The sequence below is a fragment of the Tiliqua scincoides genome, chromosome 4 (assembly GCF_035046505.1).
Source record: "Tiliqua scincoides isolate rTilSci1 chromosome 4, rTilSci1.hap2, whole genome shotgun sequence".
In the NCBI taxonomy this organism is placed as follows: Eukaryota; Metazoa; Chordata; class Lepidosauria; order Squamata; family Scincidae; genus Tiliqua; species Tiliqua scincoides.
In genome coordinates this window covers 138,471,502-138,539,668 of record NC_089824.1, presented here as the reverse complement: position 1 = coordinate 138,539,668, position 68,167 = coordinate 138,471,502, and the positions used below count along the sequence as shown (strand labels likewise).

General features: G+C 46.4%; 1 protein-coding gene and 1 pseudogene across 1 annotated transcript; one reads left to right on the top strand and one right to left on the bottom strand.

Moving 5' to 3' along the window:
* Positions 1-28,170: 28,170 nt before the first annotated feature.
* LOC136648459 (calcium-activated chloride channel regulator 1-like) lies at positions 28,171-63,292 on the top strand. Its single transcript, XM_066624571.1, has 16 exons — positions 28,171-28,326; positions 32,033-32,173; positions 33,252-33,402; positions 36,930-37,038; positions 38,802-38,970; positions 39,071-39,292; positions 44,465-44,689; positions 46,113-46,290; positions 47,440-47,546; positions 49,652-49,882; positions 52,643-52,904; positions 54,681-54,848; positions 55,350-55,580; positions 57,763-58,059; positions 59,287-59,417; positions 63,170-63,292. Exons 1-16 carry the CDS (start codon positions 28,171-28,173, stop codon positions 63,290-63,292), a joined length of 2,901 nt encoding a protein of 966 aa, XP_066480668.1.
* Positions 63,293-67,200: 3,908 nt separating this feature from the next.
* Positions 67,201-67,319, bottom strand: LOC136650550 (5S ribosomal RNA; annotated as a pseudogene).
* Positions 67,320-68,167: the final 848 nt, after the last annotated feature.

Genomic DNA, 68,167 nt, shown 5'->3' with positions numbered 1-68,167 from the left:
TTAACCACTGAAAAATTATTGGGGTGAGTGGAAGATCAGTCAGACTTCACTCAGAGATTTGCAGTAGATCAACAAGAGTTTCCAATTCCCAGTTTGCAACAGCAAGGCCTTTCATGACTAAATTCAGCTCCTGAAAAGAAGAAACCTTCAGTGGTAACCTTGAATGGATCGTTGTCTTAAAAGATTGTGAACTGGAATGCCTTCAGCACTTTGCCCCAGTAGGTACACAGTCATAGTAGTGATTTATCCTTGCATTACACAGGGTAGTGTCCATTTTCCCTTACCTGATCCCCCCTTTTGCTTGACAAACTAGGCACCCCCTTTCACTCATACATAATAGGGTAAGAACAAGGATTAAACAAATGGGTCTGTCTGATACTTTTGCAGCAGATTTAGTTTTTAGTGTGAAATTTGAGCAAGAGCTCTGCTGTCCCACATGGGAGTGTCTCCTTGCACTCAGGCATATGAGTAATGTGCAATTCTGTTCCTAGCATTTGAAAATGAAAAAAGGAAGAGGTAAAGCAAAAGCAACCACTGGTTTTCACTTTGCTGTGTTTCAGAACACTTGCTCTGTTTGTTCAATGTGTATAGGTTTTAGAATGGACTAAACCAGGGGTTTCCAAACTTTTTGGCCAGAGGGCTGCATCAAATATCTGGCACAATGTAGAGGGCCAGAAAAAATTTTTAAATATAAAATTTATATAAATAAATTAGTGATGGAACTTAGATGAGTGAATAAATGAATGAATGAATGGGCTCATTCATTCAACCTCTCTAGCCCTTAGAACACCCTCCAGATGCAACCAGAGCACAGCTCCAATCATGTTCGGCCAAGTGACCAGAGGCTTTCAGGGGACAAGAGGCTGGCCGCAGGTTGGATAGAGGCTTGCCGCGGGCCACATCTGGCCCCTGGGCCGCGGTTTGGATACCCCTGGGCTAAACGGAACGAGTCTCAAGCCTGATTTAGTTTGTATCATTGCTGGAACTTGATACAATTTTAAAGTTAATTTTAAAATTAATCGGACAACCAACAACATATATCTTATTGAGTACTTGTATATGAAATGAGGGAATCACATTATAGGAATGACACAGGAATTTTGCCGTTTACCTCATGTTGAATCTTTGTCTCTGCTTTCATAATCTGTGCTATGTTTATTCTGTGTTGTGCATTTCCCTGACTCCATCAACAGCAGCCAAAATGTGGAGCAGCAGTGAAGAAACATACAGGTCCAGCCTTGTTATACACTGATTTTTTATATATGGATTTGACTCAACATGAATGGCCCCCTGCAAATGAGAGGGAATGTGCTGGTCCCTGGAGAAGGGGAAAAATGCACCCCTTTAAAATCTGTTTAAAAAACTGAACAGTCCTTTAACAATAGCCTCCTTAATATGAGAGAGGGGGGGGCAACTGGCTGATAACCCATCAATCCTTCTCTCTCCAGGTGACCCCTCCCATCCCCCTGAGCACCTGAAAGAAAGGTGATCACTTTGCATTGGTGAAGGACAGGTGATAGTATGCTTTATAAATGGGGAGAAGGAGAACACAAACACAGGGATCCAACCTTCAGCAGTTCTCCCCATGTCATTTCTAACATGCCCACAATGTCTCCAGAGCATTCTTTGCAGACCCTGCAATGAGCTGTCACACTTATAAATCAGGGTCTAGGATGGATCATATGGCCATGAGCTCTAATTACTGGTTGGCTTTGTTATTCACATGTGATGTAACCAAGAATGCCATGGCAGTGGAGGAGCTGGGATTGGTGCCAGCCGTTGGACAGGGTAGAGAATATTGTACAGACAAGAAGAGAAAGGACTGCAAGAAAAAGGGCATAAATACACAATGAGAAAATGCTGAAAATTTCTGGTATGCTATGAGCAAGAATCACTCTATTTGGTTGAAAGATTACAGGACAAGACAACAGAAACAGTGCTGGCATTTTGGGCATAACCCCTGCTTCAGGCAATATCCAGTCTCTGGATATCCAATATCCTCTGGATTGGAGAAAATGACATAAAAGGCATTAGGCTGACCTTCTTGGGAGGGCAAGCACCCAGCCCAAGTCTCCATATCCCTTACTAGTAACTGTCAGCCCAATCCTATCCACAGTTTCCTGGGAGTAAGCCCCATTGACTCTAATGGGACTTACTTCTGAGTAGACAGTGCTAGGATTGGGCTATAACTCTGCTACCATAACACAATTTAGAGTGATGCCTAGATACTAAGTGCATTCAGAAGCAGTCATGAATCCCCAGAAACATTATTTTAAAAATGGCCATGTCATAAACATGGGCATTGCAGGTGTGTTGGAAATGCCATGTACCCTGAATGCACTTATAATCTAATGTTTACACAACCTGGTGTCTATTTTACCCTTTGTGCATAGCAGGGGTGAGCAAACTTTCGATTATAGGGATTTTGGACCTTTAACAAATGTGTCGAAGGAGAGAATTTCAGCAGGTACAGCTTGTCATCTGTGAGATGTCAAGCTGCACCTGCTGAAATTCTCTCTTTTAAACAACTGTTAAGGGTTCAGGATCCCTGAAGTTGAAAGTTTGCCCATCCCTGGTACATAGGATGGAAGCCCAATGAGTGATAGGCTTGCCTTACATCCCCATTTGGCATTTGAAGTATACAGATAATTTCCTACAGAGAAATGATATATGTGTGTATATATATATCATTCAAAGTGTATCTTTTGAGGAAAGAAGAGAGTCACCTGCTTGAGCCACACACCAAACATACATGTGTATAAGTCGACCCCATGTGAAAGCTGAGGGCAAGTTTTAAACGCAAAACATGAAATTCACTATGATCTGTGGATAAGTCGAGGGCAGTGGTTCTCAAACGTTTTAGCATGGGGACCCACTTTTAAACATAACATATGTCACAGTGGTTCCCAAAATTACTACTGCTGCAACACCCTCAGAACCTGGAAGTGGCAATCATGTGAAATGCCTCTCATGATGACTTCCCCACCACTTACTTCTAGGTTCAGAGGTTAAATGCAAGCCTCACAATATCGATAGAAGGGACAGGATGGATTGGAGGGCTATTCTCAGCACACAGTTTTTGCCTGCTACAGCTTTTCCCCCTGCAATGAGCCTCCTACCATTGTTTGGAGGTTTGTGTTGCAGTCTTGCTGTCAGGCCTTGAAACACTCCTGGTTATTGAGACACTTTAGGACTCACTGCTTAGATTCACCTAGTTTTATGCCTATTCACATGCGCATGTGACAGGGCCGTAGCTAGGGGGGTTTTGCCCCCCCCCAGCCAGCAGTTTATCCCCCCTGGCATTTTTTCCACACTTGTCATGTAAATGTGGTTGAATGTCCTCCAATTTAGCTCCTGTTCCTTGAGAGCTCAGCCCCTCCCTGCAAGCAGCCTCCTCCGATCAGCTCAGGCTGCTGATGCTTAGTAACTCACCTTGGTTACCTATAATCCTGCACCCAACATTTGAGGGGACCCAGGCTCTGCCTATCACAATCCAGAACAAAGGGTGAGTGATGGTAACACCTCCTTAAAAATCTTCGTCCAACTGGCCCTGGCTGGTAGCACCCTGTAAGGGCCCTTCCCAGGGTTACAGGAGAAGACGTTCAACGGTTTTGAAGGCGGAAGAGGACCCTATGTCTCAATGGCAGATAAAGCAGAAGAACAGTCTTCATTTAGCAGCTTCTGTATTTCAGTGAAGCGGCTGCAAAAGGCATCTGTTCTCAGAGGAGCGGCCTCTCATTAATACCCAGCAGTAGGTATAAAATGCTTTCAACAATAGATGGTGCAACACATCAGATGGAGTACTTCAGCCACATCAATGGCAACATCACATCAAACTTTGGACCTGAATGCCAGGTCATCCTCCAGAAGCAACGCGTGCTGCCCTCGCCCGAGCAATGTGGCTTTTGGACAGGGCAGGCTAAAGAAGCTAGTCCATCTAAGCACTGTGACCATCAACTTTGGAATGATGACCGGGAAAAGTCAAGAATTGGCTGAAGCTCTGAAAACCTGCCACATTGACATCGCATTGTAATGGGAGATCAGAAGATCATCAGGTGGATGATGTGGTGTTGACAGCGATTCCATGTTTTGACAGCTGTTTGACAGTTCTGGGAAGGGCAGGGCTGGTTCCACAGCTGTAATCAATCAAGGCCAATGGAGACCTGGTTGGACACCTGAGCTTCATTTGACCTTGAAGGGACTTTGAATGGACATGGACTGAAGGGATGGCTCACCTGAGCCTAATTTGGACTTAATGGGGCATACAAGGATAAAAGGCAGCTTCAGAAGGAGCAACCTACCTGACCAAATGGTACACCTGACTAGAGGGACCTCAGACCAGATGCTACCTGACCCAGACCTACAGGAGAAGGGGACTGCCAGGACTCTGCTGGAGGACACAGAAGAGAGAACTGCCAGGACTCTGCTGGAGGAGACACTCTGCTGGAGAGGACACTGCTGGAGAGGAGGGACTCTGCTCCACTGGACTGTGCTTTGGAGACTGGATTGGACTTGGACTGGAGGCTTCAGACCTTTACCCACTGAGTTAAGTGGAGTTTTGGGGAGGGAAAGCCTCTGGACAAGAGGACTTGCAGGGAGTGTATGTGTTGGTAGCAATAAATTCTTGTTAATTGCTCAACTGATAAGGAGTTCTGTTCATTTCTTTGCACACCACAGTTGTTGTTCTTGGAAAAGGAGGGTGTTAATTAGCCAAAAAGTGGGCATTAGAAGGGAGTTGGAATATTTGGACGGGACACGCGTGTATTCAAGAAACGAGGTGGAAGGGAGCGAAAGCTCGATAGATTGGCAAAGGATACAAATTATATTAGAACAGAGAAAGCAGCACCCAGAATGGCATTGGTATTGTGATCAATGAGAAGTACCGGGACAATGTCATTGATGTTAACTGAATATCTGAATGACTCATGACTATCAAAATTGAATCTGACACAACTAGTCTCTGAATTGTCACATGTTATGCCCTCCAAACTGGATGCCCCGAAGACAAGAAGGACAAATTATAGGAAAGACTGGATGCCCACCTGTGAACTGTTGGCCCCAAAGAATATATGATATTGGGAGGTGACCTTAATGGCCATGTTGGATCAGCGAGAGATGGTTACACCCAGCATCATGGCGGAAATGGGTTTGGCACACGTAACGACAATGGGATTCAGATTTTGGACTGTGCTGAAGCTCACGAGCTAGTGGTGGTAAAAACATTCTTCAAGAAGAGGCCTAATCTCATAAACTACACCAGTGGTGGTTGCAGGACACAAATTGATTATCTGCTCGTGAGATGATGCGATCTGAAATTGGTGACCAACATAAAAGTAATCCCTCAGAATCAGTTGCCTCCCAGCATTGGCCTCTCGTCATGGATATTCAGTTGGACACTCTAGACCAGGGGTGTCAAACATAAGGCCCGGGGGCTGGTTGTGGCCTGCGGAAGCTTTCTATCTGGCCCTCAGGCTCTCAGCTGCTGAGCAGTGCTGAGGTGTTACTTCTGAAAGGGCAGCCCACTTGCAAATTGGGCTCTCCAATATCTTGAAATATGATCAAGATTTGTGTTTTCTTTTCTGTCATTTGCAGCGAATGGTTTCCTAAGTGAGAAAAAGTGCTTATTTTTGGTTATGATCTGGTTAATGACATCATTTCCTGCCTAATGCATCACTTCCGGCCCTCAGCACGCATCATGAATGTTATTCGGCCCTCGCTATGAAATGAGTTTGACACCCCTGCTCTAGACTGAAAGCGATCCAGAATCATTGAAGTGGAGCGGATAAAATGGTGGCACTTACCAGAATGTAAAGCTCAATTCATGGCTGCCCTTGGTCTCATCAGTGTGGACATGGACCAACCAGCATCAGCCATGTGGGACAAATTGGTCAGACAAGTTCACATTGCGGCGACTGCCATCCTTGGGAACATGAAGCTAGGGAAACAGGTCATCGATAAGCAGGTTTGGTGGTGGAATGAAGAAGTGCAAGTGACTGTGAGGGAGAAGAAGAAGGCATTAAAAGCATGGTTCCAGTCTTGCACCGATGAAAACCTCTGGCATTACAAGGCACAGAAATTGGTTACCAAGATAGCAGTAGCAGCAGCCAAGGTTGCTTACTATGACAACGTATATGATAAATTGGACATGCCCGAAAGAGAAAATAAAATTTACCGCTTGGCCAAAGCATGTCACCAAGCTACTCAGGACATCGGCCAAGTTAAGCACATAAAGGACGAAGACCATAGACTCCTTCGAGACCCACCCACCATTCTGTGCTGGTGGAGTGATTACTTTTCCAAAATTAGCAATGAATAATTTTACCATCCCCCAATCCAAATTGCCGATCTGGTTTCTGGACCTGTGCCACCAATCACCATCAAGGAGGTCGAGGAAATGACGAAGAAGATGAAGAATAGGAAGGTAACTGCCCCCAATAACATTCCAGTCGAACTGTGGAAAATCCTCGGCCGCCAAGGTGCCACGATTCTCTCTGCCCTCTTCAACTGAATCACCGATTAGGATGTAGCCCCAGTGGTTTGGGCAACTAGTACCCTGGTGCCAGTTTGGAAGGACAAAGGTGATGTGAACGAATGCTCTAATTATCGGCCGATTCAGCTTTTTTGTCACACCATGAAAATATTTGAACGGATCATTGATCCCAGTCTCTGCGAGATTGTCTCCATCATTCAGAACCAATGTTGCTTTGTTAAAGGGAGTGGAACAATGGATGCCATTCATGCTGCTCAATTACTTTTGGAGAAAATGGGCGTTGTTCCAAGCCCATTCACATGGCATTCCTTGATCTGGAAAAGGCTTTCGACTGTGTCCAACACAAACGTATCTGGCATGCCCTACGATCCCATAATGTCCCTGAAGCCTATGTGTGGTGGACTCAACTACTGTACCGTAGTGTCACTAGCATGGTCCGATGCTCAGTGGGGATGTCGCCTCCCTTCACCATCAACATTGGAGTACATCAAGGATCAACGCTTTTGCCTCTACTATTCGTCCTTTACATGGACACTGTGACACTAGACCTCCAGTCATCTCACTCATGGTCACTCCTTTATGCCGATGAAGTCTTTTTGGCGAATGAACAATGTGAGGACCTGCAAGAGCAAATGCAGCAACAAATGGCTTGGCAAATTTGGACTTCGGCTGAACATCAAGAAAACAGAATATATGGAATGTGGCCCTCAGACCAATGGAACTATCAGCATTGGTGGACAGGACCTGAAGAAAGTAGAGCAATGGCTCTAGTAACCTTGGCTCCCTCATAAGCAGCAATGGCAATAGCTTCCCAGATGCTTGCATCTGTGTCTTTGCTGCCTGGATGAAGTGGCGCCAGGTGATGAGAGTCTTGTGTGATCGTCGAATGCCCTTATGCCTTAAATCAAAGATCTACAGAACAGTAGTGCACCAGTCACCTTGTATGGGTTGGAGTGCTGGCCAGCGACAGCAAAGCATGAGCAGACCCTACATGTGATGGAAATATGAATGATGCAATGGTGCCTTGGATTAATGTGCTTCGATCACACCACAAACAATGATGTCTGATGATGACTGGGAGCTACACCAATTGTGGAGAAAATGCAGGAAGGAAGACTTAGATGGTACAGACATGTTGTGTGCAGTAAAGAAGATTCTGTGGCTAAGACAGCCTTGTATCTGGACTCTGCTGGCCGGCGACCCTGTGGTAGACCCAAGAAGCAGTGAATGGATCACCTGAAGGATATAAAATGCATCCTGAGGATGCCCTGGATCGAGCCAAATGGAGACGGACATGCCAAAAAGCGGACTCTGCCATAGCATGAGAACTAGGAAGAAGAAGAGAGACATCAAGACTTCTCTTGAGACTTCTCTTCATCAAGAGAAATATGAGACATGCAGAAGAATCTAAGAGTGCAACCCAGAGTGCTCTTTGGGCTGGTGCAAGTCCCTTGACTGTCGCCATAAGGCACATCTGCAATGACTTGGGAGCTGGCGAGCTGGTGCAAGGAAGTGTGCTGGCCCACAGAGACAAAAATCTGGCCTCTGTGGCATCATGGAAGGGTAAGGTTGCACTGGCCAAGGGCGGCCAGCACTGGGGTTTGAGGAGGGCAAGGGAGGGCGGAACAGACTGGTGTGTTTCAGGGCAGGGGAGGGCAGGTGGACAGACTGGGCATAGGAGAGGGTAGCCCCTGGCACTTGGCCCGGATCCTACTGCCCCTCCTAAGCAGCCTGGCATTATACTGGGCTGCTTGGAACTGTGCCAGCAATTTCACTGGTGCAGATCCTAGTAGCCCCATTGCAGCAGCTGGGGCATTATTCAGGGTAAGGGGACATGTCCCCTTACTCCAAGTTGCAGTCCATCCACCTCCAATCCTGCACTAGATACAGCGCAAGCCACATTGGGCTGTGAATTGGGGTGTTTTAAGATATTAAGATACTATAGGCAAAAGAAAAGAAGCTGGAAAACCCAGAAGCAAAAAAAAAAAAAAAAATTACAATCCTGTTTCCAAAATTGATAAGAAAACAATAAGTAAGCAATAAGAAAAATAACAATAAGAAGAAAACAATAGCAGGTATGTGCAAGCTCTTGGTTTTAGAGGCAGGCTGCTTCTGGTTGCCAGATGCAGGGGAAGGCACCAGGCTGCAGGTTGTGTCTGTTGTCTTGTGTGCTTCCTGGGGCATTTGGTGGACCACTGTGAGATACAGGAAGCTGGACTAGATGGGCCTTTGGCCTGATCCAATGGGGCTCTTCTTATGTTCTTAAGAAACTAGATTAGCACTTGTGCAACATTAACAGTCAAGAATGGATGAATCATGAAGATGTTATACCAACTTGTTGTACAGTTTTAGCAAAAGCAGAGATCTGAGGAATGAAAGACAGAGAACTGGAGAGGATGATGTATAGACTATGGATTTGTTGAATTGAGTTGAGTAAATGATGTCTTTTTCAGTTATCATGGAAAGGTTTAGGGGGATAAACAACCATTTCTGTTTTTGGTATATTAATTTTCAGTTGATTACCTTTCTACATAATCGTGAAGAAATAGCTGTGAAACAACTGAAGAAGAGAAGGAGTGAGATGTAGAATAGAGACATAGCTGGATACCTTCTATACAAAAATCCTACTGTCAACAATATGATGAAATGATAGTGCCAAAAGGAGAATATATTAAAAGGGGTGTCTCTGGTAGATAAGGAAAAACAATGGTGATGATCTTCATAAGAATGGTTTAGGAAAAGTATTAACTCAAAGAGGCTCTTTCTGCTGTGACACAACAGTTTCGGCCTTTTTCATAGGGGAAGTATGTCTGAACCCACCAAGACCTGAATTAAACAAGACTGAACTCCAACCAAACCTGGACAATTTCAGCAGAGTTGCATCAAGAGGTTCTTTTGTAGTGACAAACGTTCCCCCAGGAATTCCTCCAGATGTCTTTCCACCCTGTAAAATCACTGACCTTGATGCAGTGCTAATTGATGATACTGATGAATTCCTTTAGTCATGGACAGCTCCTGGGGATGACTATGATGAGGGGACAGGTAAGTGTGAACATTCTACTTTAAGCAGAAAGCTCTTATTTATCATTGCTGGTTATCAACCAAAAATTAAAGAAGATGGAACCTTATTGGTAGATCAGAGAAATACATGTTCTTTTCTGGATAATAACATAAAAGCGATAGGGGACAGTATCCTGTACACAGGCATTTTCTCCCTAGAAGGCTTGCACCATTCCTATGGAGCAAGGGTTTCTTTTTTACTCTCAGCTCGTCCACTGTTAAAAGTCTTTCCCAGAGTTGGGCAACTGTAGGGACTGCAGGACACATTTCAAGACCTACTCCCAATTCAAATGTGATGTTGGCTAATCCCAACAAGCCCAGCCGCCATGCTGTCTAAACTGGAAGTGTGCCCCGGGTTTCAGAGTACAGTGGATCATGCGGGAATTCAACATCTGTGTTTCACACCAATGTGAGAAACATTTTAAGTACATTAAAACCATAGGTAGAATGGCCAGATAAGTGAATCAACTAGGCTGCAGTTGACACGGCTCTGCTCAAGTCCAGAAAAGTCAGGCTCAAGGGAGGTGGCTGCAGAAGCAGGTTTTTGCAATGGCCAACAAGTAACCACAGAGCCTGAAGCAATCGGTCAAATGCCCCCATGAGAAGGCAGATAACAGGGTGGAGATTGGGGAGAAAAGGTAAAGTTGGATCATCCAATTAGACTGATTATCTTTGAATTAGGTAAGAAATTACCTAATTTGGGGAAAAACCGGAAAACAGTTGGTAGCCAATAAGGAGCCTCCAAGATCTCAGGAGAAAGAAGTCCACTATTTCAATACAGGACCAAAATAAGTATTTGGAGTTTCTCTTTTCTCTGATCACTGACCATCCCTCAGACTCACAGACTGGCCATATGATTACTTTGGGTGCATTTGGTTAGAAAAACCTTGTTGACATATAATTGTTTGGATTCTATATCATCTTGTATGCATTTGATTTGATAATTATTGATCCGAAAAGCTTCTTGCATCATTAACTGAGAGTTAGCTCACTTCACAGTTCCCTGGGCACTGAATAGAAGAGCTTTGTTGGAATTCCTCTTCTTTGGTGAAGGGCAACTTACAGCACAATTCTATGCACTCCAAAGTAAGCCTCTGAGTCGAAGTAAATCGAGGGACCAATCCTATCCAATTTTCCAGCACCAGTAAAGCTGAAATTCAGCCCTGAGGTAAGGGAACAAACATTCTCATACCTTAAGGAGGCCTCTGGAACTGCCCACCACTTCAGCATACAACACATATCTTGTTGGAACAGCTGCATCAGTGCTGAAAATTTGGATAGGATTGGGCCCTGAATTTAATGGGGCTTACTTCCAAGTGAGTGTACAGATTATTGCAGCCTCAAACCTTTTTCTCCTGCAATTGAGTGGTTTCCCCAAGGGTAAGAAGTTCTGAATTCATTGAAAGGAATCCTTGTCACTGTGAATCTTGATTCATGATGGTTAAACATCTATATTCTAATGCAGTGTTCTTCAACCTGTGGGTCAGGACCCCAAGGATGTCATGATGCCTCATTTTTTTTGGGGGGGGGGGGGTCATGGCATGCTTTCAAAGCCAGTGCAAGAGAGGACTTGAATCTACTCCAATAATGGTACTTCCTTGTCAAAACTGAGTTCTTGATATAATCCTGCAGAGTCTCTTCTCACTGTCTTGCCCTGTAACTCCTAAGGCCTGCCCTTCTCAGGCTGCCATCTGCCAGCTCAGGCTGCTCCCTTGTTGTGAAGACCAGTAGCATAGCTAGAGGGGGCAAAACAATGAGTATTGCAGGCACCACATTGCATCATGTAAGTGGCCCATCCCAATCACCATCAGAGCTAATCTAGGCAGTGATGGCAACATGACAGAGATGCCATTTGGTCTTTGGGATGAGGGTGGGATTGACTGTGGGTTCCCAGTCTCATTATTTATTGGGATCATGGCACGAAAAAGCTTGAAGACACTGTTCTGTGACCAGACATTTGGATTATTAGTCCACAGCACTGAAACAAATCAAGTTGCTGATCATTACCTTTAAAGGCCTAAATTAGTTGGGATCAAAGTACTTCAAGGATTGTCTCTTTGCATTCCTTTCCTTGCTGTTATGATTGGCCTCGGAGGTCTTACTCTGAGCCCCTATTCCTTCTGAAATGCAATCTGTAGCAGTGGTGTTCCTAGGAGTTCAAGCGCCTGGGGCAACCCCCCATTTTCCATTCCCCACACCCTGTTTTTGCCCCCACAAAACCCCCTTTTCTGCCCCTACCCCTGACCCAGAAGTAATTGCAGTGACATCATCATCACCACAATTACTTCTGCACAGCTACCTCCTCCATTTCCCCTTTGCAAAAATGGGGGAATGGAGGAGGCAGCCAAGGCCCTGACGGAGCCTTCCACGCCACTTGTAAGCGGCGCAGAGGTCTCCCACTGGAGCGATTTGGGTCTCCACTGCAATGGAGACCTCTGCAATCTCCCGAAATTGGAGGGTGCACACGTCGCTTCCCCACCGCCTCTGAGGGATGCCCTCAGAAGTGGAGGAGAGGCACCCAGGAGCACTGTAGTGAGGCAGCGAGAAGCTGTCTCTCCTTTAACGACTCAGCGTCTGACTGGACCACCCTCTCTCCCCTCCTCCTTTATAGGAGGAGAGAAAAGGGGCACTCTAGAGCGTCAGTGCGACAGGTGTTGCGACTCCCATCATGCTGCCTCTCTAAGGCACCCTCCCCCTTCCTCCGGAGGATAAGAGATAGGCACCCTAGAGTGTCAGTGTGCCAGGAGTAGCATCTCCCATCACGCTGCCTCTCTAAGGCGCCCCCTCCCCTCCTCAGGCTGATGCTCTAGGGTGCCCCTTTCCACTCCTCCTATAGAGGAGGACAGGAGAGGGGGCAGCCCAGTCCAGTGCTGAGGCACTGCCAAAGAGGCAGCTTCTTGCCACCTCTCTGCAGCGCTCTGGGTGCCCCTCCTCCATTGGAAGGAGGATTTTTCTTAAAGGGACAAAAGGCAGCGAAGCTGCTTTCTTCTTTCCCTTTAAGGAAAAAAGGCAAACAGGCAGCGGGGGGGGGGGGAGATGAGGCTCCAGGAGCCGCCCCTGGAGTGTAGGCGCCTGAGGATTTTGCCCCATTTCCCCCCCTCCAGGTATGTCAGTGATCTGTAGGTATCTGTGCAGGGTCTTTTCTTTGGTGCCACCCCAATTCTGGAATGCTCTCCCTAGAGATGAAAGCCTTGCACTGACCCTGAATGGATTTCAGCATCAGTCAAAACCAAATCTTTTTTTATATTCTTATTTACTGTTATTATATGTTTTAAGGCAGTTAAGCACCTGTGAAATTTTTCCTGAAAGGCAGAGTTTTTTTTTTTTTTTTAAAAAGCCCTGTTAAAAATACTCTTTGTTTTGCAGCTGAGAAATATGAAATCAAATGAGTGGAAATCCCTTGGAATTAAGAGATGCCACCTTTCCAAGTGCCACTCCTGTGAACACTTTGGATCTGAAACCTGCTGCTGCTGGGACCAAGCAATCCTTTCAGTTTAAGCCTAAAAATTTTATAAAGAAAAATGGCAAAACCATCTACTTTGCAATTCATGCTATTGATGAAAGCAACAATGCTGGGGAGGCATCTAATATAGCCAGAGCAGCTCTGCACGCATCACGATTGTCATCTGCTCTTCACCCTACCACAGCCAGGATGGGCATTACTCATCCTAATCTGAGGACTTCCTCTACTACAGCTCCTCATCATGCAAAAAATAACATTACCTTAATAGCAATCATAGTCTGCGTTTCTGCCATTAGTCTTTGCACTGTCACAAGTGTGATGTTTTGGGTTTTTCATAAGTGAAACTATTTGAGCAGGAGTTCTGCAGTCCTACATGGGAGTGTCTCCTTGCACAATGGCTAATGCATAGAGTACATTTCTGTTTTTGGCCTTTAAAAATGATTCACCTCAAGGGAAGAAGACCCAAAGCAAGGAAGAATTACTGGTACCCTTTGTTCTATTTACGTGTTTTAAAATGCAATAAATTGAATTATTCTTATGCCTTGTTTGGTTTCTTGGGTTCACCCCTCAAATGAATAAAACAACCAGAAAAAAAGTGTGTGGTTCAGTAGTTAGTGAGAGAATCTCATTCAGTGAATGAAATGGGGATGCCTAAAACATCCTCCCTGAGCTGAATTTCCCAAATTTCCCATATTCATTTCCCTTCTGGTGTAAAACCTTTCCCTTCCCCTCCTGTCATCTATTTATTTTTTTAAGAAGTATATCCTGCCATATTCCAGAACAAATGCACAAGACAGCTTACAAAGTTCAATTACAAATATTTGTAATTACAAATATACAATATGCAAGGCAATAAATAAAATTACTAATAAAAACTCATTAAAACCATTAAGGGGGGCAGGGTTGCCCTCCATAATGTACCTGGGAGACTCCTGTAAGGCATTAGTAGGCCAAAAGGGCAGCCAAAAATTGAGCCATTTGTGCCCTGTGATTGTTGATGTTTGTTGCTTCTTTCCCAACTGGCTGATAAACCAAGATTTTGGACTTGAATGAACTCATTAGGCCAAGAAACCCATCTGATTACTAAGAAAGTCAAGACTTCAGATGGCGTCCTCCCCCTGCCCCCAACATACATCAATATAGCCAATCCTACAGATGGAGCCAGGTTAATGCCCACAGGTTATAAAAAGTGGATCTGTGTACACACTACACTTTTGCCCTGGTCCCAACTTCAGGAGAATCTGAAGTTTCATGGGGGCTTGCTTACTCAGTTAGGTGTGGGTACAAGGACCACAAACCTGGACTAGCATGAGTATGTAGGTTAGGGAAAGGTTCCAGAAAAGCACATCTATAAAATACACAATTTAAAAGTAGAAATCCATATATATTTTACAACAACAAGGTGTGGGACTGAAGAAGAAGAAGAAGAAGCAGCAGCAGCAGCAGCAGCAGCAGCAGCTACAGGCTGCAATATATATTTGCAGTATATATGCACCTGTACCTGAAAATGCCCCACTGAATTCAGAACAACAGAATTAATGGTTTATGACCTTAGGCACTTTCCTGGACTCCTGAGCTGGGAAAAACATCCTTTGAAAGACAAAGGACAGCTTCCAACCTCCTGATGAAGCTTAATTTAGGACAGAGCTTCCCAAACAATGTTGCGACTCACTGGCGTACCTAGAGGGGGGCAAATGGGGCAAATGCCCCGAGCGCCGACCCTCCAGGGGCGCCGCCTCAAGCTTCCCTGCTGCTGCCTGCTCGCCTGCCCACCTGCTTCTTTCTTTCAAACCATGCACACTGGGATTACACTGCCCATCCGCTGCACACTGGGTCGATACATCGATACCCACTCTGTTTCCTGGTCTTCAACCAGTTCTCAATCCATGAGAGGACCTGTCCTCTAATTCCCTGACTGGAGTTTTTTCGGTAGCCTTTGGTGAGGGACTGTGTTGAACGCCTTCTGAAAGTCCAGATATATAATGGATGGACAAATGTGAGAGGAGAAGGTATTATAAATTTTGTTATAACAACACCTCAACCAGTTTTTTTACAAAAGCATTGAAACAGGAGAGAACAGACATCCTGCAGAGTGTATCAGCTGTAAAATATGTGAAGTCCTACAGAAAATTGGGAGCGGTAAAGTATTTGCTTTGCTGACTGACAATGCCAGCAATATGAAAGCAGCATGGGAGATCATAATGGAGAAGTATCCACATATTACTGCAATAGGATGTGCATCTCATGGGCTCAACTTGCTTCTTAATGATATTATGAAACAACACCCTTCAATGATCTATAGATGAGCAAAAGAAGTTATAAAACATGTCAAATGTACTCATATTGTAGCTGCAGTTTTCAAGAAGAAGCAAGTAGAAAAAAATGCAAAGAATAAAATAGTGGCACTGAAGCTCTGTAGTCAAACTCTGTGGGCTGGAGTGGTGATCTCCTTTGAAAGTTTACTAAAAAACAAAGAACCTCTTCAAGAAACAGTTAATAGCTGAAGATCTCTGCAGACGCGTGTGGCCTCTGGGAACCAAGTGCCTCTGGGAACTAAGTGCCAGGTAAGGCACAAGAGTTTAGCATCTGGGCGAGGAGAAGGCAAGGAGACCTCTGAGTTTTGGAGAAGGAGAGGAGGAGGAGGAGCAGGAGGAGGAGGTAAGTGTACTCATTCTAACGCTTTGTCTTTCTAACTCCCTGTCTTCTAACCTTAACCTTACCTTTAAAGCAACCTTAAATCAAAATTGAAAGTTAGCACCTAAGGGAGGTACATAGGGCTACTCTGAGCAGGAGCAGAGTCCTACTCATGAGTAAGAGCAAAGACCTACTCGTGAGTAAGAGCCCAAGGGTCAGGCATTTAAATCAAAGTTGAAAGTTAGCTGCACCTAAGGTAGCACTTAATCGAAAGAAGGGAGGAGGATAAAGTGGAAAGCAGGTTTTTCTACTTGTTTAAATTAAACCTATACTTAACCCAGGTTAAACCTAATCTAAGTTAGAACATAACCTAAACAGGTCAGTAAATTGGGACACAGGATCTAGAGAGCAATAAATAATTAAACAAACCCAAATAAAAACTAGCTTGAGGTTACAAAAACAGTCCAGCCTAAGAGAACAGAACTAGGAGGGAAAGGACCTAGGAAGGGCCAATTCCCAACCCATTAAGAGCCCCATTAGGCTAATCCAAGTAGTCCATTCAGGAGCCTGCAGAGTAGGTCACGCCCATCAGCAGCCATTTGCCTTCCTGAGCTTTTGTAAACTCACCTGGGAAGGCCAGCCCCCTTTCAATCAGGAAGGAAGGAGGGGGGAGGAGCCAGCCAGGAGTATAAAGCTAGGCGGGCCATCGCGTGAGGCTCTCTGCAGACGCGTGTGGCCTCTGGGAACCCAGTGCCTCTGGGAACTAAGTGCCAGGTAAGGCACAAGAGTTTAGCATCTGGGCGAGTTCAGCAGCAGGGCGAGGAGGCCAGGGCCCCATACACTGCCCTTCCTCTTCCCTAGAGAAAAGGGCTGCTATCCAGTGTACGGTTTTTAAAAGAACCCCTAAATAAAACAACAACAACAAAAAAGTTATGCAGTCAGACAGCCAGCAGCAGGGTGGGGGCTATCCAGTGTTCTGCATCGAGTGCCACATGTATGATTATATGCCTCTGGGGCATAAGTCATGGGTGTGTCCTCGGTGCAAGGAGCTCCAGGGTCTCAGGGAACGCGTCCGCTCCCTTGAAGCCTTGGTGGCCGACCTGGAGAAGCGCAGGCAGCCAGAGGAGGACCGTGGGGAGACTTCCGGGGACGATCAGGCTTCGTCCCAACCTCAGGCGTGCAGCTCATCGGCTGCCCGGGTGGGAAGTCTCGGGACTGGAGGACGTCATCCTGGAGAGGAGGGAAACAATCCCCTAGGGGGGATCCCTTCTCCAGGGGATGGGCCCGTATCCGAGCGTACTTGGGATACTCCTCGGCGGGAGGGGGGTCGGGGGCTTCTTGTAGTGGGGGATTCGATTATTAGAAACATAGAGAGGGGGGTTTGCGACGGATGTGAGGACCGCATGGTGACTTGCCTGCCTGGTGCGAAGGTTGCGGACATCACTTCTCGTCTAGACAGGCTAGTAGACAGTGCTGGGGGAGAGGTAGCGGCTGTGGTGCATGTCGGCACCAACAACGTGGGCAAGTGTAGCTGGGAGGTCCTGGAGGCCAAATTTAGGCTTTTAGGCAGGAAGCTGAAAGCCAGGACCTCAAAGGTAGCGTTCTCTGAAGTGCTACCTGTTCCACGCGCAGGGCCAGCTAGGCAGGCGGAGATCAGGGGTCTCAATGCGTGGATGAGACGGTGGTGTAGGGAGGAGGGGTTTAGATTCGTTAGGCACTGGGGAACTTTTTGGGACAAGCGGGGCCTGTACAAGAGGGACGGACTCCACTTGAACCAGAATGGAACCAGACTGCTGGCGCATAACATTAAAAAGGTGGCAGAGCAGCTTTTAAACTGATCCCTGGGGGAAGGCCAACAGGAGCTGAGGGGCATCCGGTTCGGGACTCCTCATCCCTATGGGATGAGGATGGGGAGGTTAGAGAACAACAAGACAAAGGCAGGGTAGGAGAAGAAATTGGGAAAGGTAGGGTGATGGGATGTGATAGACGGTTTGGCACAATGAGAGGATGCGGGGACAAAGGAGCGAATAAGCAGCCCATCCTGGGGCATTCCGTGTATAAATGCTTTTATGCGAATGCCCGAAGTCTACGAGCAAAGGTGGGAGAACTGGAATGTCTGGTGACAAGGGAAAATATTGACATAGTGGGCATAACGGAAACCTGGTGGAATGCGGAGAATCAGTGGGATACTGCAATCCCGGGCTATAAACTCTACAGGAGGGACAGGCAGGGGCGTGTTGGAGGTGGGGTGGCCCTTTATGTTAAGGAAGGGATAGAATCCAGCAAAGTAGAGATTGAAGGTGGGTCCAACTCCACCGTAGAATCTCTGTGGGTTAAATTACCAGGCTTGTGCAGCGATGTAATACTGGGGGCGTGCTATCGTCCTCCAGACCAGAAATCTGATGGGGACCTTGAAATGAGGAAACAGATCAGGGAGGTGACAAGGAAGGACAGGGTTGTAATCATGGGGGACTTCAATTATCCTCATATTGACTGGGTCAATTTGTGTTCTGGTCACGATAAGGAAACCGGATTTCTTGACGTGCTAAATGACTGTGGCTTAGATCAGCTAGTCATGGAGCCCACCAGAGGACAGGTGACTCTGGATTTAATTTTGTGCGGTACGCAGGACCTGGTTAGAGATGTAAACGTTACTGAGCCATTGGGGAACAGTGATCATGCTGCGATCCGTTTTGACGTGCACGTTGGGGGAAGAATACCAGGCAAATCTCTAACAAAAACCCTTGACTTCCGACGGGCGGACTTCCCTCAAATGAGGAGGCTGGTTAGAAGGAGGTTGAAAGGGAGGGTAAAAAGAGTCCAATCTCTCCAGAGTGCATGGAGGCTGCTTAAAACAACAGTAATAGAGGCCCAGCAGAGGTGTATACCGCAAAGAAAGAAGGGTTCTGCTAAATCCAGGAGGGTGTCCGCATGGCTAACCAGCCAAGTTAGAGAGGCTGTGAAGGGCAAGGAAGCGTCCTTCCGTAAATGGAAGTCTTGCCCTAATGAAGAGAATAAAAAGGAACATAAACTGTGGCAAAAGAAATGTAAGAAGGTGATAGGGGAAGCCAAGCGAGACTATGAGGAACGCATGGCCAGCAACATTAAGGGGAATAATAAAAGCTTCTTCAAATATGTTAGAAGCAAGAAACCCGCCAGAGAAGCGGTTGGCCCTCTGGATGGTGAGGGAGGGAAAGGGGAGATAAAAGGAGACTTAGAGATGGCAGAGAAATTAAATGAGTTCTTTGCATCTGTCTTCACGGCAGAAGACCTCGGGCAGATACCGCTGCCCGAACGGCCCCTCCTGACCGAGGAGTTAAGTCAGATAGAGGTTAAAAGAGAAGATGTTTCAGACCTCATTGATAAATTAAAGATCAATAAGTCACCGGGCCCTGATGGCATACACCCAAGGGTTATTAAGGAATTGAAGAATGAAGTTGCAGATCTCTTGACTAAGGTATGCAACTTGTTCCTCAAAACGGCCACGGTACCAGAAGATTGGAGGATAGCAAATGTCACGCCTATTTTTAAAAAGGGAAAGAGGGGGGACCCGGGAAACTATAGGCCGGTCAGCCTAACATCCATACCGGGTAAGATGGTGGAATGCCTCATCAAAGATAGGATCTCGAAACATATAGACGAACAGGCCTTGCTGAGGGAGAGTCAGCATGGCTTCTGTAAGGGTAAGTCTTGCCTCACCAACCTTATAGAATTCTTTGAAAAGGTCAACAGGCATGTGGATGCGGGAGAACCCGTGGACATTATATATCTGGACTTTCAGAAGGCGTTTGACACGGTCCCTCACCAAAGGCTACTGAAAAAACTCCACAGTCAGGGAATTAGAGGACAGGTCCTCTCGTGGATTGAGAACTGGTTGGAGGCCAGGAAGCAGAGAGTGGGTGTCAATGGGCAATTTTCACAATGGAGAGAGGTGAAAAGCGGTGTGCCCCAAGGATCTGTCCTGGGACCGGTGCTTTTCAACCTCTTCATAAATGACCTGGAGACAGGGTTGAGCAGTGAAGTGGCTAAGTTTGCAGACGACACCAAACTTTTCCGAGTGGTAAAGACCAGAAGTGATTGTGAGGAGCTCCAGAAGGATCTCTCCAGACTGGCAGAATGGGCAGCAAAATGGCAGATGCGCTTCAATGTCAGTAAGTGTAAAGTCATGCACATTGGGGCAAAAAATCAAAACTTTAGATATAGGCTGATGGGTTCTGAGCTGTCTGTGACAGATCAGGAGAGAGATCTTGGGGTGGTAGTGGACGGGTCGATGAAAGTGTCGACCCAATGTGCGGCGGCAGTGAAGAAGGCCAATTCTATGCTTGGGATCATTAGGAAGGGTATTGAGAACAAAACAGCTAATATTATAATGCAGTTGTACAAATCGATGGTAAGGCCACACCTGGAGTATTGTGTCCAGTTCTGGTCGCCGCATCTCAAAAAAGACATAGTGGAAATGGAAAAGGTGCAAAAGAGAGCGACTAAGATGATTACGGGGCTGGGGCACCTTCCTTATGAGGAAAGGCTACGGCGTTTGGGCCTCTTCAGCCTAGAAAAGAGACGCTTGAGGGGGGACATGATTGAGACATACAAAATTATGCAGGGGATGGACAGAGTGGATAGGGAGATGCTCTTTACACTCTCACATAATACCAGAACCAGGGGACATCCACTAAAATTGAGTGTTGGGCGGGTTAGGACAGACAAAAGAAAATATTTCTTTACTCAGTGCGTGGTCGGTCTGTGGAACTCCTTGCCACAGGATGTGGTGCTGGCGTCTAGCCTAGACGCCTTTAAAAGGGGATTGGACGAGTTTCTGGAGGAAAAATCCATTATGGGGTACAAGCGATGATGTGTATGCACAACCTCCTGATTTTAGGAATGGGTTAAGTCAGAATGCCAGATGTAGGGGAGAGCACCAGGATGAGGTCTCTTGTTATCTGGTGTGCTCCCTGGGGCATTTGGTGGGCCGCTGTGAGATACAGGAAGCTGGACTAGATGGGCCTATGGCCTGATCCAGTGGGGCTGTTCTTATGTTCTTATGTTCCCAGGAGTGTGAGGAAACACTGTTCTTGATCAGGATGTCTTTTGGGTGCAGCTGCAAAATTCCCTGAAGACTCTAAAGCCAACTGCTGCAGCAATCACTGCATCTGAATCAGATAGTGCATTTTTGTCAGAAATTCCTTTTTTAATGACCAAGATTAAAACAACTGTTTTTGAAAATCTCAGTATATCTCCACTTAAAACTATAGAAGAAAGTAAAGTGAAATATTTTATTTAAAAAAGTGAAGAATTTTATTGCCATCCAATTCATGCTGCTGCAAATCTGCTGGATCTAAGATTCAAAGGTGGAAATATAAATGATGATAGCACTGTTACTGCGTTTGACTGAATTACAAAACAAGCATCACATTTAGGACTTGATGTTGGGAAGGTACTTTCAAATGCTGCAGAATATAGAACATCTTCAGGGATTTGGTCCAGGAATGCAATATGGGATTCTGCCAAACATATTCCCACTATTTCAGCATCCTGGCTAAATGCAATCATATGCATGTCTATTCAGAAGTAAGCCCCACTGTGTTCAGTGGTACATTCTCAGATACGAGTGTATATATTCAGGTTGAGTCTCATTATTTCCATTCCCAGAACTCACATGGATGGCAAAAATCGCATTAAAGTAAATCCATTTAAAAAACAATGTCCCTTTGCTCAGTGATTTAAAAACAGCCTTGCTGACCTTTGTGATATGAAACAGAGTCATTAGGTAGACAATCCATCAATCATTCTCTCCAGGAGCTTAGAAAGGCTTCACTCAGAGCCAGCAACCCCTCCCTTCACCCAGAACAAAGTGATTATCTTTCTTTCATGTACTCAGGGGGAAGGGAGGGGTTGCTGGCTCAGAGTGAAGCTGTTCTAAGTGGCTGGAGAGAGAATGATTGATGGATTGTCAGCTGGTTGCCCTCTCTTGTATTAAAGAGGCTATTGTTAAAGACTGTTTTCCTTTAACGGGCCCTTCCCATCAGGTTCAAATAGAAAAATTTTTCCACTGTGAAAAATTTGTGGATACTTGGTTATACCTGTAAGCATTTGCATGACTGTCTCTCTACAACAGTAAGAAAAGCATTTTCTAGATGCATCTAGTAAAAGCTGATGCTCTAGGATGCGCTCTCGCTGCCTCCGGAGGCCTCTCCAGAGGCAGCAAGAAGGCAGCGCCTAGGCCAGAGCATCAGTGCCAACACTCAAGACTGTCCTCTTACTGCTTCCGGAGGCCTCCGGAGGCAGCAAGAGGGTGAGGCACCCAGGTCAGAGTCGCGCTGATGCTCTAAGGCACCCCTGCCCTCGCCTCCTATAAAGGAGGAGGTGGGGGGGGCAGCCCAGTCCGGCGCAGAGTCGCTGCCAGAGAGGCAGCTTCTTGCTGCCTCTCCAGGAGCGCTCCTGGGCACCCCTCCTTCGTCAGGAGGAGGCTTTTCTTAAAGGGACAGAAGCAGGCAGAGCTGCCGGCTTCTCTCCCTTTAAAGAAAAAAGTGAGTGGGCGGGTGGGCGGAAGGCGGGAGGCTTGAGGTGGTGCCCCTGGAGGGTCAGCGCTCAGGGCATTTGCCCTGTCTGCCTCCCCAGGTATGCCAGTGGGAAGCAACCACCAGGTGCTTGTAGTAAGGCACTACAGGAAGTATTGTGTCATGGCCCGGTGCCACCAGTGAGTTGCAACAGAGGCATATCTGGGGGTCCTGGCAACCCTCGGTTTTCCACCCCCACCACATTCCTTGCTGCCCCACCCCCTTTCCGTGCTCCCCACCCATGACCCGAAAGTAATCGCAGTGATGTCATCGTGCAGCTACCTCCTCCTCCTCCATTCCCCCTTTGGAAAAAAGGGGGAATGAAGGAGGCAGTCAAGGCCCCGACAGAGGCTTCCACGCCACTTGTAAGCCGCGCGAAGTTCTCCATTGGCGCACTTTGGGGCTGCTGGAAGCCCACCTGTCTGGGGTGCTGCTTCCAGCAGCCCCAGACTGCTCCAAAGGAGTCCTCCGCACCGCTTACAAGTGGTGCAGAAGCCTCCGTCGGGGCTCAGAAGGCCTACAGCGTCAGTGCGACAGGAGTCACGCTGATGCTCTAGGCTGCCCTCTCGCTTCTGGAGGCAGTGAGAGGGCGAGGCACCCAGGCCAGAGTGTCAACATGACAGGCATTGCACTGACGCTCAACGGCACACCTGCCCTCTCCTCTTATAAAGGTGGAGGTTGGTTGAGTCACTGCCGGAGCTTCTTGCTGCCTCTCCAGGAGTGCTCCTGGGCGCCCCTCCTCCCTTGGGAGGATGCTTTTTTTTTTTTAAAGGGAGAGAAGCCAGCAATGGATAACATTTCAAACCATGTAATCATCCCTCCCCCACCACCCACTTCTTATCTGAGTCTGGAATTCATTGCTTAGAGTGAGACAGAGCTTGTTTCTGTTAGCGTAGTTTTCACACCTCCAAAATGGAGATGAATCCTTTCATCTCTAACTCCTGCCGAACAGCAGAATGAATGGTTTATGATCCTAGCCACTTCCCTGGACTCCTGAGCAAGGAAAAGCATCCTTTGAAACACAAAGGACAGGTTTCAACTTCCTGATGGAGCTTCTCAAACAGTGTTGCAACCCACTGGTTGCTTCCTGTAGTGCCTTATTGGGAGCAGTGCTGCCAGCTGATTCTACTTGCCCAAGGCTGTGATGTGGAGGTATAAATGCCGATGGGCCACAGGAGGAAGTGATGGATGCATAAGGGAGCTGAAACTTCCTATTTTGAGATTGCTGACAACAGCATGGATTTCCCACTTTCCAGACTGCTGACAGCAGAGTGGATTTCATGGTGCCTTTCAAAGTGATGAGGCTGCAGCACCATTTGGAGCTGACTTTGAACTTGGTGTCAGATTTCCCAAAGGCCCCCATCCTAATTCTGAGAATAGCCTTCCCTCCTCCCTGCTAAATCTCTTGTCAATGCAGGGCCCAATCCTATCCCATTTGCCGGTGCCAGTGCAGCCATGCCAATGGGGTGTGCACTGAATCCTGTGGTGGGGAAGCAATCACAGAGGGCTTGTCAAGGAATGGGAACATTTGTTCCCATACTACGGAGCTGCCCTGCAACTGCACTAGTGCTAGAAAGTTGGATAGGATTGGGTGCTCAGTCATCAGCCATAACAGTGGTTCTCAAACTTTTTAGCACCTGCACTCAAGTTTTAGAATGACAATCTGTTGGGACTCATCAGAGGTGATGTCATGGCCAGAGGTTACATCATCAAGCAGGAAAAATTTTTAACACCCCCTTATAACAAATCAAATCAATCAAGTAAGTAAATTAAAAGTTTACAATAAGTTTAAATATTTATTAAAAATAAAGAACCATCCTAACCCTTCCAAGCAGTTGCTGATCTGTTTAAAATAAAATTCCCCAAACATCCCAAAGGCTTCAATCCAGTCCACACTTATCCAGGAGTAAGCCCCATTGACTATTATTGTTAAAAGCTTATACATAGTGGCCTGTAACATAGTACAGATCTGTAACATTTCTCCAAATGCAGTCACATACCATGCTAACATCAAGTCTATTTTAAAAATAAAATACACATTGAAATGAATGGGGTCCCACCTGAAATTGGCTCACGACCTACCTAGTGGGTCCCGACCCACACTGTACTATGAATATGCTTCAATGCTAGGCAGCTGGATGTCCTTTTTTAAATTAAAAAAGCAATTAAAAAGTGCACAACTAAGGACTTGCGTACAGTGAATTTTTTTAAAAAGGATACATTGGTTACCAAGCATAAACATTACTTAAATTGCACACTTCACCAACTTAAAAAGCTTTTACAAGAAATGGATTCCAAAGAGACTCAAATATATCCAACCATGGACAATCCTCATGTTAGAGGTAGGCAATTCACAGCCCAGTCTTGACTTGAGCTGGAACTGCCAGGCCAGGTGGTCTGTATTCTAACCAGCATTCTTTCCCACAAGTCCCTTCACGTTCCTTTCTGTTGGGAGAATAGCTCCGTTTCCATGGTGCATCGGAGCGCGGTAAGATGGCTGTTTTTTCACACACACACCCGCCCGTGAGTCCCACTTCTCCGCCCGGTCTCCCCCACCACCACCACCTCACCAAGCAGCTTCTTAGAAGCCAAGCTGGGCTTACAGCACTGATCCATGTAGAAGTCAACCCAGGTTTTCTGAGTGAATTTCAAGGCATAAATTTGTCGAAGTATATACAAGTATATAGGGCTAAGTGGCAGTGGTATGAATTGTTACCTCCCCCCATGGGGAAAGTGTTACCCCTCCCCCTGGTCGTCATGCGCCTGCCTCCTGATCACTCTTAGACCACACTTCCCTGCTGAAGTCCTTTTAAGATAAAAGCACCACTTCTGGTCCATCTCCTTGGGAAGTTCATCTGCTAAAAATGTACAGTTCAGCCCTCACACCTATGAAGCCTTTCCCTTTGTGCTGCTCCTCTGAAAAGCTTGCGGCTTGGTCTGGCTTGGCTTTTCCAGAACTCTGCCTTCAGCCTGGTCATGATCGGATCCCTGTCTCTGGCTCCCTGACCCAGATTTGCCTGCTCTGTTTGCACCACATCCTTTTCCAAGCCTCCAACCAGCAAGAGCAGGCCCCTGCTAAACCCTGAGAGGCAGTTAGCTTGATCTCATGTGCCTAATTTAAAATTACTTATTATTGAATTTAAAACTGACTTACATATAATTTATTAATTACAAGAGGGGATACGTTGCCTGCTCACAGGGAAAAGCAGGACATTTAAGTTCTTTTCCAGGACATGGGGCTAAAAAATAGGACATGTCCTGGAAAAAGAGGACCTCTGGGCACACACTGGGACGGTGCATGCTAAGACGGCACCCTTGAATTTAGCACTCTTCATTTTCCCCAGGTCAACCCCCATCTTTCTTGCTCCTGAAAGAGCACCCCTTTCTAAGGCTCCCACAGCCCCATCTCTGCCCTCCTGCTCCCCATGGCACCCCAGAAAAGCAAGGTAAAAATGGAGTTACACAGGCAGCCCTTCCACAGCCTCCCTCTTTCCCACCCACCCACCCTTGCAAAGTCAACACTTCCCCCCTCACTGCTCTGCCTCACCTATTGCCCTACAAGACAAAAGTGAGGTCATCCCCACTGCCTCACTGTGCCAAGCCCCACACCACAGCTGTCTGCACAGGAGATGCCCACAAGGGGTCTGCAGGCACCTTCTGCCCTCTCCTGGGAGCTGCCCCTGCCTCCCGCCACCCAGGCAGCCCTGCCTGGGCTTCCCCTCCTGCCTCTGCGCCCCCCACCGACCCCCCCCCACTGGAAGCCCACCCACCTGGCGCCCCCACCCTTTGCCAGCCACACTCAGGGTGGCAGGAAGCCAGGAGGGGAGCCTGGCTGCTGTCAGCCACACTCACCATATACACGACGTAGAGGGCGCACAGCGCATTACGGGAGCAGGCGAAGCCCCAGCACACCATCTTCCCAGGCAGGAGCGGCCAAGCCCCCCTTTCCCTCCCCCGCAGCACAAAACAATCTCCCCCTCCGCCCAAGGGGAAAGCAGCAGCCGCCCATCCTGCCTCTTTAAATCCCAGCCTGCAGGAGCCAGAGCAGATGGCTGAGTCACATGCGGCTCTAAACACACAGGTTGCCCATCCCAGCACTAGGGTATTGCCAGGCGCGGCACTGGGTGGAACTCCTCTCTTGGGCTCTTCACTGTTTTTACTGCAAGAGCAGCTTCCTAGCCTGCGATTTCTAAACTGCCACATGGGAGATGTCTCCTAGCCAGTATCTCACCTTCCACCCATCCCCCCCTCTCTCTGCAGTCTGCTGAATAAATTCACTTGGGGGAACCGGCAGGCTGCAGAGAAAAGGGGAGATGTTCCATCAAGGCTGCAATCCACACTTACCATTGACTCCAGTGAGACTTACTTCTGAGTAGACATGCAGAGGATTGGGCTGCAAGTGAATTTATTTAGCCGGCAGGCTACAGAGGGAGATGGGGAAGGCAACCCTGCTCCTCCAAGTGAACAGGAGGGATGTAAGAGGGGGCTGTGACTTGAGGGGAGCGGCACTTTGGTTAGGGAAAGAGCTGTCTGCTCCTGGGGCTGCCGGTTCATTTCTCTCTGGGTTTGCTGGAGTTTCTCACAGCCATCTCTTCCCCCCCACCCCGGCTTCTTGGCAGGTGTCAAGAGAGTGTCAGGCCTGGAGCGTCTGCAGACCTCAAGCAGGGTAAGGGCAGAAGCTTGCAGTGTTCCAGGGGTGGTAATGGCTGGAGATTCCCCCAGCCCCAGGGCGTGGCACCCACCTGGCTTCTTGCCACTTGGGAGGGAGGCATTTGGGTTCTGTGCCAAAAAAGAGCCGTCTTGCCTTGGGCAATGCCAAGTCCAAACTGTGGCGCTTCTCCACCCCCCTGTGCCTCCCTCAGGCCTGCTGCGGGGAGAGACCAGGGAGAGTCAAAGGGGGACCCGAGCTGAGAGAGGGAGAGAGAGACAACTCTGGGGGGAGAGACAAACCGGAGGGAATGTGGAGGAAGGAAACAAACAGTCTTCTTTATAAGATTGGGGTGCAGGTGGGCTACTGATGGGGCTGAATGGGATTACTCGTGAGTAAAAGTGCATAGTGTGGCACTTGGAGGCTGCAGTGCGTTGCCCCCCAGCGCACCACATGGAACACTAATGCATGCACGCACACGTGCCTCTGCCTGTGCCCCATACCTCCCCTGCAGCTTCTTCCTAGTCTCCTTCCTTATCTCCCTGGCACTCATGCTTGCCTAACAATGTCCCTGTTCCATCCATTGCAGTTTTGGCACCTCTCTGTTTGGCACCTCTCTTTAAACAGCATCCAGGGCTAAACCGGGACAATCCCAGTCAAACTGGGACATACAGTAACCCTACCTAGAAAAGTATTTCCCAAACTGAGCAGGTTGCAGGCCAAGGAGGTTGGCCTCTCCCAACTGCCCTTGTCTCTAGTTGGCTCTAAATTGGAGCCCTCTGGCCACATTTGGAGGCTGCTCCCAGGTCATGCCAGGCCTGGGACATACCCCTAAGCCCTCAAAAAGCCTAATGGAAGTAACAAGAAGCAACTTCCAGTTTACCTCCGGGTTTGCATCTGCCTATCACTTCTGAGAGGCTTCCTGAGACCTGTGGAGGCCTATGGAGTGTGTCCCAGGCCCGGTGTGAGTGAGCGAGGTGGGTCACACCAGGGAAGCGGTTGGGGGCCACTGGTCTAGAACGAAAGGATTAGACACCTTCTCCTAAAGTATCACTAATGTGCTTCTCAGAGCAGCCCTCTAGTGCTAGCCCTAATAGGAGGCTGGGGCAGGGGGAAGACCCGGAGAAGTCTCTTGTTTGCTATCATGTAACCAGAGGTGGGGTTAACCACACTAACATGTAGCTCAATTTTCTTGACAGAACTTCGGCTTCTTGTTGTGACACAGACAGGGCTTCTATTGTGTATATAACATAAGTCCTTCCCTAAACAGCCTTCTGGTGTTGTGATTTTTCAAAAGTGACTGTTATCACATGCAAAGATGCTGCTCAGTAGAAGGCTTCTTGTACTGGTGTTACAATGGCTATATGGGGTGTCAGGGACATCGATCAAACTCAGAAATGGTGGATTTGAGGACATCATTATTGCAATTAATCCTCAACTCCCAGAAGACCCCCAAATTCTTGACAGCATAAAAGTAAGTTTCTTAAAGCTTTGTGACTAGTTTAATGAGCAGTTTAGCCATCTGTGATTTTGCCAAATTAGATACATTCTAGAAAATTTGGTTTCCATCCTGCAAGAAGAAATACATATTAAATTAATGGAAGTCCCCACTCTCCCTGCCCTGTTTGTTCAAGTGTATGAAGCAGACATGGAACTCTCAGAGCCCCACATTCCATCCTCTGAGTGGTTCTGTTACTTTGACAGGCCTCTGTTGTGAGGGAACTGTTGTCTAGGGTCTTGACCATTAAATTGAAACAGGCTTTTTTGCTATCAGGTGACACCCTGTTGCACCTAGTTTCAGGTTAGAAAGTCATATGGAAATGGGTTAAATATGGGGAGATCCCATATAAAAGTACACCATTTTCAAACTCTGCTAACTGAGGTATCTTAGACTACATATTTACCAGTTTTCAGTTTCTTCTCTAGTCCATGTGAGTGAGGAAAAAAAACATAAGAAAAGCCCCACTCAGTCAATCCGGAGACCCATCTAATCTAGCATCCTGGTTCCCACAGTGGCCACAGCTCTTTGGCAGACTTAACCCTCCCCACTCCCGGGGCAAAGATCCGCAATGCAGCCCCCCGAGTGTGAAGCTGTCCCTCGCCTTTCAAGCGTGACGGAGCCTCGCATGACCTTTGCACCAACAGGGTAACCCTTCAGAGGCTTCCCCACAGTCTTAAACTGTACTTACAGAAAACCGGAAGTACAGTTTCCGACCGTGCCAGGAGCCTCCATGCGGCTTCCTGCGCAATCCTAGAGGCTGTGTACTCAGCACTCTGGGCTTTTGCCCCATTTGCCAAGCATTAGGTCTGCTGCTGAACTAGCTGCCTCTGGGTAGCCTATGAGCAGGAGATAGAAGGCATGGCCTTCTCCCAGCCTTGTTCCCCTGCCACTGCCTCTGAGCCTGGAGGTAGAGCTGAGCCATCAGGACTAAGAGGAACTGATAGATTTGTCTGCTAGGAAGGTGAATATTTCGGAGATACACTCCTTGCCTTTCCCTCCCCTTTGAAGACGAGATGTACAAATTTCCCCACTTTCTAGCAATTTCTAGCAATTGTTATCTTAAGGTATGTGCAAGCCAAATTTCAACAGCAAAGCATGTGGTATTAACTCTTTTTATTCCATGGTGCTGGTTGTGCACTCAGGCACTGAGGTTGCACTGTGGAATATTGCACAGTGAACAAAAGAGCTGCTACCTGTATAAACTGGCCATATTCATAGTCCTTTAACAGTAGCTTTAAAAATTTAGCAGGCTCCTTTTTTTTACCATTTACTTCCATTCCAGGAAAGTTCTTGCCTGCAAAACCCCTTTGCATTAGGGCCAACACACAGTTGCATGCCTACCATTGGGTTTGATGGGGCAAATGCCCCAGGTTTGATGGGGCAAATGAGAGCCATGAGGACCCTGCGGAAGCCTCTCTGAGACTCCCGATGGGGGTGGAAACTGTGCTTCCGGTTTGCCAGAAGCACAGTTTATAGCGCCGGGGAACCTCACAGAGGTTTCTCCGGCGTGGACTGCGATTGTGCAAGGCTCTCTGAGCCGCTAGTGAGTGGGGGGCGGTAGATATCTGCACGGGGGGGGGCAGCAATAGCCTGTGGAGGGCGCAATCACGGAGGTCTGCGGCTGCCAACACATGCAACTGAGTGTCTCCATACTTGTTCATTGATCCATGGAAGCATTCACTTGTATGCTAAAACATGTGCATTCTAGGGACTTTAACTCTTACACATATTGTACCCCAGAGGAAAGTTGGCTTCTAAGAGAGTTAGAAGGCAAAAAGATTCAAATCAAATAGAAACATGATGGGATAAAAATAAAACATAATTCCATTAGGGAAGTTGGAAGCCAACCAGGGGAGTAATGTCTTGTGGTTAGTGCTCAGTCACCCCTTCCTACTCTTCACTGCTTTAGTGGTTGAATGGGGGAGGTGAGCTGGTAGATATATCTGCAACCACCATGGTTTCCTGAGTAAGAAAATCAAGTGGGGCCGGTGCTGCCTGGGAAAAAGCTCCCAGGAGAGAACAAAACCTTGTGGTTCTTGCTTAAAATCAAATTGCAGTGGAACCCATGAGCAACCAGTACCTGCTGAATTAACAGCGAACATGGACTAGGTAGGTCAGAGTTTTAATATATGCACTATTTAAAACCCCAAAGAAAAAGGAATTGAACAGAATAGGGAAGGAGTTGGACATGGCCTGGATGGCCACACAGAGGCAGCCTGTCAGAACTGGACGCGGTAACCATAGTGCTGGGGCAGTCTCGGCAGACTTTCCACCTGAGTTTGCAGGAATCTGCTGCCCCTTCAAAAAATTCACACGTGTTAATGTGCACACCCCCTAGCAGCACTGCTGCTACCACTGCCACTGCTCTTCCCCAATCTGCCCCTCAAAGTGGCAGTTTCACTCAACCTCAGGGCTGGACTGGGCCTGATTAATGCCCAGAAGGGAAGCCAGGTAGCTACTTCACGAGAAAAGACCACCAAACTCCAACTCTTTGCTACAGTGGTTATGTTTGGAGACAAGTTTGGAGTGGAAAGAGCAAGCAAAACACAATGAATCCGTTACATGGACCCAGTTAGAAATAGAGTCTATTGCTACCTATTTACATTGTCCCAGGAATCCTGTCTCCTACACATACTAGGAATAAGTGATTGTTCCTTCTTCATACAATCAGCTGGTTCCAGACCAGGCCCAAAATCCCAAGCATCTTAGTGCTTGATTTTAACAAACCTATGGATGATGATGTCCTAGGGTCATCTGACTGGATGAGGAGAAACCACCAGGCTATCCCTTTAGAGCCCATCCCTTAGAGCCCAGTTCTATGCAGACCTCTGAGCAGGAGGTCCTGTTATAGTCAATGGACTTTAGTAAAAGATGCACGTGGACAGAATGGCAGCCTCTGAGCCCAAGTCTATGTCCTCAGCAGGCTATAGCATGCAGCCACACCAAAAAGGTACATGCTGCATGCTGTTGGTGGGGGGCAACCTGAAGGCAAACATTCTTACTCACCGCCACCTATTTTGGTGGCATATGTTCGAAGAGGGGAAAGGAACAGGAAGGTTTAAACAAGAGAGGATAAGAGCTAGCATGGGTGACTACTGCCAGATCTATCCATCTCCCTGCCTTGGTTCCTCTCCCTAATGCCTCTTTCCTGTCCTTCCCACCCATGGCCCACTCCTGCCAGTGACTTATCAGTGATGGGGGAACCAAAAGGGCCACTGCCACATGGCTGGCCCCGTCCTCATTTCCAGCAGCAGCTGGATATCAAGCAATAGTATCATGTTTTGTGGTTCTGTAAGTCAGGCTGCACTGCCAGAGTGTGAGTTCTGGTCGCACCGCTGGATATTAGGATTGGGTCATGAGATATTTGGTTGGCTGGCCAATTTGTGCACGACCTTAGGAGGGGAGTTGGTTTGAAGCGATTGGCCTTGGAGTAAGCCAAGACATACAGGTAGAGCGATACTCATTCAGGCACCCATGGCTGCTTGGACAAGGCATTCCATGGCACCCCAGGGAAATGGCTGCTGCATCTAGGATTCCAGGCAATCTCTTTCAGAGGCTTCTGCATTCCAAAGGGATGCCAGGGCTTGATATTTCACAAAATAGGGGGGAAGAGGCGAAAGGGGGGAGGGATTTCATCACAAGGTGTAAAAGAGAATATGTTATTTTCTTTTCCTGTTAGGACATGATTAAAGAGGGATCTACTTATCTCTTTGGTGCCACACAGCAAAGATTTTACTTCAAGTCTGTAAAAATTATAATTCCTCTGACATGGACAACTAAAACTGAATATAAAAGAGTAACTACAGAATCCTATGAAAAGGTGAGTGTTGAAAAATATACTTTACGATCCACATGTATTTTGCTCTCCCTAACACCCAAAGAGAGACTACGGGATAAAGCTGAAGTCCTATAGAAGCTTTCTGAAACTAAATCCTATTGAACTCTGTGGGACTTACTCCTGAATGAATATGAATAGGACTGGAGTACACATAATTTACAGGGTAGTTCTATTCTGAGGTCTGATTTGCAGCTGTCTCAGGGCCTGATCCAGTGCGATGCACACCGGCTTACCACTGGCACACACTGTCGCAAACGTGGCATAAGTCATGTTTGCGAGCCTTACCGCAAATCCAGCACCGGAGCTACCCCAGCACTAGACTGTACTGGGCGAGCTCCGGTGCTGGGACCACATTCCGCCACCTGGCGGTTGCATGGACCACTGGGCAGGTGAAAGGTGAGTGGTGGCGTGGGGAGAGGCAGGGAGGCGGTGTTCTGCTCTGGGAGAAGCTGGGGGGAGGGTGGATGAAGTGTGGGGAGGAGGCATGGTGGGGGAGGGAGTAAGGTGGGAGAGGGGCAGGACTGTTGAAGCTCTGCTTCTCCGAATCCTGAGCCCTGAGTCCGGCCACCACAGAATCGACTAGCCCCATTGCAGGGCTACTTCCCTTACTCAGGGGAAGGGGACGAAATTCCCCTTCTCCCGAGGAGGCGGTGGAGGCGGGGGAGTACTAGATGCCACGGCAGCAATTTTGGGCCCCTCGGCAATACCGCACTCTGGACAGGTGATGATTGGGCTGCCGAGGAGCTTGGAAGGCTAGAGCTGTGCAGCCAGGAACCCTGGAGAAATGGAGGGTTCCATTGGCTTCTGTCATAGAATAACTTTTGTGAACACCCTATGTGAGGAAAAAAAAGGGATTTATGGTCAGCCTTCCTTGGTAAACCACCTTGTGTTTATGTGAATGGTGGTATATAAATTCTGTAATAAACAAATAAAAAAGATGTCCTACTGTGTTCAGCGGACACTGTCCCTGGACAGTATGCATACAGTTGCAACCTAAATGTTCTTATAAAGGTGATGCTGGTCATTGATGATCTTTAAACCAGGCTCTGTTGTATTTTAGGCTGATGTCATAGTGGCAGAACCTTCCCAGGCATATGGAGATGAACCCTACACATTGCAGTATGGAGGATGTGGAGAAAAAGGACAATACATTCATTTCACATCCAAGTTCTTGACAGATGACAAATTGATTGATGCCTATGGACCACGAGGTAGTATCTACAATTAAAACTATGTTTTCCTATTTATTATAGGGACAAATATTTATTATAGGAATTTAGTGTTGGGAGAGTTAGGACAGACAAAAGAAAATATTTCTTTACCCAGCGTTTAATTAGTCTGCAGAACTCCTTGCCACAGGATGTGGTGATGGCACCTGGTTTACATGCCTTTAAAAGGGGTTTGGACAGTTTTCTGGAGGAAAACTCCATCACAGTTACATGGTTACAAGCCATGTTGGGTATGCACAGTCTGAGATTAGCTGGTCACTCATCAAGAGGGCCAGGTAAAAAAAAATTTCTGTCATCCAAATTGGCAGTGGATGGCGGTTTTTTCGCCTACCCCAGACTGGTGGGGGAAGGAAGGTGTGCTCAGTAGGTTTCGTGCATTAAAAATTGGTCACTGTGGTGTCTTTGTTGGGAGGTGTGAGGGTCAGTAGAATGCAAGGGAATATAGGTAAGTAGAATGCAGAGGGTAAGTAAAATGCAGGTAAGTAGAATGCAGGGGAGTGGCAGCAGGATGCAGATATCTTGCGGTCTTGTGTGCTCCCTGAGCATTTGGTGGCCCCTGTGAGATACAGGAAGCTGGACCAGATGGTTCCTGGGCCTGATCCAGCTGGGCTCTTCCTATGTTCTTATTATGAAAATAGTAAATTGCCAAGGTTTGCAAAATAACCAGAATAAAATAATCCACCACAAACCATGTGGGGCTTCATTCTATTCAGTAAATCTTCCTCTAAATCAGGGGTGCTCAATACGCTGATCGCGATCTACCAGTCGATCGCGAGGTAAATGAGTCGATGGCAGGCTTCTTCCCCATCCACGCATCCCTGGGAGTGAGCCCTGTTGACTCTACTGGGGCTGACTTGTGAGTAGAACTGGAGAGGAGCCGCTGGCAGACTTCTCTCCCATCCACGTATCCCTGGAAGTGAGTCCCTGGCAGGCTTGGGAGCCCAGGGAGTGAGCCCAGGGAGTGAGCCCCTGGCAGCCTCCTCCCTGGGAGAGGAGCTGCTGGCAGGCTTCTCTCCTGTCCACGCATCCCTGGGAGTGAGCCCCATTGACTCTACTGGGGCTGACTTACCTTTCCCCTGCTTTTGCACTGGTATGTATGGAGATCTGCCCCCCCCAACTTCCATCTGTTGTTTCTGTGTGCAAGGGGTTTTGCACTGGTCTTGCTGTGATGTCTATATAGAGATCTTCCCTCCCCCACACCTTTCCCCTGTTTTTGCACTGGTATGGATGGAGATCTGCCCCCCCAACTTCCATCTGTTGGTGCTGTGTGCAAGGGGTTTTGCACTGGTCTTGCTGTGATGTCTATATAGAGATCTTCCCTCCCCCACACCTTTCCCCTGTTTTTGCACTGGTCTGTATAGAGATCTGCTCCCCCCCCCACTTGTATTGAATCATGGAAGATCTGGTGAGGAGGTAGATGTGGTGTCAGCAGTGGCCCCTTTAAGGGTAAGGCCTGGGCATCCAGCAGAGTGTGCTGCACAGCTGCAGCCACTTGAAGGCAATAGGACCCTCAGGGATATAAGAGCACCTGAGGCAGGAAGGTCTCCACTTATTTATGTGAGCCTTTTCCTACATGAAGATCATTAAGTCCAAGTACCGTTCCACCATGACTGATGAACATTTGGAAGTGTGCTTGAGGCTGGCTGTCAGCAGCTACTGTCCCGACTATGCATCCTTGGCTGATTCACTTCAGTGCAAGTCATCCAAGTAAACTCAAGTAATTACAAAAAATGTTTATAGTTAATCATGTTGTGTTGTGCAATATTGGCTTATGCGGTTATGCAAGGTACACCAACATACATTGTACACATAAATGTTATATGTTATGATGGCGCGAACATTGTAAAAAAACTCTGGTAGATCTCCGGGCCTTGCTGGGTTTCAAAGTAGCTCTCGAGCCAAAAAAGTGTGAGCACCCCTGCTCTAAATGATCTTGAGATTTGAATGCAGACATGGACAGATCACTTCCTGGTGGGATTTAGGCTTATTGCAGCTTTTCCCCTCAAAGGGATGTGGACCACCTCTGGAGACTGATGAATCTAGAGCAGTGGTTGTCAAACTGGGGCATAGTGATGTCCCAGCCAGAGAGCCCTGGCCTCTGCCCCCTTAAGGGGCGGGGAGGGGGGAAGACAGGGATGTGATTTGCTGTTTTGCGTGGCTTTGGAGGGGCGCAGGGGCTTGCTGCCACTTACCAGAGCCTCAAGCAGCCTCCTGGAGGTGCGGGAAACCCCTGCGCCAGCCTCTGCAGGCCTCCCCATACCGCAAAGATCCTCAAAATTGTGATCACGGCCACTTCCGGTTTTGCAAATGCTTCCGTAGCTTCCAAGTCACGAGAAGTTGTGGTTCTGCTTTACTCTGCACTGGTTAGACATCACCTGGAGTATTGTGTCCAATTCTGGGCACCCCACTTTAAGAAAGATGCAGCCAAACTGGAGCAGGTTCAGAGCGATGAGGATGATCAGGGGGCTGAAGGACAAGCCCTATGAAGAAAGGTTGAGGGAACTTGGCATGTTCAGCCTGGAGAAGAGAAGGCTACGAGGGGATATGATAGCTCTCTTCAAATACCTAATGGGCTATCATGTGGAAGAAGAGAACAATTTATTCTCAGCTGTGTCTGAAAGTAGAACTAGAACTAACGGGTAAAACTGCAGGAGAGGAGATTTCGATTAGACATCAGGTAAAAATTCCCGATGGTAAGGGCGGTTCGGCAGTGGAACAGATTGCTGAGAGGGGTGGTGGAGTCTCCCTGACTAGAGATATTCAAGCAGAAGCTTGACAAGCACCTGTTGGAGATGCTCTAAGAGGATTTCCTGCCGAAGGCAGGGGGTTGGACTAGATGACCTGTTACGTGCCTTCTAACTCTATGATTCTATGAAAAAGGTTATATCTTGAGGACCAGAAGAATAGCTTCAACAACAGGAGCTGAGCTATTAGTGGTACAAGAGCCCTCACGTTAAGAAGCTTCTCAGTTGCTGGTGCGACTACAGAGCACTTCTAATTTTGTTTTAGAAGTTTCTTTTAGGAGTATGCTGTCATCAGCGTTGCCGATTCTTCTACAGAATATGCTGTAGAAGTGCTCTGAATCAGCAAAGACTAGATTAACTTAGCACAGGGCCAAGTTGGAAGCAATTGGTCCAACTGGCTTCAACCCGGCCTCGGACCAATTGCTTCCAACTTGGCCCTCTGCTAGGCTAATCTAGTCTGGTCAAATGCACACAACCACATATTGCAATGTACTCCTAACACCACACTGCAAGTTTTATAGAGAACACCAACCATTATAATTTTCTTCCGAATCCTTAAAACGTTAGTTGTGTTTGTTTAGACTGTATATATTTTGAACTTTTATTTCTATCTCCATGATTCTAAAGACCTTGACTGTGAAATTGGGTCCCTGGAAAAACTATTTCCAACTGGGCCCCACAGCTCCTAAGGCCGGCCCTGATTAGCTGTATCTTGCAAATGTAAACCACCAAATTACAGTCAGGTTTCTTCCCGGTGCTGTGCAGGCAGAGTCTTTGTCCACGAATGGGCTCATCTCCGATGGGGCGTCTTTGACGAATATAACTATGATGCACCTTTCTATGTTACTGGACCAAATAAAGCCGAAGCAACAAGGTACCCTCCTACATACTTATCTTCAGTCATTCCAATAAATACTGTGCTGGTGGCTTTTGCCTTGGATTGTTTGTTTTGGTGTGGTGTGAATGGCTGTCCTAAAAAATTAAGCAGGAGTTTAGTAGCCTATACAGGTTGAGTCTCGGTATTCTCGAGGGTTCCGCTCCCAGAAGTCACATGGATGGCAAAAATCGCATTAAAGCAAATCTATTTAAAAAACAATGTCCCTTTGCTAGGCGATTTAAAAACAGCTTTGCTGACCTTTGTGCTGTAAGACAGAGTCATTAGGTAGACAATCCAACCATCAGTCTCCCTCCAGATGCTTAGAAAGGCTTCACTCTGAGCCAGCGACCCCTCCTTTCATCCAGAGTGCAGCGCTGGGAAAGAACACAAAGTGATTATCCTTCTTTCGCTTGCTTAGGGGGAAGGGAGGGATCGCTTGCCTTGAAGTGAAACTGTTCTAAGTGCCTGAAGAGAGAATGATTGATGGATTGTCATCCGGCTGCCCTCTCTCGCATTAATGAGGCTATTGTTAAAGGACTTTTCCCCTTTAATTGAAAGGGCCATTCTCATCTTGTTGAGATCAAATTTCAGGTGAAAAAATCTGTGGATAATTAGGTTATACCTGTATACAACGTCTTTGCGTTTCACTTGGGGCAGAGTCCTGAACAGCTGCATTCGTGCCAAAACCCAGTCTACACCACTTGGGAACCACAGCAATATGAACTTGCATTTTTAGTTTAGCTTTAATAGCCAAACAGAAACAATCTGAAAAAGGAATTACTGTAGCAAACACTGTATCTTTCCTGAAAGCTGTTGTAAATTCATTTAGATTAGAAACATTAATTATCACAAACAGGTTTATCGCTGGTTTAATAGACACATCTGCGACCAGATGATTAAGCTTAAGTATCAGCAATGCTGAGCGAGATGAACCAATACTCTGATTCAGGATAAGAACACAAGAAATGGCCTTATACTGATTTGGATCATCTGTCCATCTAGCTCAGTTTTTTTACTGTTGACTGCCAGTGACTCTCTAGAGTTTCAGGCAGGAGTCTTCTCTGTCCTATCTGGAGATGCTAGGAACTGAGCAGGAGATTTTCTTAACACAAATACATGCTCTGCCACTGAGTGATGGCTCTTGCACAAAGTACAGAACTTCTAGGTAGTGCATTTATGTTGCTTACTATGTATAAAACTTTCAAATCCTAACTACATAAGAAGTATGCAGCTTTCTCAAACTTCCTATATTCTCTGTTAGTTTCAACACATTTCTGAAACTGTGGCTTTCTGGGAGTAGTAGGGTAGAAATTGTTGCCTGGCCATGGGGCTTGATGAATCTGAATTCCATTTTAGGAGTAGTGTCACATGTTGTATTTTTGTGTGGCTAAAATGTACAACTAAGACCAGACAGCTGTTTGTGACATCAGTGCTGACTCCAGGTTGTTGGGCATCCTAGAACACAGCCCTGCACTGGACTCCCACGGTATCTGTGGTGGAGTCATGCGTTCTAGCGGTGTCCTCAGTACTGAGGATTCAGGGATCAACCTGGCCTGCGGGCCCTCAGTTGGGCATGGGCCCTTGGCCAGTACCCAACATGGACAACTTCTAATACCCAGATATCTGGTGGTCACCCCCAGATATCTTGTCTTTGGGCTGACTGAGTTGTATCCACAACCACATGACATTATTTACATCAGAGAATAACAATTCCTTGGTTTTATCACTTGCTAACAATATCTGCTTCTTACATTGTTTAGATGCTCAGCCGGGATCACTGGAAGATACATATTCGAAACTGGCACAGGAGAAACCAGGCCATGTAAAATTGAACGTCAAACTGGACTATATGAAACTGGATGCCTGTTTGTGCCAGAAAGAAAACAGAACTCATCAGCATCTATAATGTATATGCAAAGCCTCTCTTCAGTAAGCTTGAGGAATGTCATTTGGGAGGCGAAGGGATTGACTCCACCCCATTGTCTGGGCTTCTCATCGCTCATCTTCATCTTCTTTTCTTTTTTAAAAGGTTACCCGGTTCTGTGATCAAACCAACCATAATATCCAGGCCACAAATATGCAGAACGATCAGTGTGGCTATAGGAGCACCTGGGAAGTTATAATGGACTCTGCTGACTTTGCCAGATCATCTCCGATCACTGAAACTCCACCTCCTCCTACCGTCTCCTTGCTGCAAACACAAGTCAGAGTTGTTTGTCTCGTACTTGATGTTTCTGAAAGTATGAGATCGGTAAGTCTATTTTTCCCCCTTCCCAATTTACAGAAAACTGGATGTTTCAGAATGAAGAATTTTTTCTTTATTTTTCCCCAAAACAAATATATAAAAACAAAACACAACAAACAAAACATAATACAATAAACAGACATTACAAACGTTACACATACACTTGGGGGTGCAGGATATCTTATGTCATTTTAACTAATAAATCACTACATATTTCCTAATCCAATTTCTCTTCTACTTTACCCTCTTAATATTCATTTATCATTCATATCATATCATATATCATATATATAATATATTCACCTAAATGCCCTATATTATACTTTCTACAAATTCATTTTTAACCAGCATAACATGGTTTCCATTGTTCAATCTGTGTCGGTTTTCGCTGTTGATCCAAGAGCTCTGAAAGTCTGTCCATTTCCGTAACATTCATTATTTTCTCTATTAGTTCAACTTTTGTTGGAATTTTAAGATCTTTTCAGTATCTAGCATACAAAATCCTAGCAGCAATTAATATTACAATAACTAAGTACACATCATTTTCTTTATCAATGACCGTGATTTTCAACCTTTTCCATCTCATGGCACACTGACAAGGCATTCAAATGGTGAAGGCACACCACCAGATTTTTGACAATTGACAAGGCACACCATGCTGCCAGTGGGGACTCGGCCCTATTAATAAATGACCTTCCCCCAAATTCCTGTGGACCACTCATGGCACACCGGTGTGCCATGGCACAGTGGTTGAAAATGGCTTTGGTCCTCTAACGTAATCCACTCTTTGATCCATAACAGTGCAGCCGCTTTATAATATAGATACCAATCAGGAAGCCCCATACCTCCTCTTAATGTCACATCTTGCAAGGCCTTCAATTTGATTCTTGGCTTCTTTCCTGGCCATATAAATTTTGATATAATTTGACTAATTTCTTTAAATATACTTTGTTTCAAAATTACAGGGATTGTTTAGAAAAGAAAAATTTATTTTAGGCAAAACATTCATTTTCACTGCAGCAACTCTTCCTAGCAACAAAAGTTGTGAATTGGAACTTTATGATTTTACAGCTCGAAATGATGGAAATAGGAACTCCATATATTGACATGATTAAGAGCCCCCGCAGACCACAGTTGCAAATGTGCCATAAGGCACGTTTGCGGGCCTTACCACTGGGCTCCCGATAGAGCTAGCCCAGCGCCACCCAGAGCTGGGCTGGCGCACAGTGGTCGCCCAGGTTCCGTGGTTTGGCGGTCTCCCATAACACCGGGCTGCGGGAGGCAGGGGCGTGACCGGGGGCTTGGGGGAAGCATTCCGGGGAGGGGAAGGCATGCCAGGGGCAGGCAGGAGGCATGTTTGGGGAGAGAGAGAGGCAGAGTCGAGCTCCGCAGGATCCAGCTGCGTGCCCTACACGACCACCTTTACTTTAGCACCGACCTATTGGTGAGTGAGTACCCCACTCACTATTGACCTATTGGTGAGTGAGTAGCCATTGCAGGGCTGCTTCCCTTACTTGGGGGAAGGGGACAAATGTCCCCTTCTCCCGAGGAGCCTCCCGCAGTAGCACAGGAGGCACAGGATTCGACAGGAGCCCTCCACGGAGCCGCCGAGCCTGGGCGCTGTGGGCAGCTCAGGATTGGGCTGCCCAGCTATATATAAGACTCAAACTGCTAGAATTAAAATAAACAGAGAACTTTTGGAGGAGATAAAAATTGAAAAAGGAACGAGGCAGGGGCGTCCACTTTCGCCATTACTGTTTATAGTGGTTATGGAAACATTTTTGATTCAAGTGAGAAAGAAAGAGGAGTTTAAAGGATTAAAAGTAAGAGGTGAAGAATTTAAAATTCAGGCATTTGCGGATGATCTTATGGTGATTATAGAAGAACCATTAGAATCTGCCATAAACTTTTTGGATGTGATGACAGAATATATTGAAGTGACAGGATTGAAAATAAATGTCAAAAAACAACAAAAATGAAGAATATGCAAAAAAGGAAAATACAGGAATTGGTGGAACTAACAAGCTTTCAAGAAGAAAAAAATAAAATATTTGGGGATCCAATTAACGAAGAAAAGAAGCACATTAGTGAAAGATGATTATTTGAAATCAAGTGAAGAAATAAAAAAAGAATTGACAAAATGGAAAGAACCACAGAATGAAGAAGTAGATGTCAGTAACCCTGTGACAGCATTTCTGTAATAATGTTTATATTGTGGCAGAAATACAGGGCCTATTTTTGCTCTTCCTCATCAGTGAAGTGATTAATAGGTGGCAATCCTAGCCACACTCACCTGGGACTGCTGAGCAGGCATGAATAGGATTGGGCTCTAAAAGACAGAGCTGCAAATGAGGACTTCCCCAATTTCATAAGAACATAAGAACAGCTCCACTGGATCAGGCCATAGGCCCATCTAGTCCAGCTTCCTGCATCTCACAGCGGCCCACCAAATGCCCCAGGGAGCACACAAGACAACATGAGACCTGCATCCTGGTGCCCTCCCTTGCATCTGGCATTCTGACATAGCCCATTTCTAAAATCAGGAGGTTGCACATTCACATCATGTCTTGTAACCCGTGATGGATTTTTCCTCCAGAAATTTGTCCAATCCCCTTTTAAAGGCATCTAGGCCAGATGCCATCACCACATCCTGTGGCAAGGAGTTCCACAGACCAACCACATGCTGAGTAAAGAAATATTTTCTTTTGTCTGTCCTAACCCTCCCAACACTCAATTTTAGTGGATGTCCCCTGGTTCTGGTGTTATGTGAGAGTGTAAAGAGCAGCTCTCTATCCACTTTATCCTTCCCATGCATAATTTTGTATGTCTCAATCATGTCCCCCCTCAGGCACCTCTTTTCTAGGCTGAAGAGGCCCAAACGCCGTAGCCTTTCTTCATAAGGAAGGTGCCCCAGCCCAGTAATCACCTTAGTCGCTCTCTTTTGCACCTTTTCCATTTCCACTATGTCCTTTTTGAGATGTGGTGACCAGAACTGGACACAACACTCCAGGTGTGGCCTTACCATTGATTTTTACAATGGCATTATAATATTAGCTTCGATCTTGCCTCTGTCATGAATTCTCCATGAATACAATCCTAGAGCTGTTTACTCAGAAGTAAATCCAACTATATTCAATGGGGCTTCCCAGTTAAGATGATAAGCTTACCAGGTTATTGTAAAGTAAGCATCAAGTTCATGCACGTGAAGCACCTAGCACACTCAGAAAGTGCTGTACAAATGTTAGGCATTACCACCTTGCAACAACAGATCCATACAGAGCAGCTCTCTAGTGAAATGCACCCGTCCCACTGACTGGCTGAACTGAGCAACCCAACTCCTTGGAAACAAAGCTGTACTCAGAACACTTGCAGTCCTGGCTGTGTGAGTGATGGGAAAGCCGTGTGGATGAGATTAAGAGAGAGCCTAGAGAGAGGAAGAGATTTGTTATCTACTGCTTTCTTTTTGGTGTATACTGTCATTTCTGTCTGGTGCTTTTATTGAATTTCAAATTGTTTTGTGAGCTCCTTGAATGCAGATAAGCAGTAAGGCAGTACAAGTGTGGGTCACTTAAAGACGGGGATACCACCTCTGTCCTCATGTGATTAGGTCAACACAGTGGCGTAGCTAGCAGGGGGCGGAGGGGCGGTTCGCCCCAGGTACCACCCTTAGGGGGTGACACCACAAATGACCCACGTCGCTAACGTCGTGAAGGTTAGGAGTAACCCATCATGCCATATAGCGTTGGATGTGGAATTTCCAGCTGAATGCAGTGCAAAACATCAGAGTGAAATATCCCCTTTCCATCAAAGGTTATAGCCAAAAAACCAGAAACCCAAAAATGCATGGAGCCCTATAGAAAGTGAAACCGAGTCATATCGCGCGTTTACCCGCAAGTAGGCGGACTTGCCTTAGTCTTTCGGAAAGGGCAGGCTGAGAGGAATCCAACGACACCAGAAAGGTTCCTGTTTAATGAAAGCAGCCCCCAAAAAACACCCAAGAAGGAAGTCCCTCCCTCCAAGCTGAGGAATGTATTGAGCCTTATGGAAAGCAAAAGGAAGCCAGATGGTTGCATTTACTCATGAGTAGACAAATGTACCTTGGTTCCTGGTCAAGTTGGGCACAGGAGAGTGCAAGGATAGCTGCATGATCCCAACCTGATGAAAGTGGAGCTCGACAAATGCTCCAGAAGGCAGCCTTGCCCCCCCCAAGAATAGAACAGAGGCTTCAGCTGTAAGCTGAATTTTTACTTGTTTTTAGGCTTGCAAAGCTGGGTGAGTCCTGATATGCTTACTCTCCCCCCTTCAAGCCTGAATTCCCCATCTCCCTTTCTCCCCCCCTCCAAGCCTGGATCCCCCCACAATCTCCCCTTTCCCCCCTCCAAGCCTGGATCCCACACAATCTCCCTTTCTCCCCCCCCCCTCCAAGCCTGGATCCCACACAATCTTCTTAGTGACCAAAATTCAGGAAATTGTGGCTTTTAGGAATAATACTATCATGTTATATACCATTTTGTGCAAAATTTCATCCACTGCTTGTGGGAAAATATTCACTGCATTTATTTTTCTGGCCATTATTATTATTCATTCCATGTCATGGCTATTATTATCTCTGTCTCGCCTACCTCACAGGGTTGTTGTGAGGACAAAATAAGGGGAGGAAACATGTACACCACCCTGAGCTGCTTAGAGGAGGGTGGTATAAAAATGGGAATTAATTAATTGATTGATTGATTGAATCGTATGGGGTGACAAAATTGTATGGGCCCCGGGTGTCAAATGACCTTGGTCACCATGTGAACAATCAGCCGCATCTAGTCCCTTTGTCATGTAAACAGGAACTCCATGCCAGGCACTCACTGCACGGGCTACTGGAGACTGATTGCCTCATTAAGAGCCTCTTAAGAGCTTCTTGTTTGTTGTGTAAACAGACACTCTGCTGCAGCCTATGGGAGACCTGGTTCCCTCATTAAGAACCTTTTCTTTGTTGTGTAAACAGACACTTACTGGGCAGGCTACAGGAGACTTGGCTGCCTCGTTGAGCCTCTTCATTGTGCTTTGGTCACCTATAGGCAGTCTGTCATTAGCCGCCCACATGCAAAATGGTATCTGTAGTTTTTATTAGCCGCCGTCCTTGGATGGCATCAACAATTTACTAAATGTCTTTTCCTTCATTTGCAGCACAATCGCATTCATCGACTGAGGCAAGCCGCAGAACTATTCATCCTACAGGTTATTGAAAAGGATTCCTGGGTTGGAATTGTTACATTCGAGAGCACTGCAAAAATTGTGACTGGTTTGCAACAGGTTGTCAGTGACAGTGTGCGCAAATCTCTTGCAAACTACTTGCCTACGACAGCTGGTGGAGGAACGAAGATCTGTTCGGGAGTGCGTGCAGGATTTCAGGTGAAGGAGAACCTTTCCCAGTTACTTTTATTCCATTTCTGATAGGACATTTTGGGTTCTATCCTAAGGAACTTTGTCATGGCTCAGTGCCATGAAAATTAAGAGTACAAAGTTAGATATGATTAATGTCCCGCAAATGTCAATAGGACAGTAATATATTTCAACCGGGCACTGATACAATCCTTTTGAGAATTAGAAAGCCAGGCCACAGTCCAGGAAGACTGGCTTACAAAAAGTAACCCTTTTCTTTGAGGAAAGGTGAAGTGGACATTGACTTCTAACAAAAAAGCTCAGTGTCATTGCACTCAACAGCTGGTCATAAGAGCAGTGGCAGTATGTGGAAAAAAATGTGGGCTGCTCGTACCAGAGAATGCAGGGCCTTCTCTGCATTCAGGCCCTGCATGCTCTGAGGTGCAGAATCATTCTCTGTGCACCTGAGGTGAGGTGTGTCACCTGAGGTGACAGGTAATGCTATCCTGCTTGTCTGATGCTGTGCTAGCTCCACCTCCCACTCTCCGAGCTCAGCACTCCCCTCCACATGTCGTCTTCCTCTCTGTGCCCCTATTACTTTTCCAATGCACAGAGAGGAAGCAGGAGCAGTGGAGGCAAGTAGGCAGCCAGAGATGAATGCCTAGCCCTAATGTGCTGCCTCAGGTGACCATTTCAGTTGGCCTCATGGATGGGCCAGCCCTGAGAGAATACCATTCAATGTTTAGCTGTGCTGACTGGTATGTTTAATGGTTGAAAGGGCAGAAATGGGGTGGTGGCCTTGGAAGTGCAGACACTGCAGCACGGTGGGTCAGTGTGAGAGTTTTAGGTCCTAGCACAAAGTAATGATATTGTCCAGTCATGTTCATGCTGCATTCTGAAAATTTAGGTGGAGAGGTGATACAGAGTGCAAGCTGTTCTTCCCCTCTGCTTGTTTCCCAGTGGTGGCAGCTGAACAATACACCCACCAGCACCATTCACTCTTTGAACTCGTTGTGAAGCGGTTGTTTGAGAACATGGTTTAAAAGGTCACCACCCCTATAGTTGCTCACAATACTCATGCCATGACATATCATGCTCTGCTTGTAACTGAGGCTGGCTAATATTCTCAGCAGCAAAATTGCAGGTGCAAGTACTACTAGACACATTTGGGGAGTGGAGGCTTATCCCCGGGCAAGAGAACCAATATTCCCTTTTTGGGAGCAGACTTCTGGGACTGTCCCTCCATCAGATGCAGTGTATGCTCCAGTGCACAGCTGAACCACTAGGAGGGACTTAGCATTGGGCTGTTTGCTAACTAAATTGTTCTGTAAACTATGATTTTTGGTGAAACATGGCATACAAATATTCTTATTAATAATAATAGTGTTCCGGACATCATTTTGTGACTTCTATGCTTCTCACTGGTAATGTTTAACATGCTCTTTCAATACAGGTATTTTTAAGCAAATATGGAAGTACTGAAGGCTGTGAGATTGTGCTCTTGACAGATGATGAAGATTCAGATTTACGCTCTTGCTTTGCTGAAGCTGAAAGAAGTGGGTCAAAAATTCACACCATTGCCTTGGGGCCTAAAGCTGCAAAAGAACTAGAAACTTTGGCAAACATGACAGGTAAGGATGTATGCAGAACATCAAACACAAGGGCGTCAAACCCATTTCATGTCGTGGGCCAAATAGCATTCATGGTGCCTGCTGAGGGCCGGAAGTGACATCATTGAGCAGGAAGTGACACTATTAAGCAGATGATGTCTAGAAATAAGCACTTGGTTCTCACATAGAAACTCATTAGCTGCAATGACAGATGAGAAAATGTGCAAATCTTGTTCATAATTTCAAGATATTCTCATGCCGAGAGAGCCCAAGTATTACTGGGGGTGGAAAAATTGCTTCTGTGGGCCTTATGTTTGACACCCCTGATCTAACAGAACAATCTTATGCCAGGCTCCTCAGAAGTGTCCCACTGTATTCAGTTGCACTTACTTCTAAGAAAGTGCGCACAGGATTGCAGCCTAAGTTTCACAAGACTCACAAGACCCTTTCCAAACATGGCGGCTAATTAGTCCCCTTGGCTCAAACCTGGCTAGCTCTAGTGACATACAGAACTACTGCTGAACCCCAGCACCAATGGGAAGGTAGCCAGTAGGCAGCTTGCCTGTGGGGGCTGCAGGGTCCCTCCTCCCAGTTCTCAAAACAGCAGCTCTTCTAGGTACAGCAGCACACCCTCAGCTCTCCACCACTCAGCAGTCTCCGTTCAGTCAGTCAGTTACTCCGTTAGCCAGTCCATTAGCCAATCCGTGAGTCAGTCCACCAGTTAGTCATTCCATCTGCCAGTCTGTTAGTCCTCCCTGCCCCCTTCTACTACCCACATCCTTTCCTCCCTCCTTGTGCTGCTGTTATCCGGGAGGGCCCTGTTGCCTTCAAGTGGCTGCAGCTGTGCCACACACTCACTGCAATCTAAGGCCCTGATGTTAACCCCATTCTTCCCAGACCTGTCACAGCAAGGGGCCGCTGTTGACACCACACCCTTTCCCCTCTAGGGATCTTGCGTGTTTCCACTACAGTGGAGAAATGCTTTGTGTCCATCCTTGGGCGCTGTGTGCAGCGGTGGGCAGCTGAACATACACTGCCTGTCCTTAAGAAGTCAGCGGAGGCTGTGATTCTCCAGCTCCACTCAAGCACCTGTTGATACTACTACGAAAACAATATTTGAGATTCTGTTGCAACTGACGGAGTCTTATCATTCTTCCTATCACATTTAAGGAGGACTGAAGTTCTCTGCCACTGACAGCTTGGATTCCAACAGCCTCATAGATGCTTTCTGTGGACTTTCATCAGGAAGTGGATCTGTCTTTCAACAATCTATTCAGGTCTGAATTTCAGTGATTAGGGACCATACTTGTATCAATTACTATTATTTATTTATTTATTTATATTCTGCCTTTCTCCCCGAAGGGCACCCAAGGCGGCTATTATTAATAAGTTACTTATTTAATACTGTATCACAGCCTATGCAGCACTTGTCATATTTTGCAATTTGGAATCTAACCAACTTCCTGAGCATCAGAGAGAGAAATAACACAGCTACAGCCAATACAGGGGCTTATATAAGCTTTTGATGAATTTATTGTAAATTGGTGCTAACTGGCAAGAAATAGAAGAATCGACAGCAAAATGATATATGTAGGACTATAGCCTGGGTTCTCATCATTAACAGACATCCTATCAAACAGGTGCATGCAACTAATTGACTGAGCTGGTACAAGGTGTGTTTCCAGCATTAGTGAGAAGGGCTATCAAGCAGGAGCATCTAAGCTGATACTTGTGAAGACTAAACATAGCCTGGGGCTTTGGAGTAGACACACATCTTATCACCCCATTTCCATAACATCGGGCAGATGCAGCTGCTGAGGTCTTTGTTTTGAGTCCAGCTTCTCATGCTTCTCATAGGAGCAGCTCAGTGGGAAAGTAGGCAGTTCCCAGGAGCTGGGGGACACACAGAAGATGGCTGACAGGCACACAAAGTGGAAGAAGATTGCTGGGCCTTGCACCAGCCATTACACGGTTGCAACTTTTGGATTTCTGGACGTCTCATCCCCACCGAAGCAACCATTCTTGAAAATTTTGGTTTCTGTATTCTGACAAAAGTTGCTGTGCATTGCAAGTCCTGCCTGCATATTAAATTAAGCTCCAATTGCCCTACTGGGCAGTCTTTTTTCAGTCTCTGGGCCAAAAAGGCTCTCCCCTGAGCCTCCCTGGCTATACCAGTTTTCTAGCAGGAACCTCCCTGATGGGTGAGCCATTAATTCTTGTGTGCTCCTAGGAGGACACACTCAAACTCAAACAAGTCCAGGAAACCTGGGCTGCACACCTAAAGGAAAGCTAGAACCTTCTTTGTCTACCCAGAAGTGTTTTGTCTCTTTTGAACCAAGTCCTATAACAGCTCCTGCTCGGGGAGCAGAACTTTGTCACTTCTAAACTCGTAGCTGTGAGTCAGGGATGGGAACTCAAGTCAGGTGACTCAAGTCCAAGTTGCAAAAACATGCATTTTTTACTGACTTGTGCAGACTCGAGTCACACGTGTCAAAGATGTGGGAAAACAAGTCACCTTCTCCAGCGAACTCCTGCTGTCCAAAACAGCTATTTATAAGTACCTCTTCTAACATTTAAAGCTCTGTAACCTGTAAATAAATGTGCTCTTACTGGTAATCTATATTTCTTTAATAAACTCTATCTTTTTATGAAAAAGCTCATTCGGTGTAGTAATGCAGTTATGGGATGATTTATATGAGAGCAATAATTATTTTGACTTTGTAAATAATGTAAGTATGTAGACAAGTCCTTTGTATAACTGATAGTTTTTCACTACAAGAGGCCACCTCTTTTTTACCTCCCCACTTCATGCCTCATCAAGAATTTGTCCCAGTTAGTTCAGTCTGAGTAGCAGTGAGCTTATCAGGTTCTGTCTGCAGTGGTTGAGTTGTTGTATCCAGAGGTACGTGCTGGATACATGCTGGATGCTGTCAAGTTGTATCCCTTTTCTCCTATAGACTTCTATTGGTTTGCAATGTTCACATTCCATCATTCAGTTTAAACCTCCCAAGGTAGAATACAAATATTCTTTTTAAAACACAAGGAATAACAACAAACCTATCTGGCACAGAAAAAGGAACTGGCCTGGTACCTGCTAGGGGTGGGTCAAGAAGAGCATAACAGCTTATGGACCGTACTGCGTGCCACAGATACTAGGATACCAGCTTGAGCACCAGAACGCATATCTCTGCTCTTGGCAGTCCAGTGTATATACCTGTCTGAACGGTGTGTATAGTTTTGCTCACTCAAGCTGCCTTGAGGGGTTCTTCTTAGTGGACAATGTATTGATGGATTTACTGTTTATGAAATGAAATCAACCAGATTTATGAAGTTTGTAACTTTTTGTGCTGTATTATGATACTTTAGAATTGTCTTTTAACAGCTGGGAAGTAAAAGTCAAAGCATCGGTATCTCACAGTCATTGAGTGGCGTTGTATCCATTGATAAATCTTTGGGAAATGATACATTCTTCATGGTCACATGGAGTTTGAGCACATCCCCACCAACAATTATCTTGATGGATCCAAGAGGAAAGCGATACCTTCAAGCAGACTTTGTCGTTGACAATACCAACGTGCGACTGGCTCGACTAAAGATTGACGGAACTGCAAAGGTAAGAAGTGTCTTTGAACCGCTCTATGTATTTAACCTGCAGACATGACAAAAGGGCCTGTTCCTTCAAGAAGGCAGGCAAACCTACCTATGGAAATGCAGCCAGTGCCAACAGAGAGTTATATTGCTGCTGCTAGGTAATGTCATAGATTCAGCAAGTGGGGAAGAGCCTTGCAGTTTTGCCTCACTAGACTCAAAGACTTCCTCCAACCCATTCACTTCCACAAATCCAGGGCTCCATTCTAATGCCTCTCTAGACATCTGGGGTGTGACAAGTTGTGCAGCAGCTCTTTAATGGGGGGATTCATTATTACATGAGACCACGGGCTGTAAACACTTACCCTGGAAGGCCCCGTCTGTTAATATCCTGCCTCTGAAGTCTTGCAGCCCACCCCTAGGCATGTCTACTCAGAAGTAAGTTGCATTGAATTCAATAGGGTTTCTCTCACGTAAATGAGTATAGGATTGCAGCCTTAGTGGTACTTAATACTGAATTGATTATCTGAAATCACTGTTCATGTGACTGTTTTATCTTCCCTGGTGGAGGTGGGGACATTCCTTCACCTTTGGGTTTGTCCTTCGCAGCTCACTGTGGGCAGGGCCAACAAAAAGATGGGCACAACTCCATGAGCACAGAGGTCCAGTTCCAGACTGTCCCTGCCTCACCTTGAGTTCAGTCACCTTTCGCAGAGCTTTAAAATCGTAATTTTAAAAGAAAAATTTTGCTTTCACCCCTTCCCTACCCGTTTGCATTAGTAAGGCCAGGAGGGGATTGCCAGATCTGGCTTACAGTCACGGCGCAAGGGATTTTTTAAATCCTTTGCCAGCTGCATGGAACAGCCACAGCTCCTAGTCACTGGGATGTCATGCTTCACCCTAATGCTCCCATCCCAGGGGAACTGGTTCAGTCGGCAGTACCTGGTCCATGCCTCTTAGAGGTGGTGCAGGTTTGGAGGACAGCAGCAAACCCCATGGATAACCCAGCACTATTGCAGTGTTCGGATAAGATCAGGCAGAGTTCATCCTCTAGTGCACCCTGAGTCTGCCCAATGTTCACAAGCATTGGCCCCCTGGTGGTCAACACCACCAGGTGTATGCAGGAGGTCTGGTCTAGAGGGTAGAGCCTCTGTTTGCCTGAAGATAACATCCAAAGGTTGCCAGTTCGAGGCCACTGGCACCATGAACGGCAAGACCTTGAAGCAGCTGAGAAGCCTAGCCGAGTTATGCCGAGTTATTCCACCTGCTCTTTGGCCGCTGTCAGCCTGTGTGGGAGGAAAATGGAGGCCAGAATATGATACCAGATCATAAAAGATCCATCTGAAATGTTGTGGTTCTTGAAAGACAGAAGCTTCTTCAATTGTAAAAATCCCTATTGGGATTTAGTATAGCCTGCCTATGTAAACCGCCTTGAAGTCTGAGGAGAAATCTGACGACCAAGAAAGGTTATATAAATAACCAAGAAGGTATATAAATACCTGTAATAATATTATTATTATTATTATTAATAGTAGTAGTAGTAGTACCTACTGCAACCCCATTTTTTCCTGCCAAAACTGTGAGTGACATGGAGAAGGGGGACCCTGTAATGGAAATGTGCAAGATCCCTTGAGCAGCTAGGGTGTGGTGTTAACAGTGGCCCCTGCTCTGGCAGGCAAGCACGGGGTTAACATCAGGGCCTTAGATTGCAGTGAGTGTGCTGCGCAACTGGAGCCACTTGGAGGCAAAAAGGCCCACAGGGATAAAAACATCACCTGGAGGAAGAAGAAGGGGGTGGCTGTAGAAGGAAGGAGGTTGGAGAGACTAAGAGAGCAGAAGGAAGGAGCTTGGAGGAGAGAGGACTGCCTGATGGACTAGCTGACTAGCGGACTGATTAATGGACTGAGGGACTAAACGGACTAGCTGGCAGACTACAGGACCTGCTGACTGACGAATGAACGAAGTGACTGATGGAAGGATGCATGGGTGAGCAGACTACTGAGGATTGCTGGAATGGAGACTGCAGGAGACTGCTGGCTGCTGGATACGTTGGAGACTGTCGTGAGGCTGCAACACCCAAGACCCGCTGAGAAGCAAGGTGTTGCTGCAGCAGCTGGAGGAAAAGGAACTCTGCAGGTTGAATAGGCGACACTCCCCAGCCCCATGCCCTAGGGCAAAGGTCTATGAATGCACCTCCCTCAGGATGCCTCTGACCCTACTTACCTGGGGTACACAGAGTCTCATGTGACTCCAGATGTGTCGGGGAAGCCTCCTGAAGCTTCCCCAATGCTTTAAACTGTGCTTCTGGCAAACTAGAAGCACAGTTTCCCATTGCGTCGGGAGCCTCAGGAAGAAATCCACGAGGTACTAAAGGTGCGCAAGACTCAGCGCCTGGGGATTTGCCCCATCAAGTGAATGGTAAGTCCACCGCTGACAGGCGAGCTACCCTAGTGATGGGGTCCAGCAATCCTGTCTGCAGGATTTGGGCTATTTCGAGTGAAGAGGGGAACTGATGAGCGGAAAGTGGGCATTAAAACATGAAACCTACGGAACACACCATCCCTCCCTCGTCAGTCTGGGGTAGGCGAGAAAACTGCCATCCAAGAGGTAGGTGGCAGTTGTGCCCCCCGCAGATAAGTGAATTCACAGATAGCAAATTTGCATATAAAGAGACTGTCTATCTCTTTAAAAAAGACATAAAAACCGAAGACTTCATTTATAAAAATTAAATCTTGGATGCTGAATATTTGATTTCCTTTCTGACTTCAAACATTGTGATCTGCAGGCAGGAGACTGGGCTTACTCCATTCAGAATACCCACTACACGGCTCAAGTCATATCGATGACGGTCACCACCAGGGCAGCATCTTTAAGTGAGCCTCCAGTGACTGTGAAGCCCTATCTGAAAAGAGACACCAATAATCCAATGATCATTTATGCAGAAGTCAGCCAAGGATTTTTGCCTGTGATTGGTGCAAAGGTCATAGTCACGGTTGAACCAGAGTCTGGCACTGCTGTAGAGCTGGAGCTCCTTGACAATGGTGCAGGCAAGTTGATTTTGAAGCATTTGTGCTATGATGCAGAATTCGTCTCTGTGCATAGATTTCAAAAGATGTGAGCACAGAATGCTACCATGTAGCAGCTGGACCACCCTTAGCCCATCCAGTATTTGTCCCATCTGACTGGCAATGTCCATCCAGGTTCTCTAGCAGAAGTCCTTCCCAAACTGCAAATCAAGATGCTAGTTATGGGACCATTTACTTACAAAGCACGCACTCTACCACCCAGCTATGGTTCCAGATGCAATAACCTAGTTGCATCTTTGCATGTCCATTAATGGTTTGGAGCAGTGATTTTCAGCCTTTCTCATCTCAGGCGCACTGAAATTGTCAAGGCACACCACCAGCTTTGTGATCATTTGCCAAGGCACGTCATGCTGCTGATGGGAGGCTAACATCCCCCATGGCCTTAATAATAAATGACCCTCCTCCAAATTCCCATGGCACACTGCAGACCGTTTGCGGTACAGCACTATGCCATGGCACACTCGTTGAAAATGGCTGGTATGGAGACTAATCTGTGCTGGGTCTTTATGCTACATGCCAGAATGCTACTGTAGCTTCTCCAGTGCTCCCCATAAAATTCTAGGCTACGCATGTGCGCAAACACAAACTGCTCCTGAATTCTGTGTCCCTGTATGTGCATGCAGAAATGTAGGTGGAAGCGCCTAGTCTGGTAGTGAGGAGAAGGCATTTTGCACATGCTCCTCGAATGATCTGAAATGGGTGGAAAGGTTGGGCAGTTTGTATATAACAAGAAGATGGGAGAGGTGGGGAAAGAACACCTGTTTTGTGAGGAATGGCTGGGAGGGGAGTATGGTGGAGGCATCCAGTTATACAGTGTACAAGGAAAAATGTTCAGCAGATGGCCAGAGCTGCTCTCCTTTTGCTCTTGGCACATCTGAGTTTGGAGTCTTTGTACACCAGGCCAGACTGCTTGGCTGCTGCACTTGACTCCCACTTCTCTCTATCAATGGGCAGAAGTCTCCTTGTGCTCACCTGCGAAACATGAATTGGTGCAGTGACCCTGCCATGCGAACACAGCCCACTAGTTCTGAACTGGCAGCCTATCAGTGGCTTGATAAATGGTTGACTGTCTGGCACTACAGAGGCATGGGGCTTAGCATGCTGAAAGCCATAACAGATGTTGGCAAACCATGGTTGACTTCATGGATCACATCACACGCATTGTGCAGACCTTTTTTGTGGTCATTCTTGCAAAGAGTATAAAAAAGTAGCAGATTAGCCCATAAAAATTAGCAGATTAGTATAAAAATGAGCAGATTTGTTCATATTCCTACATGATTAAAATCAGATTCAGGCATTTATCCATTTCCATAAAACGGGCAGAGGCACTGTGAATGAATATCTCTTGGCTGGCCCATACAGCAGGACAACTGAAGCAATGGCATCAGGCATCAGATTGATGAGGAACACCCCTCTCTATACACCATCATGCCTCCACTGTACTTCCTTGTCCTTCCATCACTTGGAATAGAAAAGGAAGAGGGGGGCAGAGACGAAAAGGAAATGTGGAAGGGAGGACACTTGTGAGCTAGAACATTGGCCAGTGGGAGAAGCAGAGGTTGGCACCTCATCAGTTCAGGGGGGCAGCATCTGACATGCTTCTTCAGGTGTGAAATGGTTTTGGGCCAGCCCTGCCTCTAGACATACTCTCTGGTGGCCATAAACTGTGAGCAGTAAGATGGTTGCTTTATACGTATGTTAATTCTTGTTTTTTGTTTTGTTTGTTTTGTTTCCTAGGGGCTGATATTCTCAAGCATGATGGAGTGTACTCAAGGTATTTCACTTCCTTCAAAGGAAATGGCAGGTACAACTTGAAAGTGCATGTACAAGGCAAAGAGGAGACTGTCAGACGTGTCCGCAGACAGAGCCAGGCTTTATATATACCAGGTTACATACTTGGGAATGGTAAGGATGCACCATGACACAACATTACTTTCTTGACAAATATCAGAAGAAACAAGATACAGGGAATTGGGGATGAAAACGTCAAGGTTATGGATTTGCCAAGTTAAGTCAATTACATCGTTTCTCAGGTATAATTCAAATTTGTAAGGAGCAAAACAAGCATTTCTGGTTTTGGTTTTCAATTGATTACCTTTCTATATATTCATGAAGAATTAGCTGTGAAGGAGCTAAAGAAGAGAAGGAGTGAGGTGTGGAATAGAGAGATATCTGCATACCAAGTTCTGTACAGAAATTCTACCCTAAACTTTAGGATGAAATGAGAAAACCAAAAGGAGAATATATTAAAAGGCATGTAGAGTAATAAGGAAGAACAGTGGTGATGAACTTAAATAAAAATTGTTCAGGAAAGGAATTAGATCAAAGTGGTTATCAAAATAAGGAAGGGGCATTGAGGTTTATTGCTTCCTACTCTGACACAACAGTTTTGGCCTTTTTTCACAGGGAGCATCTCTTTGAACCCACCGAAACCTGTATACAACAAGACTAAAACAGCAAGCAATTTTGTTAGAATCCATCAAGGAGGTTCTTTTATTGTGACAAATAGTCCACCACCAGGTGTAGATCTCTATCCACCCAATAAAATCAGGGATCTTAAGGCAATGCCAGTTAATAATGGCGATGAATTCCATTTGACATGGACAGCTCCTGGGGATGACTATGATTCGGGGACAGGTATGTGTGAAAATTCTACTTCAAGCAGGAATCCCTTGATTATCATCCAAAAATTACAGAAGATGGAGGCTTAATGGGAGAACAGAGAAATACATGATCATTTCTTGATAGTAAGATAAACGCAATAGGGAACAAATTCCTTTACATGGGTGTTTTATCCCTGTAACATCCTAGAGGGTGATCTTGCAACTTTCCTGCAGAGAAAGGGTTTCCTTTTCACCCTCAGCTTGTCCACTACAAGTCTTTCCCAGAATTGTGTGACAGTAGGGCCTGCTGGCAACATTTCAAGACCTACTCACCATTCAAATGGGATCCAAACCAGCCCAGCTGCCATGCTGCGTAAACTGGAAGTGTGCCCTCAAACAGAGTACACTGCATCATGCGGGGATTCCACATCTGTATTTCACACCAATGTGATGAAACATTTTTCAGTACCTTAAAACCATAGGTAGAATGGCCTAGTAAGTGAATCAACTAGGCTGCAGTTGACATGGCTCTGCTCAAGTCCAGGAAAGTCAGACACAAGAGAGGAGGTTCAGAATGAGGTTTTTGCCATGGTCAACCAGTAACCACAGAGTCTGAAGCAGATCAGTCAGATCCCCACATCAGAAGGCAGTTAACAGGGTAGACATCAGGGGAGAAAAAGAGGATCAGCCCATTACACAAGGGGTTCTCAAACTTCTCAGGAGTAAAGCTCTTGAAATAAGTTGGTGTGCAAGGTGGGATGATGGCAGCGATGTGATCCCCAAGATTGCACTGCTTCTGAGTGGCAAGGGGGGATTATTACATATAAAGGCAGCAGCCTCCAGGAGGTGTGGGGAGCCATGTGCAGCACTCCGCAGGGCTCCCCAAGTCACCAAATACTAAAATGAAGCGAACACAATCCACTTCCAGTTTGCGACCGCACCTCCTGGAGCTGCTGCCTACATATACAAGTAACCACCCACCACCACCCAGAAGCGGCGCAATCCTGGGGATTGTGTTACTGCCTTCCCCTGCCTCTTAAGGGGTCACAGGCTGGGGCTCTCAGCTGGAGCGTCATGACACCCAAGTTTGAGAACCTCAGTATTAGACTGATTCCCTTTGGAATTAGGTAAGGATTTACCTAATTTGGGGAAAAACAGGAAAACGGGAGAGCCGATAAGGTAGTGTTACTTAAACTGGTGGGTCGCGACCCACAAGTTTGTCTAAAGGTTCCTCTGTCCCTTTAAGGGGCAGGAGAACAGGAGTGGCAATGATGCAATCTCCAGGATTGTGTTGCTAAAGGGGGCAAAGGGGGACATCCAGAGCAGCATTGGGAATTGGCATCCAGGGCAGGATTGGCATCCAGAGCAAGACTGGGACCAAAAACGGCACAGACCGGGGCAAGGGGAATTGCGTTCTCTTTCCCAGGTAAAGCTGCAACAGCCCCAATGGGGTACTTGTATCTGTGCCATCTAAAGCGGTGGCACAGATTTCAGCAGCCCAGAGCTGCCCCAGGCAGACTGGGAATAGGATCCAGCTTAAGTGCCGGATCCTGGCCCTGCTCCCCACTCTCCCTAGCTCCTGCCCGCGATCCTCCCTCCCCTTGCCCTGAAATGCCTCCTCCTTGTCCTCTGCTTGCCCTCCCAGACCCCTGCACTGGCCTGAGTTGACCAGCGCAGGCTTACCTCTGGCTCTGGCCCAATGGGATTTGAGCCCACCTCCCTCCTCCGATGGTGGCGCTAAAGTGCTTTATGACATTTTTGTGACTCCATTGGTTGTGACTGAGACCTCAAAGGCATATGTGTTGTTGACCAGGCATTTGGAGTATTACTCCACAGCACTGAAACAAATCTTTAAAGACCTAAATGACTTGGGACCAAAGTACATGACGGACTGCCTCTTCCCATTTCCTTCCTGGCTATTAAGATTGGCCTCAGAAGTTTTACTCTGAGCTTCTATCCCTCCTGAAATGCCATCAGTAGGAATCTGGGCAGGGTCTTTTCTCTGGTGGCACCCAAATTCTGGAATGCTCTCCCTGGAGATGAACTCCTGGCACTCACCCTAAATGGCTTTCAGCATCAGTTGAAATGGAATTTTTTTTTAATTTCTTATGTATTGTTATATGTTTTAAGGAAGTTAAGCACCTGGGAAATGTTTCCCGAAAGACAGAGGTTAAAAAAAAAGCCCCACTTAAAAAAACACACACTTTATTTTGCAGCGGAGAGGTATGAGATAAGAATGAGTGAAAACCCAGCCGAATTAACAGATGCTACCTTTCAGAGTGCCACTCCTGTGAACACTTCAGGTCTGAAACCTGCTCCTTTTGGGACCAAAGAGTTCTTTCAGTTTAAGCCTGCCAAGAAAAGTAACAAAGCAGTCTTCTTTGCAATTCGTGCCATTGATGACAATAACAATGTTGGGAATGCATCTAATATAGCCCAAGCAGGCCATCAAACATCACAATTGCCTCCTATTATTTGGTCTACTACAACTAAGGTGCGAACGACGCATTCTGGTGCGGGAACGACGCATTCTGGTGCGGGAACGACGCATTCTGGTGCTGGAGCTACTCATTCTGGTGTAGGAACTACTCATTCTGATATGACAACCTCTACTACTGCTCGCAGTAAGAAACGTGCAAAGAACGATGCTACCTTTCTAGCAATCATAGTCTGCATTTCTGCCATTAGTCTTTGCACTATCGCAGGTGTGATGTTTTGGGTTTTCCGTAAGCGAAGCAATGTGAGCAGGAGTTCAGAAGTCCTGCGCGGGAGTGCCTCCTTGCTCAATGCCTGATGCACAGAGTACATTTCTGTTTCTAGCCTTTAAAAATGATTCATCTCAAAGGAAGAAGACCCAAAGTGAGGAAGTGTTACTGGTACCGTTTGTTCTATTTACGTGTTTTAAAATGCAATAAATTGAATTATTCTCAAGCTTTGTTTGGTTTCTTGGGTTCACCCCTTCAGATGAACAAAACAGCCAGAAAAAAAGAGTTCGGTTTAGTTACGTGTATGTGAAGATAGTGAGAGAATCACATTCAGTGAATGAAATGGGGATGCCTAAAACATCCTCCCTGAGCTGAATTACCCACATGCCCCTTCTGGTGTAAAACCCTGATTTTTCTCTTATTTGTTTGCCCTCCTGTCACCTATTATTTATTTATTTAATTTTTAATTCTATCCTGCCATTCCTATGCTAAACCAAATGCACAAGGCAGTTTACAAAGTTCCATTAAAAAGATGCAACATGTAACACTATAAATAAAGTCACTAATAGAAACCATTAAAAACATGGCAAAGGGAGGTCAGATTAAGCACATGGCAGAGAAACGTGGGGTGAGGAGCAATGAGGAGACATGACTGAAACAAATGCAGGATTCAAATGGGGGTGGGGGGGAGGGACAGAGAGAGAGAGAGAGAGAATGTGACAGCAAGAGAGGTGTTAACTGTGATTATGAGATTGGGGGGGCAGGAATGTGTGTGCAGGAGGGAGTGGGGTGCGGGAGAAGAGGAGAGAGATGTGCCAGTTGCCTGCTTGTGCATGAAACAACCTTCCTGTAAAAGCCAACATGTGCCCTGTCAGTAGAAGCAATACAGGAAGGGTCGCTTTGGGGCATTGCAGACAAACTGTGGCAAGGAAAAGGTCTCTCAAGGACCCCTTTCAGTCACCCTGTCCTTCAGTTGGTGGCCTCGGCAGACTCCCGCTCTGCTCACTTGCTTTGTCTGCCTTCTTGCTCGCTCAGTCTCACTCACAACATGGCTCCTGCCCGAAGCTACTCCAGGATTCTCTGGCTATCCAATCAGCCTGCGCAGCAAGCAACAGCCACCACATTATTGCTTAGCAGGAGGAGTGAGTGACAGGAAGAGCTTCAAAGTGGGTGCTTCTGGCTGCTACTTAAAAGCATGCTGCAGCCTGAGACATGAAGCAGCCACTACCAGCCCCTTTGCTTGGCTGCTTTTTTTTACTTGGGCTGCCACTTGAGGCTGCTTCTCCCACAATGCTGCTGTCTGTCTCCTCTGGCCCCGCAGCACACCTGAGGCAGACTCATGGCACGTACAGCAGTTGAAAACAGCTGTGTTAGACTATCAACCTGTTCTGGATGGGGTTGCACTCCTGCTGAAAGATCAGGTGCGCAACCTGGGGGTGCTTCTCGATCCACAGCTTCTCCTGAATGCCCAAGTAACAGTGGTGGCTAGGGGGACCTTTGCCCAGCTTTGGCTTGTGTGCCAACTGCAGCCAAACCTGTGTCAGTCAGATTCCTGTTGAATAGCCTCAATGGGTGCTAATATCAATCGCAAGCTGCACGCAATTCAATTCAATCCAAAACCAAGTCACAGCAGACTTCTGTGTTTTCCTCCTGATGGTGAGGTCTGATGGAGAAGACCCTGTACAACACAGAACAATTCCGCTGGTCAGCTCTGTGCAGATGCGATGGTGGCATAGAAGAAGGAAAGCTTCGCTGCTGTCATTGCCACAGAGTAGGCCCTATAATGGGCCCTAGCCTGTGATCAGTTGTACCTGTCATGAGTCTTTCTTCACCTTTGCATAAGATGTCTACCTGCCGCTTCATCATCCGCAGCTCCTCAGTAAACCCAGGAGCTACATTGACACTGCTACTGATAGAAGGTGACAGAATGACCAGGGTAATATGCCCTTAGGGCAAATGCTTAAAATTTAAAAGCTTAAAAGCACCCCATTTTCATTTAGGGGAAAGCTTAAAAATTGAAAACTGTCTGCTCTGCTAAATTGGCTAAATGTCAAGGTTGTTTCTTGGCAAAATAACAAGGCGTCTAGCTAGACACTAGCAAGAGATAAAATTTTAGAAGTACAACACATATTTTAGACAAGGTTATTCCCTTTGAAAGTAAGGGGGAGGCAAGAAGATAAGAGAAATAGAAAATACCAGGGAAACTTCTGCCTTTGAAGACTCTCTGTTTGAATGGCAAACTAAAAACAGATAACAACAAACAGATGGACATTATTTGGCAGAAGAATACCCATCTTAGCAAAGACAGTTTACAGTTTTAAAATTGTTATTCTTTCATGCTTTTTAGAGCAAAGGACAGTGTAGCTAGAAGACTTACATTAAAAGCTTTAAAGTAGTCTTTGCCGTTAAATGTAACCAATATACATAGAGACATGGTAGCTAAAGTAAGTTTTAATTGCCTGATTTTATTAAAGCATAAAGGCATATAAAATAGTGAAAACTATTTCCAGCTAAAATCATAGTCAGTCTCACAGAGAAACTGCTTAGAAGGCTGTTTTGCTAGGTTCACAGACTGTGGAATTTGGAAAAGGGAGTTGTATCTCAAATTAGATGAACTCCTTCCTGGCAGAAATAAACAGCCAGCCAAGATGTTACAAGCGGGGAAAACACACATATTTGCAACACTGTAGTATGAAGCCTTAGTATTACAGGGAAAGCTTAACAGTTGGCAGGCTGAAATTTTAGCTCACTGGACACAGACACCTGCAGAAAAGAATACATTTCATTAGATAAGCAAAAACATTCTTGAGAAAGCCTCTGTTTGAGTTGCAACTGAAATGGAGAACATGTAATGTGTTTAAACGTGAATAAGAAAAGGATTTCTTAAGAGAAATCCTATATACAGTGAAAGTTTGGCTTGTTTTATGTTAAAATATATGAAAATTCACAAGAAGCTGGCTGAAAACTTAGCCAGCCACTTCTAGCAAGAATATATACCACAAAGACCCCTTAAATGTATTCAAAGTAACTGTTCACAAATAGAATTAAGACACAGAGTGAAATTGTTAAAAGGACCTTGCTTAACAGAGGTTGGCAGAGAGCCCCACAGTGTTTTGCTGAGAACAGAAGAAGGAATGTAAGAGAGATAAGATAGGCGGCTCAAATAAGGCCATCCAAATCAGGAAAGGAGATGTATGCCAAGAAATAGGTCTGAAGTCTTGCCAAAAAGGCCAGTTCTGAATAAAATAACATTATAGTGCACCCTACTGGTTCTTGAAAACCTTGTATTCAATATGTTTAATTGTTAATTTTACCTTATTTGGAAACCTGTAACTTGAAGCCCACCTATCAAGTGTCTCTAAGGCTATCTACAGCCTATTAAGAGTTAGCCCCATCTTTGATGTCAAACTTCAGCCAATGGGAAGTTCAAAATCTTCAAACAAAGGACCCAAAATATTATAAAGGGTCTGGTTAAGATTGATACTCGCTCTCAATGCTTTGGACAGGAGTCCCTTGAGGCGTCTGTTGCTGGCAATGAAATAAAAGCTTGCAGACAATCACCCTTGACTACTGAGTCTTGCTTTTGAACCTTGCAACACTACATGGCAGATACCGCTTAGGGGCAATCTCATCCACAGCCCTGTCCAACTCCCTTTTCCAGAGATCAACCAGAGCCTCAGATGAGTCACTGGCCTTAGTAGCAGGGAAATCCCCCAAAGCCCACAGGAAACCATTCGGATCCATTAGACTTCAGGGTCGGACCATACAATAAGGTCCTCCGCCTTTGCGGAGGCAGGAGGCTGTAACAAGACTAAACCTTACCAGGAAGGGATCTGTCCATGACAACGGAGTGATCTTAATCTCCTCCACATCCAGATCACCATCCCTTTGTCCTGACAAAAACACCAGGTCTAACATGAGTCCAGCCTCGTGGGTTGGGTTGAGATCTTCTGTGACAGGCCCATGGTTGCAATGGTGGCCATGAAATCCTGAGCTGTACCTACTTCTAGGGTCTCAGCATGCACATTGAAGTCCCCAAACATCAGTAGGTGGGGGGCCTCCAATGCAATGTCCGAGATCAACCCAGTCAGCTCAGGCAGGGAGACTGTTGGGCAGCAAGGTGGACGGTACACCAACAGAATCCCAATCTTGTCTCACTCTTCCAACAAGACATACAGACACTCAAACCCAGTGAATTGCTGGACAGGGCTCCTGGTAAGGGAGATGGAATCCCGATAGACCATCACAACCCTCCCTCCTCGTCCCTGCAGTCATGGCTGCAGCAGTACTCGGAAACCTGGAGGACAAAGTTGGGAAAGATTCACTCCTCCCATTTCATCCAACCAGGTCTCCATAATACAAGCCTTAAATGATTGGCCCAGATTTACGGCTGGCCAATTGGGCGATGGATCAAAAACCTACTGTCCAATTGGCCCTCTAGTTAATGTTTCAGCTGCATCAATCATGGGGAGTCTGGGCAGAGCAAAAGGATATAAAAGCCTGGGGTGTTTGCCTTGTGTTTCATTGCCAGGTTCTGTTCTGAAGGTGGAATAAATGTATTGAGCTGTTATCTCAATGCCTTCCTTTATTTGCATGAACCCACTATATAACAAACGCCAAGCTAAATAAGGCTATACTGAATCCTCCTGCTTAATAAACTCGAAGAACAGGTGCTTACACCTGTCATCCCATTTTATTATGGGCAGTAGATCTGCTTGGCTGTCATGTGCTGCCCTGAGGGGTGAAACAGAGTGGCATGCTTCAGAAACAGAGTGGCATGTTTTATCTTTTACTTCAGTCTCAGTAGTTATTCCTTATGTGCAACATTATGTCTTAATAGCAAGCAACCTGGTGATACAAGTCATTCTGACCATAAGAGGAGCTTTCTTCTCCCTGTGTCTCTGTGCTCTGCTTACAGGTGTTCCTACTGGGATCACGCCTGGATGCCCAGCTGATTGGAAGGCATGGAGTGTGCCTGTCCCTCTCCTGGGGTTCTGGTCCCCTCCCTTCACTAGGTTATCGGGGTTATTATGAATACTAAGAGCCCAATCCTATGCGCACCACCCACTGCCATAAAGCAGTCAGTACCAGTCATAAAAGGCACTCTGACAACATGCCAGAGGGAAGGCCTGTACCTTCCTACCTGTTCCAGTGGTTCTCCTGCCACTTACTGGAGCAGGTATGTCAGTGGGAGGGGCAGGAGGGATGGAGGAGGGGTGGAATAGGGCAGGAAGGGTGGCAAACGGGGCAGAATAAGGAGTAAAAGAGGGCGGGAGCTGTGCCATCAATGTCACTAACAATCTATCCCCCTTCACAAACCCAATCCTGTGGTCCAGGTCCTCATATTCCTGCACCAGGTAGTTGGCTAGCTCAGTTCCAAATAGACCCCTCCCCTGCACTGTGTAGGCTTACCCCAGGTAAAGGAGTAATTGTTTCATTACCTAGAGGAGACAGTAGACTGCCACCACCATAGGATGCAGCAGTCGCCATTTTTGTGAGGGGGACAGGACTGGGCTGTAAAATATTTAAATTGTGCATGGAGGAACAGTTCAGATGAACCATCCCTCTTTCCAAATAAGAACATAAGAACAGTCCCACAGGATCAGGCCATAGGCCCATCTAGTCCAGCTTCCTGTATCTCACAGCGGCCCACCAGATGCCCAGGGAGCACACAAGACAACAAGAGTCCTGCATCCTTGTGCCCTCCCTTGCATCTGGCATTTTGAGGTAAACCACTTCTAAGATCAGGAGAACATTAAAAATAGCTTTTTTAACTGAGTGCAGATTGCGTTTTCAGGGCTGCAGGCAGCCTTCTGAGCTGCCTGCAGGCTCTTTCCAGTCGCTCCTAGGTTCCTCCTTTCACTTAATGTTGCCCCAGAATGCATCACAATGCATTCTCTTCCTGGTCAGGATACATTCTGGAGTGACACTGGAAGAAAATGAGGAGCCTCCTAAAATCTGCACCAGTATCCATGGGAGGGGTTCTGGTACAGAACCACCATGGATAATGGGGCACACCTGTAGGCAGCAGTTCTCTGGCATGCTGGGAGAATGGGACATGCACACTCATGGCACATTCAGTTCCTAACCCTGTGGAGTGGGGGCCTGCTCAGACAAGTGTTGTTAAATGGGCCAAGTTAGTGTTTGAGGAAGGAGGACTATCTGGAACTATGTACATATTACGCTTCTGTGGAGATTAGATGCCTATGAGGGGCATGGCAGCATTATGTCTCTGTTTAGGACCTATCTCCTCATGTATTTGTGTGTTGTTAACCATCATTAAGTGCTTGCAGGAGGGGAATTCTGCTTTTAACCACTATGTTAGTATAGCAGGGTACTTTAAATAAGTAATGGGTAACAGGATATTTTTTATGTTCACTTTTAAATTACCTCTTGCCACCTTTAAAAACAATGCACCACTCTCAATCATAATAGCTAATATGGTTGTTGTGTTTTTTTTCCTGGAACATCTTGGTAATAGTAAAAGCTTACCCTGAGAAGGGTGAACATATACAATGGAGCACAGCATGCCAGTACCTTTAACCATTGTATAGAAGTGGGAATTTTGGCAGGTACAGCTTTTTAAAACCTTCTTGTTGAGCTGCACCTGTCCAAATTCCCTCTTCTATACAATGGTTAAAGGTGTAAGCACTCTGTTCTCCATTGTATATGGTCACTCTGACCCTGAGACAGGTGACTAGAGCTATGTAGGTCAAGCAGGAAGCCTATTGTATTTGGTGGGCTGGAGCTGCAATCTGTTTTCTTTTTTAAACAGTGCAGTCATTCCTGTTCTTTAAGTAAATTCTCATTCTTTAAGTGAAGGCGGTCATATTGCACCTTAAAAAGCCAATTTTCTGTCAAAATCCTAGGTGGTACAAATATATAATATACAAGAAATAATTGCATTTATGTTACATAATTCCCCCTTATTCTTTTTCTTCTATATTTGTTTTTTTTTTTCCTTCTGAAAAAGGAGAAGGGGAGAGGGAACAGTGCTTTTGGTAGGTTGGTAACCCACTGACCCCACTCTGGCTACAGCCCTGGTTTATGCACAGAGGCACAGACTCCTTCCTGTTACAAACACCCTCTTTCTCCAAACAAGTGTCCATCTTGGTTTCAGAGTTGGGCAGGCCTTCCTGAAGTAAACAGGGATGAGATTTTGCTGGCTCCCAAGGAAAGGCTTGTTTGATTAAATCTGGGTGCTTGAGGTCTGACAAAGGATAGCTAGCAAGAACAAGTCTTGCCTGAATATTAAATTAAACTACAATTGCCCAACTGGGTAGTTCCTTTTCAGATTCTAGGCCAAGAAGTCCTTCCACCTGAGATAACACACCCTGCCACATTATTGTTCAGTAGAAACTTCCTGGATGGGCCCATCAAGAAACTCAATCAAGGTCAGGAAGTCCAAAATGCATCACTCAAGAAGCTCTCCATTGTCCTGCAGATATTCCTTTGTCTCCTTTGTGAAAAGTCCTGTAACTTCCCTGCTCTGGAAACAGATTAGAACTAGTCAACACAAGACAAGAAGACACAAGAGAGGTACAAGACACAAGAACAGAGCAAGGACAAGACAGACACAAGACACAGAATATAAGACAGAAGACACAGAAGAGAGAGTTCATTCACTCCAGAGGCAGTGGAGGAGTACAGCCTGGCATTTCACTTTGGAAGAACCTAGGAACTTTGCAGCCCTGCCTTGCTGTTCAAGAAGGACTTCACACTCAAGCAAACCAGCAGACTAGGATAGGTGATTCCCCCTTTTGATCTCTCTCTCTCTCTGCCCAAAAGATTATTTCTTTAATACACTCTTTATTTTCTTTGAAAAGCTCTGTCTTATGGTTACTGTTAGCCTAATTTTGAGGCACTTTGAGATTGGCTGCACTGCTCACCCATCTCAATGATCCCAAACCTTGCCACATTGCTAGATTTGACCTTTGACTTGCTAATTTCCTCAGTTTCAGGTATTTGTGTATGTGAGCATGACACATGTAGGTCACACGTACATGTGAAGGAGCAGTGTTGGCAACAGATTGCCAGAGAATGCGGGCATAGCAGATTGGAGGAGCAGTGTTGGCAACATTCCACAGCCGTATCAGGCAGACACACAAAGAGTGACTGGAGGCAGTCATAAGGCTGCAGAGAAGAACCCTGATGAAACAGAGAAAATGTTCAAAACTGGTCAAACAGACTGAAAGGGGAGAGATGTATCAAGTATCCCACTGTCATTCCTTCTCTTCTGGATGAATTAATTTCACCCAAGCAGCCTACTAGCATGTTTCTCCCTCCCTCTGTTTTCATCTGCCCCATGATAAATGATTTCTGCCTCTGTTTCCCCTCCTTCTTTTCTTGCCAATGGTGTCTCCTACAATGGCCTTATCTTTCCAAAAGGCAGTTTTCCTCTGTTGTTGATTTTTGAGACAATGGAAGCATTGTAGAGAAGGGAGAGAGCTGCTGGTCTTATGCTAGGGATATGCTAGGCTTGTGTCTGAGTACTCTCTATTGGCCAGTTACTCCTAGGTAACTGGGGAGGATATATTAGTGAGTGGACTGCACATTCATTCATTGCAACCTCAGACCATTCCATCCAGCCAATGGATCATCTGTCCCATCCAAGATGACAAGAGAGCCTACTCCCCCCTGTCCCACCCTTTTCTGGTCCGTCCCCCCCAGACTTGTGCATCCTTCTTCCCTCCTTGCTTCTCCCCAGCACCCGTCTCCTGGAGCCAACCTACCCTCTCACCAAGTCTGTTGCTCATTCCACTTTGAATGCAGCTTCTGGATTGCCCATGAGGTCTTTCAGGTGAAAAAAAGAAAGCAAGCACACAGAGATGCACAGTGGGCAGGACTGGCAGGTGATAGACTCAAGTAGAGAAACTCTAGTGAATGTCTTGACTCATTTCCAAGAAAAGCCAACGTTGGCAACCTTCAGTATCGAAAGACTATGGTATAAGCCTACAGCACCCGGTATTCCCAGGCAGTCTCCCATCCAAGTACTAACCAGGCCTGACCCTGCTTAGCTTCCAAGATCAGACAAGATTGGGCATGTGCAGGGTAACATGCCAACAAGTCAAAAGCCACTTCCAGTTTCAAAAACACATGTAACTTGAGTGCATACAAATCATGCAAAACGCATTTTTCACAGCTTGAGTCTGAGTCATCTGAGTCTCTGTATTGAAATCGAGGAAGATCTGGCAAGGAGATAGAATGTGGTGTCAGCAGTGGTCCCTTTAAGGGTTAAGGCCTGGGCATTTGGTAGAGGGTGTGTTGCACAGCTGCAGCCACTTGAAGGCAATAGGGCCCTCAGGCATAAATGCACCTGATGAAAGGAGAGTTTGGTGTGGGTAATAGTGGAGGAAAGCTTGAGGAAGGGAGTCTGGACTGAGGAAATAATGGATTACTGGAACTGCTGATGGACTGATGTGTGAATGGACTTTGGAGATTGCTGGAGCAGAAACTGCTAGAAACACAGAGATTGGTGTTTGGCTGCTGTGCCCAAGACCTGCGGAGGACCAATGTGCTGCTGTAGTGGTGGGAGGAGCTGTTGGCAGGAGAGGGGAGGAAGGAGGACCTCTGCAGGTGGAACAGGTGAGCTACCCTGGTGGTGGGGTGCTGCAGGGCAGCACTAGGATCATTTTTGAGGAAAGAAGGAGAGCTAATAACCCCCTAGATATTCACCTATAAGGTGAAAAATTTCTTCCCAGAAAAGCAGCCTGTATCATTGCCCTGCCTTATCTCTGGGGCAGGCAAGCAGCTGGGGGGGGGGGGAGGTGAGTGAGCCAGCCAGTCACTATTGAGGGAGGGAGGGAAGGAGCAAGATCTTCTGCTGAGAGGAAGCTGTGCAGGCTGGGGTGCTGCTGATTGATTGCAGCTGCCTGCGGGTGTGCTCCACGTGCTCCTTCAGGCTGTTGCCCAGCTG

Coding starts and splice junctions, on each gene's coding strand:
- LOC136648459 (XM_066624571.1), top strand. CDS start 28,171: ATGCTGCTCAGTAGAAGGCTTCTTGTACTGGTGTTACAATGGCTATAT. Junction 32,174..33,251: donor CTACAGAATCCTATGAAAAG/GTGAGTGTTGAA, acceptor GTTGTATTTTAG/GCTGATGTCATAGTGGCAGA. Junction 47,547..49,651: donor TCTTTCAACAATCTATTCAG/GTCTGAATTTCA, acceptor GTCTTTTAACAG/CTGGGAAGTAAAAGTCAAAG.